Consider the following 62,255-nt stretch of genomic DNA (forward strand, 5'->3'; position numbering starts at 1 on the left):
GTATTCTCTCCAAAGGCACAACTTACCCTGCACCGGGGGCAAGTTGTGCCAAGAGACCACTTTTTTAAGAATAGCCATATTTTTTTAACAGTTTATTTAAGATCCAAAGGGAGTGTTCCCAGTGGTGCACAACATCCTGAAATATATGTACATATTGTAGTTGGAGGCATTACTGTCATGCCCTCACTTTAAAGACACCTCAAGTAAAAAGTGGCACAACTCACCCCACTCTCCCCTATGAGTTGTGCCAAACAAACAATATCTCTAAAACTATACATCACATCGCTTATATTTTTGATGTTTTGAGCGAGAGCAGAGGTAGCTCAAGAGTGATGTATAATATATGCACTTCGTGTTAAAGTTGTGTGAACTGTTGCAGTTTTTAAAATGTAAACGGCACAGCCGGGGCTAGAGTGAGACATTCAAGGCTGGCTTCATAGGGTCCCCATTGCCGTCTGTCGGACCTTACACCCCTTATAACAGTCTCTGCGTTGTGTATTTTTAAAGTATATTGACTCTGGGATGGATGGAGGGAGACGACAGTGGCACAGAAGGGAGACAGGAGTCGTGATGGTGGTTGAGGTAGAGCATTTATTGCCTTTTCTCTCTGGCAGCACCACGTAAATTGATTGCACCTTGATGAAGGACGTGACGTCCGAAACGTTGTGCTTTTAATAAATCCACTTCGGGAGCATTATACAGTGTGCGGACCTCTATTATTTTTCTTAAGCACCACGTAAATAGCATACAGGCAGCTTGTAACAGGAAAACAGAACTGCGTCAAGTTTCTCAGATTACAAAAATAAATGAAATAAAACAAATACTCAGTCAATATGAAGATAATATCAATAACCTTCACTGTAGCCTGCTGACATTTTATCATAGCCCATGCTGTGTTTAGCTAGCTCACCCATATAACAAAATGAGGTGTCAAATTCAGCTTATCAACATTCACTTTCAACCAGCATCTTTCTGCTGGTGAACAAGTATAACTCACTCGCCTACATATACAGTATATGGTAAATGGACTGTATTTATAGAGCGCATTTTATGCAGCTGTAAACATTGGATTAGTCATAGACTCTTTTTCAGCTATATCTGGATATACAATTAATTGGAGTAAATCAGGCTATGCCTCTATCTAGCAGCTACACTGGAGAACAGACGGAGGGTCATCAATGCCATTCCTCTGCAGTCCTCCCACCCTACTTCCTCAAGACAGGGGAATGAAGGAGACACCAGTTCTTCCTCAATCTTGACCCATCATTGATGCATAATGATACCAGATTAATTTAGGCAAAGATAGACCACCTTTTTGTCTAGCAGCTAGACACATAAGCACCTGATACAGGTGTATCGGCCTTGTGTCAGGCTTGTCTTGCATTTAAAATATATTAAAACTAAATAAATAAAACAATTTGTAGCTCAGGAGGTAGAGCGGGTCGTCCACTAATCGCTTTGGATAAAAGAGGTCGGTGGTTTGATTCCCGGCTCCTCCAGTCTGCATGTCGAAGTGTCCTTGGGCAAGACACTGAACCCCAAATTGCTCCCGTTGGCGTGCCTGCGTGGTAACCTGCCGCCATCGGTGTGTGAATGGGTGAATGTACCTACTCACTGTAAAGCGCTTTATAAATGCAGGCCATTTACCATTTACCATACAAATTATCTTTACAAAAAAGTCGGGCTAGTAAAATTGCATGATCTACCGTGTCTCATAGCTCTCCGGGCGGTCACGAACGTATGGGCGTGCAAATCGGTGCAAGTGAAGAGCAATTTGCTGTCTGAAACTGTAGTTGGGTTTCCATCCAAAGGTGTCGCAAATTTTAATCGAGTTTTCAGAAAGTCGTCAAAAGAAAATGCGAAATAACGCGTGTTTCCATCCGCTGCTATTATGCGAATTATAGAGCTGTCAATCACCTGGTCTTTGAGGCTGTCTGCCTCTGCTGCTAGACCCGATACAGGCGCAAGCAGCGACCAAGCTCTATTAAACACATCTACGTTCTTAATTTACAGTTTCTTGATTATCTACAAAGGTAACGTACATACTGTAGACCATAAATTGCGATTTCTGGATTACCAGGCGCTGCTCTTCAACTGCAAGCATAATCTGTTTCCACTGCATTTATCACGTTACCATTTATTGATACGTGATTGATAAGTGACCCCCATCTACATCTACATCCCCATCGGCCCTCAAAAACAAGACAACTTCTTACCTGAGAAAAAGAGAAAAAGCGCAAATCTCGAACAAACTACATGTCAATTTAGATGGAGCATGAATTTAAAAAGATCTGCTTAAAAATGAGGAAAATGATTGAAGGCTCTTAGGACATGCGTGTAGCTGCTGCTCTTTTACGGTGATGCTTCCTCTCAATACAATGATGATAAACCTCCCTTTCTGAGATCAGCTGATAAGGAATGATATCAGAGTGTCCAGCAAACTGACAGTAATATGGAGGCAGTGTGTGGTTTAATTGGCTGTAGTGTATGTAAGGCTTACATAGACTTCTCTGTAAAGAGAGGGACAATATCAAGAAACATGTTGAATTGAATGTGGCATGTCAGGTTTTTAAGAGAGATGCTCTCCCTGAGCTGCGCGAAGTGAAATGCAGTTTGGAATTGTGCGAAGTGGAAAATGTACGGTAGTCATATTTTTTACTTCTGTCTTTTTGTGTCATGAATCAAGCCTTGGCTGGAGAACATGGGTTATCTGGCCTCTTGTATAATAAAATTGAATCACTCATATTCTGTATCTGTATGGTTTTTGGTTCCAGTTATTTTCAGATTATGTCAAGGGATCGAAAAGAAAAGTGATGAGAATTTTTACAGCCACATTTACAGATTATTGTCTTGTTGGTTGCATATGAGGAATCAGCGTGACGTCACCACACCGCAAATTCCCCAGAACCGCGGCAGTTAACTAGTATGAGTTGTGCCAAACAAACAATATCTCTTTAACTATACATCACATCGCTTATATTTTTGATGTTTTGAGCGAGAGCAGAGGTAGCTCAAGAGTCTGATGTATAATATATGCACGTCATGTTAAAGTTGTGTGAACTGTCGCCGTTTTTAAAATGTAAACGGGACAGCTGGGGCTAGAGTGAGACGTTCAAGGCTGGCTCCATAGGGTCCCCATTGCTGTTTTCCCCCAGTGATGCAGTTTGTTTGCCAAAATGCTGCTCGGCTGATCCCTCGTATTGCTGCATCATAGCTGTTACAATTCATTTGATCTTCATCAATGGTCTCTATATTGATTGCATGCAATTATGAAATCTTATCCAGTTATCCGGCTCTGCTTTCTGCTTTAAAACAGCTGACTGGTGGTCTGTAGCGCCCTCTGCTGCCAAATGACATGATTGACAAAAATGATTGAGCTAGGTTGGCATGCTAAACACAATTTTGGGCTGGGCGATATGGACCAATAAACCCATCTGGGTATTTTGAGGCTGAATGTATTTTCTACCAAGTGAGCTAAATGTTCAGTTGTAAGTCAAAGCCACGTGTGAGAGACACAATCACTTTTATTAAAACAAGACTGATCAACAATAAAATGCAAATTTCCTTCCCTGACAGTAAACCAAAATCTAAGCCAATATCTCATCACAATATTGATATTATTGCCGAGCCCTCATAGCCTGATTCCGCCAGATGGGGGCGGCATTGTTCCACAAATTCACAATCCCACCCATGTTGGTTGTGAAACAAATGTGAACGAACTTACATCCATCTGGCAGCGTCAGGTTAGAGCCCTCATGCAATTACCTACATTTAGGTCTTGTGTCCATTTGAAGAGTTCCTTTACTGTTAAAAAATAACTGACTCTTCTTTTTTAACCTGGACCCTGTTCCATTGTACAAATCAGTTCAAATCTTGTTATAGAGCTATTGTTGTCTGCAGGGTTCCTACACATTTTCCATTTCAAAATTGCATACTTTTACAGACTTCTCTGTCAGACCATATTTGACATCTCAGTACACAAGGGCGTCACCTGTTGAAAAGTGGTGGGGACATGTCCCCATTGTAAATGACACCTGTGGCCAATTTGGAGGTTTTGAGCTTCAGTGGTTCAGAGTTGGATTACTGCCCAGCAGTATTGACCCTTCTCACGGGGGCCATTTTGTGTCGAACAGGCAGGATAAACACAGGTGCAAGCAAAACACTAATGAGGGTTTCCATCTTCCATGATTGGAAGTTGGAAACCCTCATTAGTGTATCTAATCAGTTCATCCTTGAGTCCAAGTGGACATTTGAGACAAATTTATGGAATTCTGTCAAGGCGTTCCTGAGATATCGCATTAATGAGCATGAAATGAGCGGTCGTGAGGTCACAGTGACCTTGAACTTTGACCACCAAAATCTTATCAGTTCATTCTTGAGTATTTGAGTCCTTGAGAGCGACTTAAAGTCGACGTTTGAGGCAAATTCGAAGAAATTCCTTAAAGGCGTTCCTGAGATGTCGCGTTAAAGAGCATGAAAATGGGGTTCAAGGCCACAGTGACCTTGAACTTTGACCACCAAAATCTTATCAGTTCATCTTTGAGTCCAAGTCAATGTTTGAGGCAAATTTGCAAAAACGTTCTTCAGATATCACGTTAACGAACATCGGACGGACAGACAACCCAAATCCATAATGCCTCCGGCCTGGCTATCGCCGGTGGAGGCGTAAAAATAAATAACGGGGGGTTGCTTCCATACTGCTCACCACCAAGTCGCCACAAGACCTGAGATAGTGAAGCAACTGACAAGATTTTGGATTTGATCAGTATGAAAGAAAATGATGGTGAAATAAGATCAAAAGTAGCCAGACTGTCAAGCCAGCAGGTAACATTTCTGTCATTCTACATTCGTCACCGACTGTTGAATGTTTTCTAAGTGGTAAAATACATCTCTGAGGTCACAGTTAAACTCCATGACTATATCCAAGAGGATTAGGTTCACAGGTGAAAAAATTATTTGGGCTCTGACAATATCAGAATTCTGAGAATAAATCAGAACTCTGAAATTAATCCCAGAACTCTTCCCCCCCTTTTTACATTGATCATATTTATCATATTATGGGGATTTGCTGCAACTTAGCTTATCAGTGCAAAACACGACAGGAAAAATATTTTCAAGGCAACATTTTTTTATTGGCAAATGCTTGAAATAAAGTTGTAGCAATGCGCCTATTTACAAACCCTCCAGACAGTGACGATGTCAGAAAGCCTAAAGAAAACATTTCGTAATAAGGACTGATTATATGATCGTTTATACGCACACATTTCTTTTTTTTCCCTCCTTTTCTTTTTTCAAACATACACATACACTTATTTTCAGTTTTTGGTTTTGGAAACATCCTAAAGACACTTTTTTCTTTCTTTTTTAAATAAAACAGTACAATTATATCTATTGTGTAAAATCAATATACATTTATAAAAAAAAAAGAAAATAACATGCAAGGTTTGTATTCACAACCCTTTCTGTATCTATAAAGTCTTATTAAACAAAAGGCAGACAAGAAACATACACAGAGAGCAGTGCCCTAAAAGAGTGGAGCAGATACAAAAAGAATAATAATGTTGTATAGATACAGTAATTAAACTCCTACAAAACTTCAATGCCAAGTTGTTTCTTATATTTGTATTAATTTAATATATGTGCAAAAGAAGCTCATTCGTTTCCTACATGAAATATCTTATTTAATATCCCTAATGCTCAACTCTATGCTACGATAACACGCACGCTGCAATCTTACAAGCTCGCCATCGTGTCGCAGGAGGGGGTTGGGGAGGGGGTTATCGCCCTAACAGGAGACGCACACCGGGAATACAAGTCAAGTGCAGTGCTCTTTTGCCCCAGATTAAAAACACACTGACTGATTCATTTGACATAAAATAATAATAATAATAATAATAATAATAATAATAATAATAATAATAAGTTTGCCAAGCTGCATAAACTTTGTTTTAAATTTGAAATATAAATCAAGATATCTTTTTGAGTGTGTGGATTTCCCTTTTTGGCGGGGTTCTTGAATTAAGCCAAATTTACGCATTAGTAGGATTTGATAACTGCCTTTGTCAAATATAAAACAGGATCATTTTCATTGGCTTTTCGCTGCACCGCCTAAGCGTGCCAAAAGAAGAAGAAAAAAACGTCCCGGTAAGCGTGCCTAAACAAAGCCACCTTCTAATACAGTTGCTTGTTAACCCCGTGTTGACCTCCTGGGGCATCGACCTCCCCTCCTCTCCTGCCGATCCTAAACAAGCCGCTCGCTCTCAAGGTCAAACGCTCCGCTCTTTCCCTGGATGTGGCGTTTCGGTTCAACTCCAGAGGACTGTGGCTGGATTAGCCCTGCAGGAAGGCTGAGAAGAAGCCAGTTCATTTTGCGTTGAACCGTCCGGACTGAGCGCATCCCTTGTGTCTCCATTCAAACACGACCTGCCTAACATCTACACGATGAGCCGTTTAAATCCGCTTCACCTGATTGGTTGTTTATGAGACGATAAAGATGGGCGAATGAGGTTTGAGTGTGGGTGTGGGAGGGGCTTGGGCAGTGGGACCGACGGGTGAACTGTGACACTACAGATGTGCTGTGCTTTTTACGGGGACAGAGACACACACAAACATGGGTCAATGCTCTGAAGAGAGAGAGACCCGCTGAGGCCCTGAACAAGAACTTTAACTTGCCGGCCCACGGCCAGACTTTAGCAGCGTGTGGCTAGTGATGTTAGCTAACTTCCCTTTCCTCGACAGAGTACTGTTATTAGTAGCTACAGTCGCTGTTATCAAGGGAGGGAGTGGTGCAGTGTACAAGAAAGTGTGACAGACAATATGAATAGTGCTACTGCTCTTATGTATAATTGTCTTTCGTGGTGCGCCGGCGATCTACTAACTAGGTGGTTAAGTGGATAGATAAGAGTATTGCACATGTGAGATTGCTGTAAATGTTTCCAAATCTACACGAATAGAACAGTAAATTAAACGCCCAAAAATGTCAGCTCAGTGGTAGCCAGTAGTGAGTTGGCAAGTTTGAGCTTCAGGTGAACTCAAACTGAATTCAAACAAACTCAGAACCAGATATATGACACAAGCTAAACTACATCAAATATCTCAAACAAGAAACAATTGAAAACAAAAAAAAAAGAGTAAAAAACCTCCCATTAAAATCAAACGAACACCGATCACCAAAACTCTAAAGCTTCTAGCTTGTTTTGCTGTTGTTGCCATGACAGAGCTAAAAACGCAGCAAATGACATGGATAGTTATGAACCTAACTGTGCTGTGCTGCTGTCTGCGTACATATGGGAGGTTAGAACACCAAGCAGTATCGATGGCCTTATCAGGCCAAGCTTCAAATTACATCATCAACTGCGACTCCGGCTTGCGAGCGACCGCCTGGTTTCAAGTTGAGCCTGGAGGAGAATTCTATTTTATTTTGTATTTCGGGGTTTAGGGGGGTGACACGTCGATCGATAGCGCTGTTGGTGGAACATCACAACCACCTTCTAAACTCACTGGTCAGAACAGAGACAGCAGTCACTCTGAACATGGGAGCAAAGGAACAAGAGGGAACATAGAACTATTAGAAAGGATCGTGTTGTGTCTCCGAGGCGGGGAAGAAGAGGCGCAGGTTGTTTTGTAGCTCGTGTACTTACTGACCGATATGAGGAGGGCGTTCGACTACAACAGAGTGATAGAGAGAGGGAGAGAGAAAGAGAGATAGAGACGGGGGGGGGGGATCTGTCACAGAGTCTTATCTGTGTGACAGGGTGCTACGTGGATCCTGGAGGTTTGGAGGTTTCAGGTGGCCGTCTCCTCTCCCGCTCCCTCCCAGCACCTCAACATGTCCTCCTGCCTCTCCTCTCCCGCTCCCTCCCAGCACCTCAACATGTCCTCCTGCCTCGCCTCCTCTGTCCTCTCTAGCAGCCGAAGGTCTCCTGCGAGGCGTAGAGCATGTAGAGGAAGCCGTCCTCGTCCCGCTCCTGCTCGTAGATCTGGGAGATGGAGGTGGACACGGACACCATGCTGTGCTGGTTGACCAGCAGGAAGAAGGCCTGCGTGGGGTTCAGCTGCAGACGACGCCTGGGGGGGTGGAGGACATTCAGCAGTTACTATTTGTTCCAGGAGCAAAACTTTGCGTTATTTATTCACATTTAGGCCGACTTGCAAAGCACTTTGGCTTCACTGGTGGCGGGTGATGACAACACATCGAGAGGCATACAAATAAACGAAGGCAGATGGACGGACACAGACACACACTTCTCCATAAACTTACACAGCAGCTAGGTTCCATCAAAGACCTATACATAGATGGTCATTTTGCATCTTTTGATCTACTGGAGAGGAAATTTGAGTCGCTTGGCACGAACTGGCTCAGATTCCTGCAAATCAGAAATTATGTCCGTTCCAAGATTTACACCTTTGAAGCGCTCCCAAATGAACGTGCTTTTTTCGATGTATTGCTGAGCCCTCCTCACTCCAAGCATCTTATCTCTAGATTTGTATGTTGGACAACTGCAACACGGCCTCTACTGAGAGGATTAGAGAAGCATGGCAGGGGGAACTTGGTATTAATTTATCTGACATCATATGGGAAATGAGTCTGTTTGTGGTACAACTCTGCTCAGTTAATAGCAGACACCAGCTGATCCAATTTAATGTCGCTCACCGTCTTCACTACTCCAAGCATAAACTACACAGGATGTTCCCGTCTGTCTCACCACTGTGTGACAGGTGTCAGAGGGCACCGGAGGTGAGGTGGAGACTGAGGGGTTGGGACTGGGAGTGACTTCAAACTCTAACAGGTGGAGAGTTTTGGTTTGAAAACAGACAGAGAGAGTGAGTTGCATCTGGTTTGAAGTATTTGTCGACCATATCAACCCCCACAGATATATATCATGGTTGGTTTGTGCTATAGGACAAGAACATGCTGATCTCACTGGAGGTGCTGTGCTCCTCTACTCTCTCCTTCCTTCAGGAGTGACGCAGTGGTCAGGCCTGTAAACAAACTGGTCAACAGCAGCCTGAGAAACGAGACTCTCACAAGGTGTCTGAGTAAGGCTGACACACACACACACACACACACACACACACACACACACACACACACACACACACACACACACACACACACACACACACACACACACGCTCTCTTGTTACATAGAAAAATAGCAGCACACACGCATGCGCACAGACAATTCCAAATATATACACATACCAAACAGACACCTCAAATGAACTTAACCAATACACTGTTACCTCATTTAGCAACCAATCACAACCCATGTACCAATATACTGAGCAGTAACACACGTGTGTGTGTGTGTGTGTGTGTGTGTGTGTGTGTGTGTGTGTGTGTGTGTGTGTGTGTGTGTGTGTTAGGGATGTCGATAGTATTGAAAAGTATCAATACTGAAAATTTGAATCGGATACAATACTCATTTGCAACAGTTTTGATACAATCAGTGCTTTCTTTTAATGAAAATTGGCGGGTATCTGTTGCTTCAACAAGCTAAACGTGTTCTGATGGCTAGAGCAGCAGGGCTAATCTGCTGTCTAAATTCAATGTTTGATCAGACCTAGATTATGGAGAAGTGCGCGTCTGTCCATCCATCTGTCTAACTTTATTTTTATGCCTCTTTATGTGTTGTCATCCCCTTCCCGTGGTATCGAAAATGGTATCGAGTAGCGATATTTTCCTGGGTATCGGTATCGAAGTAGAAATTATAGTATCGTGACATCCCTATCAGGGATGGGCATTTTAAGTAATTTCAATATCCGAGTACTCTCCTATTATGAACAAGTAATCGGGACGGACATAACAGTTGACAGACATAACGCAGGGCGGGCTCATTCCGAATGTAAACCAATGTGAGATCAGTTAGGCAGAGAAAAGCAGTTGTATTTGATTGGGGGGGGGGGGGGGGGGGGGGGGGGTTTACCTGATGATCTTGACCAGCTCACTCATGTTGACATGGTCAGGCACCAGGAACTTGGTCTTGTCCAGAACGGGCAGCTGCTTCTCTCCCTTATACCTCTCAATGATCACCTGCCGGCACAGCAGCAACAGTCAATCTGTAGCCCACGTTGCTCAACACCTTTGGTAGACATCTGTCATCATTGATTGTCAAATATTAAAATTGTTCAATGACTTTTATATCAAATTTCCCAAATGATACATTAACCTTTGCGGTGGATATACGAGGCAGCGTGCACACACACACACCTCTCTACATTATACTTCTACTGTATCTCACACACATCGTTACGCTACACTCATCACATGCACAAGACACTCAATAAACTAGGCAAGCATGTGCACAAGTACAAGTACTGTACATGCACAGTGCACCCACACACAGATTCTTAAGGGGGGAGATGGATCACCAGTTGAGTGTGAAAATAATGGCATAATATATCATTAATATAATATAATAATATATAATTATGTATTGTTGTTGTGGGAGGAAGGTGTGTTGTGTTCAAATCTATCTCAAATCTCTAAATATGTGAACGAGCTGCAGCGGCTTACCGGGATCTTGTTGGGATGCTGCTCACGGATTTGCTGGACCTCTTTGCAGCGGTCAGCTGCAGGTAACAAACACAGGCAGACAATAAATAATAATAATAATAATAATAATTTATAATAATCCATAAACATCAGGCCTCAAGTCACAGAGACTGCACCAGTTTAGGGAGGGGTGTGTGTCTGTGCAAACTGTCTGTGTGTTTTCTGGTGTTGGGTATATGGTTATTCTCTGGTGTTGGGTATGGTTATTTTCTGGTGTTGGTTGTGATTATTATTTTCTGGTGTTGGGTATGGTTACTAGGTTAGGTTAGGCTACTGGCAGTCACAAATGGAAACTTAATAACAAAATATAATCTTTCTCCTAAACCGCAACAAGCAAGCGCCCAAGTCCAGAAAAGGCTGGACTCACAGAAAAGAGTAATGTCCCGCACCGTCTCCGCCCCTACCTGCCACTCAGAAGAAAACATTTAGGTCTGAGGAGTGTGCAGTTTACTGACATCACGTTACAGGATTTCTGGGTAATGAAGTCCTTAAGATTTGCCTAATCTCTGCTGGCACTTGGGACGCGCCAAAGTGCAAAGTTCCCTGGTGTCGCTTTGAACACAGATTTCAAAAGCATCCTTTAATTACCTCAACACTTGAAAACCATTCAAGCATAACCCTCTCATTTATGAGACGTGCATTTAATCTGTTCAATTTTTACAGGATTATTTAATCTGCTCAATCTTTACAGGATTATTGATCTGCTCAATCTTTACAGGATTATTGATCTGCTCAATCTTTACAGGATTATTTAATCTGCTCAATCTTTACAAGATTATTTCATCTGCTCAATCTTTACAGGATTATTTCATCTGTTCAATCTTTACGGGATTATTTCATCTGTTCAATCTTTACAGGATTATTTCATCTGCTAAATCTTTACAGGATTATTTCGTCTGTTCAATCTTTACAGGATTATTTCATCACACTCTGTCCTTTCGTTTTCTTTGTAAAGCACTTTGTTACAAGCATCTTTTGTACGCTGTGCTTTATAAATAAACATTTATTTTGGTCCTTTGTGTGTGTATGTGGTAACTCCATTTACATGTTGAATAACTTTGCATATCATTTGTACGTGCACGTCTCCATTTTTCTGCAGTGTCTCTTTTCTGTTCAGTACCTGCTTCAAGCTTGTGATGTTTTGACCTCGTCGCTGTCTGGTTTAACAACCTCCCCTTCACCCTGTCTGGTTTAACAACATACCCTACACCTGGGCGGACAGGGTCCAAAGCTCAGATGGTGTCAAAGTAACACCCGTGAACTGTAAATGGTTCTTTTGTTTAGTTGTTGGGCTATTTCCATTTCCTTGGTTATGTAAGATGGACAATGCTCCAGCTCTGTCGCTTGAAAAATATAGGTCTATAAATAAAAACAAAAACAAAGGTAGGCCACTATACTGACCCACAGTCTGGAAGCTATTAATCACATATTACTGTCTTGCTCTTAACTCATTCACCGCCAATGACGTCTTTGACGTGTTATCAGCAATGGCCTTCCCCGCCAAGGACGTGTTTGACGTGTTTTTGTTTTTATTGGTGCAGCGCCTGCAGCAAACACTTGCCCAGCCTGTCACACAGACACAGGTCCCTGCCTTCAAAGGGTAGCCGACAGCACGCGATCAAACACATACCGCAGCTGTTGTTTTGAAATTGAGCAGGAGGAAAAGCAGAGAACGGGTAACGCTTCCTTGTGCAGACAGGAGAAACGCCGAGCTGGAGTCGCCTTCCTCTGTGCCAGCCAGGAGAAAACGGGAGAAAGTAATCAAGAGATGTGTTTGATCATCGGAGGAATGAGGAAATGATCGATCAGTTTGCGAGGGCGGTGAGGACGTGTTGAATAGCCGAGGGGAAAACGGGAACGATCATAGATATGACAGGGAGACATGGACGAGGACGGTGTACCAGAACAAATCAAAATAAACACAGGAACAGCTAGGCAGCAGCGGGCAGAAGGCACTCACAGCAGCCCGCTGTCCTTCCAGTTGGTTCATGAAATCGCTGGGCTGCTCGCCCTCCAGTGTTGCTCCTGGCCAATCCCAGCGCCACAGGGCGTGGTTATTGCTTATCCTATGTTGGGTTAGAAATCTAAAAGGGGGATCGTGTGTGTGTGTGTGTGTGTGTGTGTGTGTGTGTGTGTGTGTGTGTGTGTGTGTGTGTGTGTGTGTGTGTGTGTGTGTGTGTGTGTGTGTGTCTGTCTGTCTGTCGGTGTGTCTGTCGGTGTGTCTGTCTGTCTGTCTGTCTGTCTGTCTGCACACTCACACCGAGTAAACTGTATGTAAAAAAAAAGCACTTCATGTGTGTATATATATATATATATATATTTTTTTTTTTGTCATTTGTGTCCTAACGAATAATATTTACATGTCTGATGTCAATACAGTTCAAAATAAAAGAATTGAGAGTGAGTTATGCCTGAGATTGTGCCCTTTTACAAAAATGCTTTTTTCTCCCTTTTCTCTTTCCAGACAGGCTTTTTTGGTGAACATGGGGTGTATAAAAAGGGTTATAAGTAGAGTACAGAACATGCTAAAAGCTAACTTTCTTTTTGGGGGTGAAAGTAGAGACTTAGATCTTCATTTCGAGGTATTGGACATCACTGTAGTCCTAGTACAGAATTTACTGTGGGTCTTGAAAGATGACCAAACATTATGGAAATACTTGGCCTGTGCCAAAAATGCCAGTCAGATATTGGCAGTGAATGAGTTAACTCCCTTCCTTGGCATCAAAATAGCTCTCAGTCACAGCAACAGCTAGTCTCTAAAAAGAAGAAGATGTAGGCCTCTCTGTGCTGTCCAGGCTTTGAAAACAGGGAATTTTAAACCATTTCAGGCAAAATGAGAACATAAGTCTCTCAAGCTGTGTGGCACATTTGGTGAAAAACACGTTACTCTTGGAATGTATATAATCAGCATCAACAAGCTCTTGGTTTGTGGGACTCTCTTGTGCATCTGCTGAACCCTGTCATTGGCCTGCTTGACCCAGGTTCAGGCTTGTTGCAGTGCGGGCCAGGGAATGACGGACACACAGGGATCCACTGCTCTAAAGCTATCAGTGAGCTAACATCTGCTCACTCTCAGCTCAAGCAAGGGCTTGGAGCTGTATATAAGACCTGAGTAATGGGTGTCAGTGTATCAGAGTATATAAGACCTGAGTAATGTGTCATAGGCATTGTGACATCGGTGATGTCATGAGAGCAATTGTGATGTCATCAGTGATGCGATCATGCGAAGTTGTGACATCATAATGTGATGTCATAAGAGCAAGTGAGCCCGCTCAGCGGGCAAGCTGCAGGGCGGGCAAGGGAGCAAGTGCCCCAGCACAGCGGTCAAGCTGCAGGGCAGGCGAGGCCGAGCTGCAAGGCCAGCTGGGCGCGCTGCAGGGCGGGCGAGGCCGCGCAGCGGGTGAGCCTAGGAATCGAGCACGTGCGCAAGATGCCTAGTATATAATCATCATCATGGTGGCCCAATGGTTAGAGAAGCGAGCTTGTGAAGCCACGTAGCGGCCGAGCTGCGTTTGCAAGCCCGCACAGCGGGCAAGCTGCAGGGCGGGCGAGGCCACGCAGCGGGCGAGCCTAGGAATATATATGGGAGTAATGTGTGTCAGTGTATCAGAGTGCACCAACAAACCAAATCAAGCAGGGTTGGCAGACTACAGCCACAAGCCAAAGATAGGCCAGCCAATCACTGTGAAGCATTGTCCCTTATAAGCAAGCAAACGGTGCTATTCTGTGGTGATCGGGTCACTTTACCAACAGATTAAACTAAATAAATCAACTCTGAAAGGGGAACGTTTGTTTTTATGGCCCCACACTGGCACATTTCTGTGTTTTTGGTCAGATTATGCAATAGACTGATTCTTGGCTCCTCCCTTCTCAACACAGGACTGTCTGTCATTAAGCATCAAATTACAACATAATTCACTGAACACGTGTACTGGGATAATGTGTCAGCACAAGTTGTTTTCCTTTTAGCTAACGTGCTAGCTAACAAGAAACGTTAACCAATCCTGATGCAGTCAGCGAGCTAAATGCGTGTAATCACAGGCCCTGGTACTGTAGCTACAGGGCTTGCTAAGCTAAAGTGATAGTGACCTAAATGGCCTTTTAACATTAGCAGTAAACAGGGTAGAAGAGGCCTGGCGCGTCCATTAACGTTAACAGTGGGAATAACGACGTTACTGACAATATTTTTTCACCCCTAACGTTACTGCATAGAATTCCATCAAAAAGCTACACAAGTTAAGACACTCTTAACTGGAACATAATCTTAAGCATCTTTCAAGTCTGAAATATTGACGATTTTAGCCATAAAATTGCGTTTTCAACCGCTGCCAAAGGCTGTAACGTTAACGTAATAACGCTATTACAAGGTGAATATCGTGTCAACAACAGACCAGATGAGCTAGGTCGCTAACGCGTTAGCAGGCCAGCTAGCTAGCTAGCTTCGCTGTTACCGATTTCAGTTAGTTACTTACCAAATGTCCTCCTTTGTTTGAAAGGTCTGTCGGATGGCATCTCTGTGGCTGCTACTACACTATTATAATAATAATAATAAGCGGATAAATATACAGTACAGCTGCTGCCAAAGGAAGTTGCTCCAGAAGAAAGCCAGTGGGTTCAGCTGGGTGTTATTCGTCTCTCCAGTCTGTTCTGAAGCTTCGGACAAACAAAGCGAGTTAACCAAGGCGCTGACGTCATCCTCCGGGGTAAAGGAGACTTCCACCAGCTCGTTTCATAAGCAGCTGGATGCAGATGTCAAGTCACCACTGTCAGGAAGGACATCTTTTATTACCATATAATACTAATCTAATATAAATATGATGTGTTTTCATTTCTTTAAGGGACAATCCCATTGGCCATGGGATTGTCCAATGTAACATTGGTTAGCGTGTTCGACTCATGGACATAAGGGTTATAATATATATCTTATATGTCCATGAGTCGAACACGCTAACCAGTCGTCCAAGGAGACTGTCGCATTCAGTTTTCTTTCAGACAGATGTAGAATAGTTTTAGGGGGGGTGCATAGACATTTTTGTATGTGATTGGATGCCTTATGATGCCAACCAGACTTTGTACTGTAGTTTACCAAACTGTTTATTTAACTCGTACATTACTGTATCACTGGGGAGAAGAAGCGTTTGTAGTAGCTGCACAAGTCCACTTTCATCCCAGATGTATCAATCCTGTGTCATTTCCCTTCTCTGCATTTTTTTCTCCAAACAATAATTTCGTTTGCAATTATGTTCAGTTCCTGTATAGCGCCTGTAGTAGACTACTACTACTACACCAAGATCAGTGGAGACTTCCCAATGTAGCCTAAATACATTTCAGCCTTTTCTGAAACAAATATTAATGCAAATCATGGAGGGAAAACTTGTAAATACAAGACCACGTTTACAACAGAAGACATTTTCCACTTTTTTATTTGTGTCACACATAACCAACACAAACTATAATAATGATGGCTTGGCAGGAGCAGAGCAATGATGGTGGTGTGTAGTTTGCTGCTCACCAGAGAAAATACTGTACTTCAAACAACTATTGCTAACAAAACAATAAATAAAAACCCTAAATAAGTCTTCAAAAGTTCAGTTAAGATAAAACTGAAAAAAAAAGCACTGGACATCCTCCGACTTTACGATGTATATCTCTCTCTCTCTCTCTATGTGCAGACATGCATATTGCCTACACTGGTCCAGCGTTACAAGTCCTACTCCAGCCATAGGTAGTAGGTATTTCAGCAGGTATGCAAGTCTTCCATCCTGCTACATGTTAGACGCATGGTAGATAGAGGAGAAATGGAATGATAAAACATGAAATAAATCAACACCCTGTCAGTGAGGGACCAGATCTTCTCACTCCAATCAAATCACAAAATCTATTTCATCTACCTCTGAGTCTCACCTTGACTTTCTTGTACAGTAAGTGCGTAAGAGAGCGTCTGATCATTTGGAGCCTTTCATCGCGCAAAAAAGAAAAGGAAAACATTTTGGCTGTTTAAATATGAGAGACAGATAAAGACAGAAATGAGATGGGCAGCAGGCGCTTCCGTTTCAGTCTGAGGGGTTCTGAATGACGATCAAGAAATAGTCCTTATCTGTGAAGGAAAGGGCGGGAGAATTTAATCAGCTTTTCTAACTCCAGAGTTCACAGATCTTGTCAAGGAAAACTCAAGTCAGATGGATTATAATTGCTTCAAAATGATGACCAATATTCAATATATCACAATGCAAAAATATTAAAGTATGTATCGGGCGGCACAAAAAAATATCACAAGCTCTCCATCCAAATTGTATTATTTGAACTTTGTAATAACACCATAATAACACAAATATTTGTTTACATTCTAGCAGCCAATGCCATCGCTAGAAAGATTTGTGTCTCAGAAATAAACAACATACTTCTGCACAGTCAGACTTTGTCATCATTGAACTTGTATTTATTACATTGTATTGTGGTTGTATAGAATCGTGGACCCAAGATCGCGTATCAAAACATAATGGTGAGATGAGCACATTGTCCCATTCCTATTAGTTTATAATCAGATTATCAATAGACACAGTGTGACCGTAAAAAGCTGCTTGCAGAAGATAGTAATGCAGAGGCTACAAACTGGACTTGCAAATAAAATAATTCTGATTCTGATGAACAATCAACATCAATACTGTGCTAGCCAAATACAAGTAAATACAGTAGTGACAAAGAACTAAGTATATGAAGTATAGAGAAAAGTGACTGATATGTGTGATTGAGTAATATGTGATTACTATAACGAAATACATTTCAAGCGCACACAGAATCTGCTGCTCTTATAGTATCTCCATTCTAACGGACTGAACTGATCAAACGATTGCTTTGTGAGTGGGTGGAACAACAGAACAAAATATGACTGAGATCATCTAAATGAGGAGTGTATTTTGAATGGAAAATATAACCTACAGGTATAGGAGCTCGAAGTCAAACTACCACCGGCAACGTTCTGTTCTCCTTTACGCAGGAAACGCCATGCCAAACTGCATTTAAAAATCGCAATCCATACTTGAAAAGTAACACACGAACACGTCGTAGGACAATGTCTAAGATATTTTATAAATCAATCAAAACAATTATTTGATTCGGCATAAATCCAACAAACCAAACAAACGGAGTATTTTAATACAATTTCAACTTGTTTACATCCACGTCCTGTACCGCTCGCTGCAGCTACCCATAGGTAGGTATACCCTTCAACATGGCGCTTCGGTGAGGTCAGTGACAACATGAAAAGCAGAAGTACTCTTGTTGATTGATTTCTGCTTTTGGCTGATGAGCCTATCTGAGCTTCATCACTCTCCTCCCACGTCATACGACTCTGAGGTCTATCTGAGCTTCATCACTCTCCTCCCACATCATACGACTCTGAGGTCTATCTGAGCTTCATCACTCTCCTCCCACGTCATACGACTCTGAGACCTACAGTATCTGAGCTTCATCACTCTCCTCCCACGTCATACGACTCTGAGACCTATCTGAGCTTCATCACTCTCCTCCCACATCATACGACTCTGAGACCTACAGTATCTGAGCTTCATCACTCTCCTCTCACGTCATACAGCTCTGAGGTCTATCTGAGCAGATCACTCTCCTCTCACGTCATACGACTCTGAGGTCTATCTGAGCTTCATCACTCTCCTCTCACGTCATACGACTCTGAGACCTATCTCGGCTTCATCACTCTCCTCTCACGTCATACGACTCTGAGGTCTATCTGAGCTTCATCACTCTCCTCCCACATCATACGACTCTGAGGTCTATCTGAGCTTCATCACTCTCCTCCCACATCATACGACTCTGAGACCTATCTGAGCTTCATCACTCTCCTCTCACATCATACGACTCTGAGACCTATCTGAGCTTCATCACTCTCCTCTCACGTCATACGACTCTGAGACCTATCTGAGCTTCATCACTCTCCTCCCACGTCATACGACTCTGAGACCTATCTGAGCTTCATCACTCTCCTCTCACGTCATACGACTCTGAGACCTATCTGAGCTTCATCACTCTCCTCTCACATCATACGACTCTGAGAACTATCTGAGCTTCATCACTCTCCTCTCACGTCATACGACTCTGAGACCTATCTGAGCTTCATCACTCTCCTCTCACATCATACGACTCTGAGACCTATCTGAGCTTCATCACTCTCCTCTCACGTCATACGACTCTGAGACCTATCTGAGCTTCATCACTCTCCTCTCACATCATACGACTCTGAGACCTATCTGAGCTTCATCACTCTCCTCTCACGTCATACGACTCTGAGACCTATCTGAGCTTCATCACTCTCCTCTCACATCATACGACTCTGAGACCTATCTGAGCTTCATCACTCTCCTCTCACGTCATACGACTCTGAGACCTATCTGAGCTTCATCACTCTCCTCTCACGTCATACGACTCTGAGACCTATCTGAGCTTCATCACTCTCCTCTCACGTCATACGACTCTGAGACCTATCTGAGCAGATCACTCTCCTCCCACATCATACGACTCTGAGACCTATCTGAGCTTCATCACTCTCCTCCCACGTCATACAGCTCTGAGGGAGAAAACCTCAAATAACTGAAAATCTCATTACTCCTGATTGATTTCCCCAAACAAGATGAAAGAGGATTTTCCCATCTCACATCTGAAGAGATCACTTAGCCCTTCACTCTGGCTGGATTATTGAATCCATTTTTGGTTTAGTCTATAAAATGCCAGAAGCAATGATAAATGCCCATCACAAGTTTCAGAGCCCAAAGCGATACTTAATATGGTCTACTTAGACTGAACAGCAGCCACATTTTTATTTGATAAATGACTAAAATGACGATTATCAAAATTATAATAAATTTTCTGGCGATGGCCTAATGTTCTATTAAGACTAATCATTTCCGCACTAGAAGACACTTTACTCAAAAGTTATCTACAAAGAGACACAAAATATTATGCATGACATTGGTTGTGGCTCTGGATTTTCCCCAATGCCCCTTGGATGGGGAAAGAAAGTTTAGAAACCCATGAAAGTTTCATATAAAGGGAAAACTAAAAGAACAAAGAAATACTTAGTAATTGTAAGTATTAATGAATGAATGAATGAATGAATGAATGAATGAATGAATTAATTAATTAATAGTAATTGTCATGTCACCCTCTGGAAATGTAACACCCTCCTTTTCTCATTTATGTCCCATTCAGGAGTCTGGTGTCAGCGTTGGCTGATCCAGTGTCAGCATCCAAAATTAACTTGTTGCTCACCTGCCACTGGAAAACTACAAGATACGGGGATCTGTATAATATGTATGGGCATGGGTGGGTCTATTGATGTATAAAGTTATTAATCTACACTGTCACTAACAGACAAAAGTTTGGACACTCGCATTTTTATTTATTTGTACTATTTCCACATTTTAGAATAATAGTAAAGACATCAAAACTATGAAAGAATACAAATTGAATGATGCACTGTTAAACAAATCAAAACTTATCTTATATTTTAGATTATTTAAAGTAGCTGCCTTGATGGAAAAGCAAAGGCTTTGGAAGGAAATTCTATCATATCATCATTATTTTGTATTTTTCTAAGAAACCAATTTCATGCATTTTAGCATAAACCTTCAGATCAGATTGGCTTTAAGATGGTCTTGCTTGATACAAGCTGTGTTTGAGGGGATGCCCATAGTGTAAGACTTTGAAAACCCCTCAAGAGGACTACATACCCCTCAATCCACAGAAAGAAGACGGTAAATTTACCGGTTGCTTCACGTCGGGGTACTGCATCACCCTGTCAGGGTTTATTTGGCAATAATGACCGGCTCTCTGTAACAGCTGACCTTGTGGCAGTCGGCAAACCAGCTGATCATTAACGTTAGTCTGTTTACATGTTTCAGTCACTCTGTGCTGCTTCACATGTTGCTCTGATTGGTTGAGGCATCTTAGACAAAGAGTGTTGAACGCAAGACTCCACACTCTCGTGCTGTTGTTTTTGACACCATTTTGGCCTGAAAAAATGCCAATGGGACAACATCAGAACGTTCATCAGACCATGACAGCCAATCCATGGTAGTCTCCTCCAGACCAAAATGGTGGATTTGCTATGTGCTGTTGTTGCAATGGAACAATGTATTAGTGGTCACTCTTATCAGTGTAAGTTCTTTGTTTTGGACTGCGCCCGTTGGTAACACCCCCTGGAAAAAGAAAGTCAACAGAGATTCCACACCAATTTACATTTGCAAATGCAATGTGAATTGGTGTGGCGATGCCAGGCTAGTACTGAACACTTCCCCTGGTCTAAACAGCATCTCACCTGGAGCGATCATGATTTCGTTCTTCTTGGAGCGGATGCGGAGGAAGGTGAGGTCGTTCTGGGCGTCCATGTCTTGGATGGTGCTCCTCGCCTTTATCACCAGCTGGTGGATCAGTCCTGCGTACTGCACCGTGCTGGAGTTGTCCAGGGTCGTCTTGATGGGGATGCCTGGAGAGAGAGTTTAACTATGAAAACAGACACGTCACGGTTTCTGCAAGAGTGCCACGAAGAAATGTTGTGGTCACGTTTCCTTTTTTGTTCTTTGTGTGTTATGTGAACTACATCTTTCAACAGCCGAAGTTTAGCAGGTTTAAAGATGTTTTCCATATCTTCAATCTCTGGCAGAGCCATCGCCAAGGCTACGACAGAACACAGGCAGAACTTCTCAACAGAATCCATTTCAGAGAAAAACATGAGGACCTTCTTAATGAAGACTTGGCCCTCTTACATTCAAGAGTCAAAATAACTGACAACCAAAATATTTGGCATGACATTATCACTGATGACATCATCATCGTTATCCGTTCCTGATTGAATGAATGAATTATTAATGACTCAGCCCAAAAAGCTTTCTCTTGACCATGCGCTGCTGCGCATGTGGTAAAAAGAGTATGCACAGAGACAGACTGGGGGGGGGGGGGGGTAAATCAGATCTATGCTAGTTACTTGGACTGTTTACTGCTGCTGGTCGTCTCACGTCTTACGTCCAAAGAGCTAGGCCCTTTCTCAATAAGGGTTCTTGTGTGTTCTTGTGTCCCTGTGAAACGTCATCAGTCGCAGACTCGCAGCCCAAATACTGTTCCAATGCAAAGTTCACATTTTGCCAAGAACGCTTAAAATTCCCGGATGTGTTCTCGACATGCCCACTTTACCGAGGATGCTCTGGTTGGTGACTTGTGTCAACTTGGCAAGGCACCTATCCCAGCATTACTTTCGGCATAAGCGGAGGCAGATCGCAGCAGAGAAGACGCCATAAAGCTCCGGAAGTTTTTTTTTTTTTTTTTACAATATAAAGTTTTATTTCATCACTAAATTAATTTCTGATTACTTTTGATGCCTACAAGCAGGATAGTAGGTTTCAATACTTGCCACTTTACGAACATTTATGGCGAAAAATGGAGCAACAAAAAACGTCCAGAGTACAATTGGCTGCATATAGATCAGCTGAGCTTTTTATTTGTGTAGTACTGCAGGTGGCCTCTGCGCTGGTATTACGCAATACCCCCAAGACCGCATCGTCCCAAACTGCCAACAGCGTTATGTGTGCTTCTGACCTAGAGAGTTCATTCTTCCAAGAACGACTAGCAAGAACGTTCTCCCCAAGAACACAAGAACAATAATGCATTCTTAGTATTGAGAAAGGGCACTAGTTATTGCGAGACTGCTGGTAACGTTACTGGGTGGAGCCAGTTGGCTGGTAAACACAACAGCTAGTTATCATAAACAGTCAGAATACAGCTCAAATCACGTATGAAAATGCAACTGTTGAATTCCACATACAAAAAGGACGGTTATGGCCAATGTTAGTTACCTTCTGAATTGACAATTACGATTCCTTGCACTCCCTTCTGGCTCTGGATTCTCTTCAGAGATTCCTCCACTTCCGCCTGGTGAACGGTTAAGATGAGTTATCGTTTAGTTTCATGTGATGTGATTTAAAACATGACGAAGTTAAGTTACAAAACAACATGAAAACATCACTTTTACCGAATTACATCAAAGTATTAGCTAGCTAAGTTGATTAGCTACACTCAGAAAAGGCAACGCCCGACTAGCCACAAGAGTTAGCATTAGAAAGCTAGCTAACAGTTTATCGAAATATCTGTTATATGTAAATATTTCGCTGCAGTCATAATGCCAGTTGATTATTTAATAAGTGTGAGGCAGACGTCCATCCTACCATTTCAATTGTGAAATGTATGTCAAAAAAGGTCTCTGAGCTCAGCAAAAATAAAACTTAGCCGTCTTGTTTTGTTGCTAGCTACGGATAAATACTTCCGGGTTAAAAAGCTGCTTCCAATGTTGCGTTCGCGTCCCGTGGGAAAGATGGGAGTGTTGCGCAGATCGAGGCAAGCTCGCAAACCACCGGACAGAATGGATGTGTGATGGACAGTTGTTAGAAAAAAAGAAAAGAAAAATGCACTGTCTATATGCCATGTTTTCCAGGTGTTATTTAGTAAACTGTGATTGAGTTTGCACAGGTTTTGTTTTGCACTGAATCGGAGAAAAAGAAAAGAAAAAGAGACGCGGTTAAGTTAAGTCACCACTGTGATTGTTTTTGCTCATTTTGTATGCGGGAAGATGTTTGGAATTTAAAGGGGGAGAAGTGTTATAATGTGAGCATTATATTAATGTATTGCTAATGGTAAATACAGCCGTGCGCCCGCTAGGGGTAGCTGTTTGTAAACAGATCCTATTTTGGGGATACGGGGTTGACTTCCGCTGTTCTGGGATCTGCAGGTCCGCTCCCTGCATATACCATGCGTGCCACTGTCTGTGTATAAATATTATTTCTGCCGTTCTTATATAAAGTACAACTGAGCACATTAAGTTGTTAAGTGGTCTTTTCAAGCTGAAGTTACCACATATTATTGGTGACGAGGTGAAACTGATTTTCGGGCAGGAAGACCCGAGCATCGCGTTTGTTTTGTTGTTAGCATTAGATTAGATTAGATTAGATTAGATTAGATTTAGATTTAGATTTAGATTAGCTAAACTACAGTGTGCTAGCTAGCTAGCTAGGCGGCTACGGGGTCATGAGCGGTGGTGAAGAGTCGGCAGAGCCAGAGGTGGCGGAGGAGCGGGGCAGTGACGACACGGAGCCAGCAGACGAGCTTCAGCTTCCGGGTAACTGTCTGCCTTTCCGAAACCCTGCCACTCCGAACGTTAATCGTGCATTCCTTTATAACTGGGGACTGGTAATCTTACGACTTCAAAGGTCATGAGCTGGGCGGTGACGTCATCAGAGCTGGTCCCATTCCAAACTCGTAGGAGTCTCAGCAGCCCCAACCTCAAAAATCCAAGATGGCTGCGCCGCGCAACAACAGTAGTAGTATAATCGTAGTAATGTTGTTTAGCACTTCTGTTTTGTTTGTGTCTCATTAAATCAGCTGTACACACAGCACTGCCTAACTTCTATCTGTGTGGACATGAGGCTGCAGTGTTTGTATGCGCAAATTGCCGCGAAATGCCATGTTGTCAATTTTATTGCTAACAATGGCTAACAATGGCTAGCCTGGCTAGCGACTGGATCTGACCAATGAACAGTGAACTTCCCAGCTCAAGTTTTCTGCAAATGGAACGCTAACAAAACGGATGTGATGTCATTTAGCCTCCACATCCCAGTTATTTTGCGATAAAGGAACGCACCACGCTTACATTATTCGGACTGGCGGTCCTTCACCCTTTTTTCATAGGTCCCACCATTACGAAAATTCCTGCCTTCATTATTCGAAATGTCGGCCCTTCCTCTTTTTTCTAAAGGATCCGAAGTTTGGATATTGTGGAATATGGCACAAAAGTGCAGACATTTCTAGTCTGGGCACCTTCCACCCCGCTTTTTGTCATGGGGCGTAAACCACGGAACCAGAATGAACACCGGAAGGCAGTGCGCCAAAAAACATCTGTGTTGCTGTTAGCGTGATGTCTCTTCCCTCGATTAATTGTCTGATGCAAAGCTTCTGTATTGGCTTAAAAGATGTGAGATTGTGAATCCGCAATGTTTCTAAAAGAACTTCGGTACGTCCATCTTTTGTTTTGTTGTTTGCCGTTCTGATACTTGGGTCAAATTGTCAAGTTAACGTGAAAGTTGACGAGCTAGAAACGCTGCCATCCGGTCTAGGGCGGGCTCTAGGCCGGAACCAGTAGGGTGACAAAATCAATTGTGGGCGGGAGCCAGGCTCTTTCTCGCCGAGAAGAGCCTGGTGACGCGAGGTTAAGACATTTCAGTCGCACACTGTGCGTCTCAGCAGCGCAGCAGTAGCCTATTGGAACTGGGCTTTTACTGATGCTTTCTGAAGGCTATTTACTTGATTAGACTTCTATTTTCGTTAGGATATTATTTTTTTCGTTATTGTTTAATTGTTTTCAGTTAATCAGGCAAGCTTATCCTATTGGAATTCATAATTATTTCGTATGACATTTTACACAGCTGCAGGGCGCATGGAGGGACAACAGAATTAAATGTTCCCGGGCGTGTCAGCATGGGCTTTTACTGATGCTTTCTGAAGGCTATTTACTTGATTAGACTTCTATTTTCGTTAGGATATTATTTTTTTCGTTATTGTTTAATTGTTTTCAGTTAATCAGGCAAGCTTATCCTATTGGAATTCATAATTATTTCGTATGACATTTTACACAGCTGCAGGGCGCATGGAGGGACAACAGAATTAAATGTTCCCGGGCGTGTCAGCATGTGTGTGCGCTGCTCTCTCTAAGCAGGGTGTGTGCGATGGCTACGTTTGGGACTATCGGTGAATATGTGGAGGGAGACGAAGATTGGACTGAGTATGAGGAGAGGTTGGGACAGTGTTGTTGCATTTTTGCAAAAAAAAAAAACGTGACAGCTTGTAGTTGTTTATAGTTTTACAGCGATACATTCCTCTCTTTTCATCTAGGCCGTGGGCGTGGCCTTTAGCTGCGTCAGGCTAGACCGAAAAAGACAGGACATGAGCGGAAGTTCAGTGATATTGCCTTCACAATGAAAGCACATAAATATTCACACAATTATTTAAGTTCGGGGGTCAACAGAGCTTTTATTTTTGAAAGCTGTGACTTGAAGTTTAATATAATTGTGGCTAGCTTGCTTGATGTTTGTAGTACAGTAGGTGTGGCGGATTAGCCTCGACGCAAGACTCTGTTTTCATTCTACATTCTCCACGGATCTCACTCGCTTGGAACGAAGTAGGCGAGAATGGACGAGAAAGACGGAGATCTTGGTGAGTTTCCAAAGCTCTACTTTTAAAACATAAGAAAAGACAACATATGGCTACTTTATTATGTTCTTCTTTACTTCCAGACTGCTTTGCATGGTTCTTCTGTTCTGAACTGAACTACACTTGGGTTTAGGTTTTTGCTCAGTCGTGTAAAGGATTTTCATCTCAAGTTCATGACCTGAAATGTCACTGCAATATTCTTTAGTCACTTAATAGTAGGGGTGTCACAATATATCGTCCCACGAAATTTCGCGATAGTAAAACGTCACGATATGTATCGTTGAGATGAAATCTCATATCGTGAAAAAAAAAAAAAAAAAATCTTTTTTCAAAAATAGACAAAGAAACGTCTTTGTTTGTTGAAGTTCAATGTGTGGAAAGTAGTTCAGTTGAACAAGTCTCTGAAGAGACACATGAGAAGTTATACAGGAGAGAAACCATTCAATTGAGTTTCTGGCAAAACTGTTTACTTGACAGGAAAAACTGAAGATGCATAAAAAATAGACTAAGAAAAGTCTTGTTGTTTGAGTTTGAAGAAAAACTGAAGATGCATAATGAGAATTTATACTGCTGAGAAACCTTTTAGTTCAAAGTAAATCTAAGTGACGGTGTAACTCATTCTATTTCAAGATAAGCCTTATCTCCAATCTCATGTTTTTTCTAGTTGTTATTGTAATAACAATTTCCCACAACAGCATGTTTTGTATTTGTGCATTTCAAATAAAATACTACTTTTCCAGTCATATATTGTCATTATTCAAGTTTAAAAAAATATTGTTAAAATCGTATCGTATCGTATCGTTATCGTGAACCCAGTATCGTGATACGTATCGTATCGTGAACTGAGTGTATCGTGACACCCCTACTTAATAGTGTCTGTGATCTGTGCAATAGTCTACTAAACGCACAGCTGTAAATTAGACTAGGCTATTTTAGTAGACTATTGTATATATTACCCCCCTTTGTGATCAATTAGGGTTGCATGCAAGGGCTTAGGTTTGATTTGGAAAGTGGTGGGGACATTTGGAAGGGTATGGGGGGGGGGGGGGGGGTCCGGGGGCATGCCCCCCCCAGGAAAGAGAATTGTGTACATTTTAAAATAAAATGCATCAATCTGGTGCACTTTGACAGCAAAAGTAATTGGCTAGATCTATGAAGAACTACACACATCACATTAATATCCTCTTTATTATGATGTGGCTTCAATGATAACAAAATATATTGTCTCCTTATAGACGGGTTTCTGTGCAACATCATCTCATAAATGCGCGCGCATCACCGGGGTAGAAAGCCGCTCCACCCCATATAGACTGTATGCTCCACACACTCGTTTGAGTTGACTGCCGCCTCGCCTGGAAAGCAGACGAGAGCAGCCGAGCGCAGTCAGGCGAGGCATCAACAAGTCGAACACCCCAGACACTCACTGCTGCTTTTCTTCTTCTACAGATTTGTTTAACAGCGGTTTGTAAACAAATTAAAACATGCATTAGCGCCACCCTCACTCACTGCTCAAATGACCCAGCCCTTCAGATTACTTATTTTATTGTTAATGTGGGCATTACAGGTGGTATTTATGTAAAATGTAGAGTGACATCTTGGAATAGCTATAAAATTGAAGTTTCTACACTTCACTGTGGGTTTGTGATGCACCTGTGTTGAACCAATGGGCGATCAGCTCGATGCGTTTCTCGTCATCCTCTGTCCCTGCGCGCGCACGCACCCACTAATGTTTGTATACAAGAAACCCGTCTATATATTCTGCATACAGAATTCAGTCAATTCTCTCTCACTCTTAGTTAAGAACATTCACATATCCAAAAACAAAGACTGAACCGACATATCTTTGGAGGACTCGCTCTCTCTCGCTCTCTCAGCCTAAAGAAAGGCGTTGTTTTTGTTATAGATCAAATTTAAGTAATTACATATTCAATAAGATGTAATTGCATACACATCATTATTGGTATGACCTATTAGTTATGGTTGCATATATCACACACATGCAGACACCATCATCATAAGTAGCATTCTACAGACAGACAGCTTATCTGCGATCTCTATTGGCATTGAGCAGGTCACTGATCTGCCACACACACACGCACACACACACATCCCATACAAATAGTTATTGAATGAATGAATTAAGTATTTATTTGTCCGTTAGGAAAATTGTTTTGTACAAGACAACAGCACAAGACAACAACAACAATTATTGGCAACATCAACACATCACAAGATTGGGCTAGGGGAGGGGTTGGATGGGTGGTGCTGGGGGGGGGGGGTATCAGAGTCTGTTTATTAGTCCAATGGATGTGGGGATGAATGTTCTGTTTGTCCTTGTTGTTCTATGGAGTGGCGTTCTGATGAACCTGCGTCCTGAGGGGAGTGGTTTATATTGGCTGTTGAGTGGGTGAGTGATGTCTGTTATAATCTGGTTTGCTTTCTGTATTGCACGTGATTTGGAGAGTGATGTGATGTCCCGGCATTTGATTCTGCAGATCTTGCTTGATCTGTTGATGATTTTTGTTATCCTGTTTTCATTGATGAGTGTTAGGCAACTGAACCAGGCTAAAAATCCAAAAGTGAGTACAGTTTCCATGAAGGTTTGGTAGAAAAGGTGCAGTGTGGAGCTGTTGGGGTTGTATTTTCGTAGTTTGCGTAGAAGGTGTAGTCTCTGTTGTCCATTGCTGTATATTGCCTGTGTGTTTGATGTCCAGGTGAGTTTTGAGTCTATTATGGTGCCAAGGTAACTGTAGCTGTTGGTGTTAGTTGTAATCATAAACTGCACACACACACATAGGTAAAAGCAGACTTCACCCTCTGCCCACAGTAACATGTCATGTCACACGTGGCTGACCTTGCTTGGCTGTGTTGCTGTGTGCTCCACAGTACAGATTCCCCTCCCCTCTCCTCTCTCCTCTCTGTCTAAAGATTTCAGAATCAGAATCAGAATCACTTTTATTGCCACAGTATGCAAGTTACATACAAGGAATTTGTCTTAGTGTCTGTATGCAGCGTAGCGGTCACATCAATATACAGAGATAAGAAGTAGGAAGATAACTAAAGACAATCGCAAAGTTGCAAGTGCAATCAAATCGAGTAAATATATACAATATGTACATGAGTGGTGAAGTGTTCGAATTTACATGAGATTTACAGACTGAGTTAAATAGACGTTAAATAGGCAGTGGATTTACATGAATTTACAGTCAGAGTTAAATAGAGTTTACATTGAATGTACATTAAGAGTTACAGTTTTATGGGGGGGGAGTTCAGTTGAGTTTAGGAGGAGGTAGTGTGTGTGTGTGTGTGTGTGTGGGGGGGGGGGGGGGGGGGGGGGGGGGGGAGTGATTATTATTGGCACCAATTCCATTCCATAACAGATTTACAGTGAAGAGTAAGAAAGCCAGTAAGAAAGGCTTTCTTTTGCGCTATTTGTCAAACAGTGATCTGGATTGTGATCCTCTTCTGGGTGTGGTCTGGTTTTGGAACAGGAATGCTTTCTGCACTCAGCTGACTCCACTCTTTTCCATTTCCTCCTTTTCCATTTGTAAGACTAGTCTGCTTAATTCAAGAACCAAAACAAGGGAAATCAAATCACTCTCAAAAAGCTCTTGATTCATTTAGGCTATTGACGTTAACTTTCACGTAAAAAAAAAAAAGCAACTTGGCATGGATGGAGAAGCCTCCGAAACCGCATTTAGACCATCATCATATCATATCAATTCTGATCAAACTAAAATCATGTGTTTTTGTAGATCACACTCCCAGCTTGTTACCAACATCTCAACCATGGAAGTGTAGGGTTTGGTTTAGTTTCTAGTTTATTATATGATGAAATCAATTATATATATATTTTTAAATGATTACAAAAAATGTTGACAACATTTATAAAAATCATAAAAACATTCAGACCGACTTGATAAAAATATATAAAAGTGATAAAAACATTCAGACCGACTTGATAAAAATATATAAAAGTGATAAAAACATTTAGACCGACTTGATACAAAATTATAAAAATGATTTAAAAAAACAACAACATTCAGATGTTTTCATAGATGTCCAGTCTGTCTCTCTCTCTCTCTCTCTCTCTCTCTCTCTCTCTCTCTCTCTCTCTCTCGAGGATGCAGCTCCACACCTCCAGCTCAGTAAACAGTAGGGGTGGGAATCTCTAGACACCTCACGGTTAGATTCAATTCTGATCCAGAGGGCTGCGATGCAATGATAAAAAGATTAGCGATGCATCTCGATGCATCTTGAATTGATGCTTGATGCTTTTTTTTCAATACATGATTTCTTTTTTCTCACTGTGTGACTTACTTTTAAAATACAGTGCATTTGGAATTGCATTGTAATGATCCATAATGACATTAGCCACCAGGTGGCACTCAGGGTTCCAAGCACGAAGCAGAGCTACAGTAAAAGCAGAGAGTGCAGAAGAAGAAGCACCAGCTTTATTGACATTAACTTGCAATAAAGAACGAGTCTAAAACATATCTGACATACCTGACTGGACATTGTCCATTCTCTCCTCATTCACTCTCTCACTCTCTCTCTCTCTCTCTCTCTCTCTCTCTCTCTCTCTCCCTCTCTCTCACTCCCCCTCTCTCTCTGTCCCGCTCTCTCTCTCTCTCTCTTATACTCCCTTAATGAACCTCTCTCTCCCTCCCTCCCTCCCTCCCTCCCTCCTTTCCCTCATGTTATTCTCTCACTCCGTCCATCTTGGTTCAGATCTTTGCAGGGAAACACCTTCTGTCTGCTATTTTTTTATATCCTGGGCCGGACGTATGCTGTGTGCATGCATTGTGTGTGTATTGTGTGTGCATTGTGTGTATTGTGTGTGTATTCTAGGACATCACTGAGTGTTGTATTTTTATTTAGGGAGGGTGAGAGGGAGGGAGGGAGGGAGAGAGGGAGGGAGGGAGGGAGGGAGAGAGGGAGGGTGAGAGGGAGGGAGAGAGGGAGGGAGGGAGAGAGGGAGGGAGGGAGAGAGGGTGAGAGGGAGGGAGGGTGAGAGGGAGGGAGAGAGGGAGGGAGGGAGAGAGGGTGAGAGGGAGGGAGGGAGGGAGGGAGAGAGGGAGGGAGGGAGAGAGGGTGAGAGGGAGGGAGAGAGGGAGGGAGGGAGAGAGGGTGAGAGGGAGGGAGGGAGGGAGGGTGGGAGGGTGAGAGGGAGGGAGAGAGGGAGGGAGGGAGAGAGGGTGAGAGGGAGGGAGGGAGGGAGGGAGAGAGGGAGGGAGGGAGAGAGGGTGAGAGGGAGGGAGGGAGGGAGGGTGGGAGAGAGGGAGGGAGGGTGAGAGGGAGGGAGAGAGGGAGGGTGAGAGGGAGGGAGGGAGGGTGAGAGGGAGGGAGGCAGGGTGAGAGGGTGAGAGGGAGGGAGAGAGGGAGGGAGGGAGGGTGAGAGGGTGAGAGGGAGGGAGGGAGAGAGGGAGGGAGGGAGGGAGAGAGGGTGAGAGGGAGGGAGGGTGAGAGGGAGGGAGAGAGGGTGAGAGGGAGGGAGGGAGGGTGAGAGGGAGGGAGGGAGGGAGTTCATATAGGGCAAAAATCATGACGCACTAAAATAGCTGCCTCGGAAGTATCTCAATCGAGGTGCTATTGTGTATATTTCTGTAATACGACGTAGTTGTAAAAACAAACATGATATTGTATGCTGTTTTGTATGCTGTTTTGTGACATTGTTTGCGCTGCTGTTGCTACACAACCACAGCTAAGAAAGACAGAGTTTGGCTGGAGGTTACATGAAGACGTCAACAAGAGAAAAGCCCCAAATACATGCTTCAGCCAGCCAGTCTTCACGTTACGTTTGATCCCGCCTCCAAAACACTGACTGAACCTACGGTATTCTCTCCATCAGCGCGCGGCCATCTTGGTATAGGAAAATAACAGGTGACTTTAATTAAATGACAGCCCCAGCTAATGAGCTGTGTATCTAACTATAAAGTGAGGAGTGTGTGTGTGTGTGTGTGTGTGTGTGTGTGTGTGTGTGTGTGTGTGTGTGTGTGTGTGTCTTCATATCTCAACAACTGTTCCTCTGATCCACTTAGCAGGTGTTGCTGGGAAGGAAGAGCATGGGCTGTGTGTGTGTGTGTGTGTGTGTGTGTGTGGGGGGGGGGGGGGGTGACGGGGGGCAGCAGAATCAACCAGTGGAAGGCCATAAACTGCTTCTGCGGTTCAAACTCAGTTTAGTCTCACTGTGTCTGTATTTAAACCAAATACGAGCCAAACAATTGCACTGTCATCACCGTACAGTCAAATGAAAAAGAACTTAACCAGCTGCCTTCCTAAGCCTAATCATTCAAGGCGTGCTCTGTTTACAGAGGTATAGGGCACACACACACACACACACACACACACACACACACACACACACACACACACACACACACACACACACAGCAAAGTTTGTATGACTCCGAGCCATGCAGTCATCTAGTCCAGTACCCGTTTGGCAGGTTCTAGTCAAGGCAAATCAAACACACTCAATCCTTTAATCCTTCCTCTGCAGTGCAGCAGTGGAAGAGGTGGATGGGAGTATTTGGTGGAGAAACTGCATTACTGCAGGCTCCATGATATACTGAGTATTTGGTGGAGAAACTGCGTTACTGCAGGCTCCATGATATACTGAGTATTTGGTCGAACCCAGGACCTTTGAGCTGTGAGGCGACAGCGCTTACCACTGCACCACCGTACCCTCCCTGTTACGCTATTATGACATCAAAACTGTCCTGTCCACATCCTCCTCTGTTACGCTATTATGACATCAAAACTGTCCTGTCCACATCCTCCTCTGTTACGCTATTATGACATCAAAACTGTCCTGTCCACATCCTCCTCTGTTACGCTATTATGACATCAAAACTGTCCTGTCCACATCCTCCTCTGTTACGCTATTATGACATCAAAACTGTCCCGTCCAGATCCTCCTCTGTTACGCTATTATGACATCAAAACTGTCCTGTCCAGATCCTCCTCTGTTACGCTATTATGACATCAAAACTGTCCTGTCCACATCCTCCTCTGTTACGCTATTATGACATCAAAACTGTCCTGTCCACATCCTCCTCTGTTACGCTATTATGACATCAAAACTGTCCTGTCCACATCCTCCTCTGTTACGCTATTATGACATCAAAACTGTCCTGTCCACATCCTCCTCTGTTACGCTATTATGACATCAAAACTGTCCTGTCCACATCCTCCTCTGTTACGCTATTATGACATCAAAACTGTCCTGTCCAGATCCTCCTCTGTTACGCTATTATGACATCAAAACTGTCCTGTCCAGATCCTCCTCTGTTACGCTATTATGACATCAAAACTGTCCTGTCCACATCCTCCTCTGTTACGCTATTATGACATCAAAACGGTCCCGTCCACATCCTCCTCTGTTACGCTATTATGACATCAAAACTGTCCCGTCCAGATCCTCCTCTGTTACGCTATTATGACATCAAAACTGTCCCGTCCAGATCCTCCTCTGTTACGCTATTATGACATCAAAACTGTCCTGTCCACATCCTCCTCTGTTACGCTATTATGACATCAAAACTGTCCTGTCCACATCCTCCTCTGTTACACTATTATGACATCAAAACTGTCCTGTCCACATCCTCCTCTGTTACGCTATTATGACATCAAAACTGTCCTGTCCAGATCCTCCTCTGTTACGCTATTATGACATCAAAACTGTCCCGTCCAGATCCTCCTCTGTTACGCTATTATGACATCAAAACTGTCCCGTCCAGATCCTCCTCTGTTACGCTATTATGACATCAAAACTGTCCTGTCCACATCCTCCTCTGTTACGCTATTATGACATCAAAACTGTCCTGTCCACATCCTCCTCTGTTGCGCTATTATGACATCAAAACTGTCCTGTCCACATCCTCCTCTGTTACGCTATTATGACATCAAAACTGTCCTGTCCAGATCCTCCTCTGTTACGCTATTATGACATCAAAACTGTCCTGTCCACATCCTCCTCTGTTACGCTATTATGACATCAAAACTGTCCTGTCCAGATCCTCCTCTGTTACGCTATTATGACATCAAAACTGTCCTGTCCACATCCTCCTCTGTTACGCTATTATGACATCAAAACTGTCCTGTCCAGATCCTCCTCTGTTACGCTATTATGACATCAAAACTGTCCTGTCCACATCCTCCTCTGTTACGCTATTATGACATCAAAACGGTCCTGTCCACATCCTCCTCTGTTACGCTATTATGACATCAAAACTGTCCTGTCCAGATCCTCCTCTGTTACGCTATTATGACATCAAAACTGTCCTGTCCAGATCCTCCTCTGTTACGCTATTATGACATCAAAACTGTCCTGTCCAGATCCTCCTCTGTTACGCTATTATGACATCAAAACTGTCCTGTCCACATCCTCCTCTGTTACGCTATTATGACATCAAAACTGTCCTGTCCAGATCCTCCTCTGTTACGCTATTATGACATCAAAACTGTCCTGTCCACATCCTCCTCTGTTACGCTATTATGACATCAAAACGGTCCTGTCCACATCCTCCTCTGTTACGCTATTATGACATCAAAACTGTCCCGTCCAGATCCTCCTCTGTTACGCTATTATGACATCAAAACTGTCCTGTCCACATCCTCCTCTGTTACGCTATTATGACATCAAAACTGTCCTGTCCACATCCTCCTCTGTTACGCTATTATGACATCAAAACTGTCCTGTCCACATCCTCCTCTGTTACGCTATTATGACATCAAAACTGTCCTGTCCACATCCTCCTCTGTTACGCTATTATGACATCAAAACTGTCCTGTCCAGATCCTCCTCTGTTACGCTATTATGACATCAAAACTGTCCTGTCCAGATCCTCCTCTGTTACGCTATTATGACATCAAAACTGTCCTGTCCAGATCCTCCTCTGTTACGCTATTATGACATCAAAACTGTCCTGTCCACATCCTCCTCTGTTACGCTATTATGACATCAAAACTGTCCTGTCCACATCCTCGTCTGTTACGCTATTATGACATCAAAACTGTCCTGTCCAGATCCTCCTCTGTTACGCTATTATGACATCAAAACTGTCCTGTCCACATCCTCGTCTGTTACGCTATTATGACATCAAAACTGTCCTGTCCAGATCCTCCTCTGTTACGCTATTATGACATCAAAACTGTCCTGTCCACATCCTCGTCTGTTACGCTATTATGACATCAAAACTGTCCTGTCCAGATCCTCCTCTGTTACGCTATTATGACATCAAAACTGTCCTGTCCACATCCTCGTCTGTTACGCTATTATGACATCAAAACTGTCCCGTCCACATCCTCCTCTGTTACGCTATTATGACATCAAAACTGTCCTGTCCACATCCTCCTCTGTTACGCTATTATGACATCAAAACTGTCCTGTCCACATCCTCGTCTGTTACGCTATTATGACATCAAAACTGTCCTGTCCAGATCCTCCTCTGTTACGCTATTATGACATCAAAACTGTCCTGTCCACATCCTCGTCTGTTACGCTATTATGACATCAAAACTGTCCCGTCCAGATCCTCCTCTGTTACGCTATTATGACATCAAAACTGTCCTGTCCACATCCTCGTCTGTTACGCTATTATGACATCAAAACTGTCCTGTCCAGATCCTCCTCTGTTACGCTATTATGACATCAAAACTGTCCTGTCCACATCCTCGTCTGTTACGCTATTATGACATCAAAACTGTCCCGTCCACATCCTCCTCTGTTACGCTATTATGACATCAAAACTGTCCTGTCCACATCCTCCTCTGTTACGCTATTATGACATCAAAACTGTCCTGTCCACATCCTCGTCTGTTACGCTATTATGACATCAAAACTGTCCTGTCCAGATCCTCCTCTGTTACGCTATTATGACATCAAAACTGTCCTGTCCACATCCTCGTCTGTTACGCTATTATGACATCAAAACTGTCCTGTCCACATCCTCGTCTGTTACGCTATTATGACATCAAAACTGTCCCGTCCACATCCTCCTCTGTTACGCTATTATGACATCAAAACTGTCCTGTCCACATCCTCCTCTGTTACGCTATTATGACATCAAAACTGTCCTGTCCACATCCTCGTCTGTTACGCTATTATGACATCAAAACTGTCCTGTCCAGATCCTCCTCTGTTACGCTATTATGACATCAAAACTGTCCTGTCCACATCCTCGTCTGTTACGCTATTATGACATCAAAACTGTCCCGTCCAGATCCTCCTCTGTTACGCTATTATGACATCAAAACTGTCCTGTCCACATCCTCGTCTGTTACGCTATTATGACATCAAAACTGTCCTGTCCAGATCCTCCTCTGTTACGCTATTATGACATCAAAACTGTCCTGTCCACATCCTCGTCTGTTACGCTATTATGACATCAAAACTGTCCGTGTAACAGAGCGGCTACATCAGGGCTTCTCAACCTTTTTTGGCTTGTGACCCGATTTTGACGTCACAAAAATCTAGGGACCCTAGACACTCAAAATTCCGGTACACCGTCGATAATATATCATCAGTGACATCGTCAGTGATGTGAAAAGTCCAAATCCGCACAGCAGCAGTACAACACACACACACACACACACACACACACACACACACACACACACACACACACACATACACACACACACACACACACACACACACACACACACACACACACACACACACACACATACACACACACACACACACACACACATACACACACACACACACACACACATACACACACACACACACACACATACACACACACACACACACACACACACACACACAGCAGCAGTACAACACAGACACGTTTCAGCTTGTGGCTTTCCTCAGTGTTAATGAGAGAATGGGTGTGACCCTGCCCATATATAAGGAGGCAGAAAGCAGGGAATGCCTCCAGCTGGCACAGATAATAACCAGGCAGTGAGAATACAAACAAGGCTAAGTGGAAACCTAGCATATGGCCGGTGTGGGGAAGCTGCACATATCAGGTTTCTCATAGGATGATTGCGGAATGGGATGTTATCTGGAGGGGGAAATGTAGCAAGTTGGCTTGTGTTAATTGAACCTACCTTCGTCAATCTTTTATTTTATTTTATTTTATTTTATTTTATTTTATTTTATTTTATTTTATTTTATTTTATTTTATTGATTTCGTCTATTCTTCCCTCACATTCTTTCATTTTCTGCTGCCCAGCACTCGGTTTACTTCTTGCTGATTGTCCATAATAGCGTTTTTCCCCCTGAGCGCCAGCATCTGTTTTCAATTGTTCCCAATGAGGAGAGAACATATGAGGCCACATGAGGAGAGAGCATATGAGGCCACATGAGGAGAGAGCATATGAGGCCACATGAGGAGAGAGCATATGAGGCCACATGAGGAGACATGAGGAGAGAGCATATGAGGCCACATGAGGAGACATGAGGAGAGAGCATATGAGGCCACATGAGGAGAGAGCGTATGAGGCCACATGAGGAGAGAGCATATGAGGCCACATGCGGAGAGAGCATATGAGGCCACATGAGGAGAGAGCATATGAGGCCACATGAGGAGAGAGCATATGAGGCCACATGAGGAGAGAGCATATGAGGCCACATGAGGAGACATGAGGAGAGAGCATATGAGGCCACATGAGGAGATATGAGGAGAGAGCATATGAGGCCACACGAGGAGAGAGCATATGAGGCCACATGAGGAGACATGAGGAGAGAGCATATGAGGCCATATGAGGAGAGAGCGTATGAGGCCACATGAGGCCACATGAGGAGAGAGCGTATGAGGCCACATGAGGAGAGAGCATATGAGGCCACATGAGGAGAGAGCGTATGAGGCCACATGAGGAGAGAGCATATGAGGCCACATGAGGAGAGAGCATATGAGGCCACATGAGGAGAGAGCATATGAGGCCACATGAGGAGAGAGCATATGAGGCCACATGAGGAGAGAGCATATGAGGTCACATGAGGAGAGAGCATATGAGGTCACATGAGGAGAGAGCATATGAGGTCACATGAGGAGAGAGCATATGAGGTCACATGAGGAGAGAGCATATGAGGTCACATGAGGAGAGAGCATATGAGGCCACATGAGGAGAGAGCATATGAGGTCACATGAGGAGAGAGCATATGAGGCCACATGAGGAGAGAGACATGAGGAGAGAGCATATGAGGCCACATGAGGAGACATGAGGAGAGAGCATATGAGGCCACATGAGGAGAGAGCATTTGAGGCCACATGAGGAGTTCACAATGAGGAGAGAGCATATGAGGCCACATGAGGAGAGAGCATTTGAGGCCACATGAGGAGAGAGCATATGAGGCCACATGAGGAGAGAGCATTTGAGGCCACATGAGGAGAGAGCATATGAGGCCACATGAGGAGAGAGCATTTGAGGCCACATGAGGAGTTCACAATGAGGAGAGAGTATTATGAGCTGAATACAGAAGCGACGGGACAAACTCTGACTGTATTTTTCTTTAGATAGCACACTGTACTGTTACTGTACATAATACAACTGAGGCTCTGCCTCTGTTTAGGGGGACCGTGTCAAACTCATTTGACCTGACAGGTCACATGCAACCCAACATGGTCTCAAGTGGACCAGACAAAGAACATCAATGCATAATAACATGTAAATAAATAACACCTCAAAACCTTACCGTTTCTTTTAGTGTAAGAAAGAACATGTTTTCCTGCATGCGTCTGACAGGTTATACCTATGGGCGTGGGTCTGTTCAGGCAGCTGCACAGAGCCGTACTGCAGCTGGTGGACATAGGCCTTTAGCAGCAATATTATAAATATTAGAAAATATTAATATATTCAGTGCATCAATATTAGCTTTCAAATCCTGAACTTGAAAAATTGGATTGAAGGACTCTCAGTGTGCTGTCTGATCAAATGGACTGTGGGAGCCAGAGGGACCTTTGGGGCCAAAATCAGTTGTATATATATCAACTGAAAGCTCTGGATGAGTCCTCTCTACTGCCAAACAGGCACATATGAAATATAAATAACCAATCCAGAGTTATTAATCATTAAAACCAAAAGACCTAACACTGAACACTTGGGGCCAAAATGGCGTAAGTGCACTTACAAAGACGGACAAATATTTTTTCAACGAATGTCAAAATATTGTTCATTAAGTATTGCCATGCACATGTTTATGAATTTTTCGTATTCAATATTTAATTGAATAAACAAAGTCAGGACAAAGCATCAAGTATGGTAATTTTTTGTTTTGCCTCTCCTGTAAAGTTGGTCAAATGTCTGGTTCTCTCGCCTTCTCCTTGATTACTGACTAAGTAAGATTATGCATTGATTATGACCATAATAACATTTCCTCCAACACCTTCTTCTTGTCATTCTCAGATGCGTTTGACCCTAACATACCAGAGGAAGGACCTTCAGCTCCCCCTCCTGGCTGGCTGGATGATGTGCATGGATACAAAGGAGGAGGCAAGTCTGTTTGTCTGTCTGTCTGTCTGTCTGTCTGTCTGTCTGTCTATCTATCTCTCTTTCTGTCTCTCTGTCTGTCTCTCTGTCTGCCTGTCTGTCTGTCTGTCTGTCTGTCTGTCTGTCTATCTCTCTTTCTGTCTCTCTGTCTGTCTCTCTGTCTGCCTGTCTGTCTGTCTGTCTGTCTGTCTGTCTGCCTGTCTGCCTGTCTGCCTGTCTGTCTGTCTGTCTGCCTGTCTGCCTGTCTGTCTGTCTGTCTGCCTGTCTGTCTGCCTGTCTGTCTGTCTGTCTGTCTCTCTGTCTGTCTCTCTGTCTGTCTCTCTGTCTGTCTGTCTGTCTCTTCTCTTCTTTTCTCTTGTTCATTTTCTTTTCTCCAGTCTTTCTAGGCCTCCTCTGCTAAAATAAATAAACAAACAAACAAACAAAGAGTCGATACTACTCAATTGATACCCAGCCCTACTCGTACTCATGTCAGACTGCATAGCGTTTTTTACCCCATTCAAGACAACTCGGACCGCCGGAAAAAATGGCTTCCGACCTGTAAAAAGTGAATTGAACGGTCGTTCAGGCCGGAATTACAGCTCGGAAATTCGGGTATCATCCAGAGCTCCGGTTTCTCCGAGTTGACGTCACAGCCACATCAAAATGGCGACTTGCGTCGTTAATGATAATCACAGAATTATTATAAAGACGTTTGTTGACCTTTTAACACACAATTTGAGGTCTTATATGGAGGACCAGGAGAGTCTTACGCTAATGAATAGAGTGTCTCCTTAATAATTATCCAATCGTACAATTAAAAAGAGTAATTTCAAAAAGGATTCACAAATGACGTATTAATACATCATTAAAAAGTCGTATTTGGAAAAGGAACTTCAAAAACATCCATTAAACAGTGTATTTCAAAATGGAATTACGAATACATCATTTAAAACATCATTTAATACATTGTTTCCTTATTCCTATTCGAAATAACCATTTGGAATTGTATTTGAAGTCACTATATTAAATCCCTGATTCGAAATAACGATTGGATATGCCATTTACCCATTGCATGACACTTTTGGCCTTAGCCTAGAAAAACTGTGTAAAACAATGCAAATTAGACGTGTACTTTAATTTTAAATTTTACATACCTTGTAGGCCCTGGAGAGTCTTAAGCTAATGAATAGAGTGTTCCTTTAATAATTATCTAATCGTACAATTAAAAAGAGTAATTTCAAAAAGAATTCACAAATGACGTATTAATACATCATTAAAAAGTCGTATTTGGAAAAGGAACTTCAAAAACATCCATTAAACAGCGTATTTCAAAATGGAATTACGAATACATCATTTAAAACATCATTTAAACAGTGTATTTCAAAATGGAATTACGAATACATCATTTAAAACATCATTTAATACATCATTTCCTTATTCCTATTCGAAATAAACATTTGTAATTGTATTTGAAGTCACTATTTCAAAACTAATTCAAAAAACCGTTTGGAAAACCATTTCGTTTTAACATGACACTTTTTTGCTCTTTGTCCCCAGCCAAACAGTGTCAATCGTGAATCCATGGTCCTAATGCAAATGAGCCATGTAACAGGCTCTCTGATTGGCTAGAGAGCTTTGAGGCACGAAAGAGCCTGGCTCAGTGGACTGCCTCTCTAGCCAATCAGAGAGCCTGTTACATGGCTCATTTGCATTAGGACCATGGATTCACGATTGACACTGTTTGGCTGGGGACAAAGAGCAAAAAAGTGTCATGTTAAAACAAAATGGTTTTCCTATCGGTTTTTTGAATTGGTTTTGAAATAGTGACTTCAAATACAATTCCAAATGGTTATTTCGAATAGGAATAAGGAAATGATGTATTAAATTATGTTTTAAATGATGTATTCGTAATTCCATTTTGAAATACACTGTTTAATGGATGTTTTAAATGATGTATTCGTAATTCCATTTTGAAATACACTGTTTAATGGATGTTTTTGAAGTTCCTTTTCCAAATACGACTTTTTAATGATGTATTAATACGTGATTTGTGAATTCTTTTTGAAATTACTCTTTTTAATTGTACGATTAGATAATTATTAAAGGAACACTCTATTCATTAGCTTAAGACTCTCCAGGGCCTACAAGGTATGTCAAATTTAAAATTAAAGTACACGTCTAATTTGCATTGTTTTACACAGTTTTTCTAGGCTAAGGCCAAAAGTGTCATGCAATGGGTAAATGGCATTTCCAATCGTTATTTCGAATCGGGGATTTAATATAGTGACTTCAAATACAATTCCAAATGGTTATTTTGAATAGGAATAAGGAAACGATGTATTAAATGATGTTTTAAATGATGTATTCGTAATTCCATTTTGAAATACACTGTTTAATGGATGTTTTTGAAGTTCCTTTTCCAAATACGACTTTTTAATGATGTATTAATACATCATTTGTGAATTCTTTTTGAAATTACTCTTTTTAATTGTACGATTGGATAATTATTAAGGGGACACTCTATTCATTAGCGTAAGACCCTCCTGGTCCTCCATAGTCTTAATGATGTAATGTTAACGTTTCATATGTGTTTGTGTCATCTGTGTTTCGCTCCGTGTGAAATTCAGCATTCAGCATGTTCGGTTAGCATTGTTCACTAGTAGGTAGCTACCATGCTAACATGGGTTGCTATAGCAACAGTTTGGTTTCCCCCCCGAGCGGGAGGTGCAGCGTGAACGCAAATCTGTCCGGGCCGGAGGTTCCGTGTTGAAACTTACGGCGGTCCGAGTTGTCTTGAATGCGGTATTTGTCTCCTCTTTCCTGTTCTTCTCAGCTAAAGGTTGAAACTTGTGTGTGTGTGTGTGTGTGTGTGTGTGTGTGTGTGTGTGTGTGTGTGTGTGTGTGTGTGTGTGTGTGTGTGCGTGCGCGCGCGCGCGCGCGTGCGTGCGTGCGTGCGTGTGCGTGCAGTACCAGGTGGAGATAACCCATTGTACCCACCTCCCTACATCCCCCAGCCTGAGCTAGACAGGAACACTTCGGTGCCCGAAGTCAAGTAATATACACACACACACACACACACACACACACACACACACACACACACACACACACACACACACACACACTTCAACACTTTAAACTATTACCCAATTTGTTATATTTGTTTGCAGATGATTCTTTGGTTTTTATGCCTCCGCCGGCGATAGCCAGGCCGGAGGCATTATGGTTTCGGGTTGTCCGTCCGTCCGATGTTTGTTAATGCGATATCTGAGGAACGCCTTGACGGAATTTAATCAAATTTGCCTCAAACGTCCACTTGAACTCGAGGATGAACTGATTAGATTTTGGTGGTCAAAGGTCAAAGTTCAAGGTCACTGTAACCTCACAACCGCTTGTTTCTTGCTCGTTAACGCGATATCTCTGGAACACTTTGACGGAATTTCTTCCAATTTGGCTCAAACGTCCACTTGGACTCAGGGATGAACTGATTACATTTTGGTGGTCAAAGGTCAAAGTTCAAGGTCACTGTGACCTCACGAACACCATTTTCAAGCTCGGTAACGCCATATCTCAGGAACGCCTGGACGGAATTTCTTCACATTTTGCTCAAACGTCAAAGTCTGGACTGACATGGATATCGATTGCTCACTGATTGGCGGAGGCATATATCTGCAGTGCGGTCGTTCTAGTTGTAAATGTATCTCACATCTGAAGATTTGAAACAAAAGTAGCTTTCTATGCATACAATTTATACACTTTTTTACTTTAGTGTATTTGTACTTAAGTGCGTGTGTGTGTGTGTGTGCGTGCGTGCGTGTGTGTGTGTGTGTGTGCGTGTGTGTTTCCGGCGCTCCTCAGGGTTCCCACAGTGTCGGAGGAAGTGGCCAGATCGGCCCTGCTGAAGTTTGTGGAGTCCAAATGGACGTACAGCTCCAAACCGGCCAGGAACCTCACCTTCAAAGACCTGAAACCCATCCTTGTGTACAGGGTACGAGCTGGAGGGAGAGGGATGGATATTATATTGCAGTGTTGGCCAAGTGATTTGAAAATTGTAATAAATTACTGATTACACATTACTCAGGTAATGACATTACTGTAAATTCCGGACTATAAGACGCACCGGTCTATAAGCCGCGGGACCAAAATTGACTATTTTTTTCTTCTATAAGCCGCACCGGTCTATAAGCCGCGGGTGTTTTGATGTTTAATTACCATATGAAAGGGTTCGTGCACAGAGAGGAATGTCGGGAAAGCGATGGCTGTTTGGGGAAGCTCCCATTTATTAACATTTCAACAAAACAAAACAAAAGTCAGGTCACTAATCCCCAGACAAAATCACACAACAATAGGCTATATGTGCAGCAAACCTGTAACCAGAGAAGTCAAGTCACTAATCCTCGTCTTCCTCTTCTTCCTGCGTACTGAAACCACCAAAGTCCTCATCTTCAGTGTCGGAAACGAACAGGTTCAGGGTGGCTTCGTCAACCACTCTCCTCTCTCCTTCATTGTCACTCAAAACCAACGAACTCCTCTTCATCACTGTCGGCATCGAACAGCCTCTGAAGCCTCTGACGGCCCTCAGCGCCAGCTGTGGCGGTGTCATCCTCTTCATCCCGCAGCAGTCCAGCGTTTTGGAACCCGTTGGTGATTGTGGATGTTTTCACACTCCTATAATATTCCGTGCTGAGACAGTTCCTCCTGCTGCACCGTCCAACGCCTCACCATTGACTCATCGATGCCCAGGTTACGCGCGGCTGCTCTGTTTCCCTCTTTTAATGCGAGATTGACTGCTTTCAACTTGAATGCTGCGTCGTGTGAATTTCTGCGTACCTTCCCCATGGTAAGTGAGAGTGTTGCTTCTACTGCTCGTTCTCATGCTGTCGAGAACGAGCAAAGCTTTTTTTTGGTGAAAGAATCCTCCAGGGCGCTTCTTGTTAACAGTCCGAGTGAGTGGCAGGTCGAACGTCAAAGGCACTTCATCCATATTTATGATCTGCTCCGGTTCGATGGAATATTCCTTGATCTTCCTTTGTGTGAATTCGCCGAAGTTTGTGATTTTCTCCTGGTAGTCGGGGGAGGGAGTTGATGGCCGAGTGGCCGTTTGCTTACCGTAATTACCATATGTAAGTGGTCACGCACAGAGGGGATTGTCGGGAAAGAGATGGCTGTTTGAGGAAGCTCCCATTTACCGTATTACCGTAACATTTCAACAAAACAACATAACACAACACCACCGTTGTTTATTTTTACAGTGCACACAGTGTCCGCGGTGTGGTGAAAAGAGGGCAAGAGAGGAAATTAAAACAGAAGTGGATTTATAGTTAGAAAGAGTGCTAAAAAAGAGAGATTTTATTTGTATTTTTTTTTTTTTTTCTGAAAAAATCCATAGATAAGACGCACCGTTATATAAGCCGCAGGGGCCAAAAAACGGGAAAAAAGCCGCGGCTTATAGTCCGGAATTTACGGTACTTTACTTATTAATCGGAAACAAGAGTAACATGTCACATTACCCGTGACATTACTTTTGTTCCTCAGCCTTCAGCTCCATCAAAGTTGCTTAAACAGCTTAAACTCCTCCACAGCCACACGGTGCATCTTCTCTCTCTTCATCACATCTAGGAGCAGAAGATGGGAGGTTGTAGTTTAACACGCAGGCAGGAGACAGTTTGGAAGCATCTGCTGAGCATCCATAGTGAAGTCGTTAGTCACCATGCTCATGCTAGCTAGCCCGAGCTAATGTCACGGTTGAGCGCTTCATTTAAAAGGTGCAAAAATGTTTGTGAGCAGTGGTTGTGACGGACCTCTCAGTGCACATCTCATCTCTCTGACCCCCAAATCATCACACTAACTCAAACTTCAGACGGGACTGGGAATGGCACTGGTCTGATTGTGTGGAAGAAGTTGTGTGTGGTGGATGGTGCAGTCAATCAGTCACTCAATCAATCAATCAATCAATTTTATATTTTTATAGTGCCAAACAGTGCTGGGGGTAACTCATTACAAAAGTAACATATTACATGTAATATATTACTTTTAGCAGTAACTCAGGAATATAACTTATTACTTATAGGATTTCAGTAATAATATACCAGTTACTTTGTCAAGTAACTCAACTTACAAATTGAGTAACTAAAAAAAAAAAAAATCAAAGCACATATTTAAAAAAGATACAATCATTTCCTAATCAAACTGTTTGTTTTTATGCGAATAACCATTATAGATGACAATAACAAAGGAAAAGAATAACATTTAGAATTTTGTATTGTTTACACTGACTTCAAGGCGGTTGGAATTATTTTTCGGGATGGTTCCGGGGCGGCGATGTCATTCTGCTGCTGCTGTTGTTTTGGTGAAAGTAATGCAAAAGTAGTGTAATAAGTAACGAGTTACCCTACACAGACCGTAATATTGTAAAGTAACGTATTACTTTCAAATAAAAGTAACTAGTAATATGTAGTTTATTACATTTTGAAAGTAACTTGCCCAACACTGGTGCCGAATAATAACAAGAGTCCCTCCAGTGACTTAGTTTCTGTGCCTCCTGCAGTATCGACTGGAGACCTACACCGAGACCAGAGCCAGCGCCTGGGAGTGTGAATCATTCACTGGTAAATCCTAATAACAACCGTTATTTGTGTAGCACCTTTCATACCCAACATACAAGGCAAAGTTAAAGGAGAATTCTGTTTTACAACCTGGACCTTATTTCCAGCTTTAAATATGATTTTTAATTCACCCTGATAACTTCGCTTTGATAAACAAGCGCGGAAACGTTAATCCGTTTTGACCTGCGAGCTGAAAACGAGGAATTGGAGGCATGGGAAATGCTTCTATTTATGTCCTGTATATAGCTTATTTTCCGACACTCAGCGGCTCATATCCTTATTATATCATACAGACAGTGAGAAAAATAGCGATCTATTTACCTCGGTGCTACGTCTGCAGCCTGTGGTTTGCTGTCTGTCACATTGGTAGAGATACAGAAGGTCCCATTCCACCGCTGCTCAGGTGTAAATCATGACGTTATTCCGGACCGGCTCAAATAAATACGTGTGGCCATCGAATTCAAATGAATCGTCCATAATCTCGAAATCAGATAAATGTCCGCAGTGTTTAGCTAGGCTAGGCTAAGCTACACAAGACCCTGGCTGGCAAGTCAACTATGCAAAGCACACCCATCGCAGAGCAGAGATAAGCCTTCCGTAGCTATAAACTTAGCATGCTAAAAACATGGCTGATATTTATTTGATTTGTGTTGGAAAAATAAGCTGTATATAGGACATAAATAGAAGCATTTCACATGCCCCGAATTCCACATTTTCAGCTCACAGGTCAAAACAGATTAATGTTCCCACGCTTGTCAGGGTGAATTTCAAATCATAGTTAAAGCTGGAAATAAGGTCCAGGTTGTAAAAACCCAGAATTCTCCTTTAACACTGAGCCAACAATATACTGACATACTGGTAAATAGACATTTCTGTGATTAACATATTTGAGACCAGACTCTCTTTTTTTTTTTTTAACCTTTCACATTCTTCTCAACAGGACAGCCGGTTGATGGGCCTCAGTACGGTGCCAGCCCGCCACCATGGGACGTCCCGGTGTGGAATCCCCAGATGTTCACTGACAAAGTGGAGAAGGTCCGCGTGCCACACTCCTCCTTTGTAAAGGTACAGGACGTCAAATGTAGGCTTTTATTTAGCTGTAGAAAGGTCCGGGTGTAGACATGACGAGCTGTTGAGAAGAAAATACACATTGGATGATCAAGGATGTGGGATTTAGGCTTTATTGTATAGTCCTTATCAAACTAACCATTGTGTGTGTGTGTGTGTGTGTGTGTGTGTGTGTGTGTGTGTGTGTGTGTGTGTGTGTGTGTGTGTGTGTGTGTGTGTGTGTGTGTGTGTGTGTGTGTGTGTGTGTGTGTGTGTGTGTGTGTGTTTTTCAGATGTGTCACAGGTGCAATGGATGTGGCAGAACTCGCTGCACCCACTGTCATGGCAGAGGCAATGTGAGATGGAAACTTATTTTATTTTTAAAGGGATAACTCACCCTAAAATCCAAAGTACATATTTCCTCTCACCTGTAGTGCTATTTATCCATCTATATCGTTTTGGGATAGTTGCCTGAGTTTTGGAGAGCTTTGTTGTGAGCAGTTTCATGTAGGAACTATTTTCTTCTGCAGTCTCATGTAGGAACTAGCTAGCAGCTAGCGGCTGTAGTTTGGTCAAAAGAAAATAGTTCCTCCATGAAACTGCTCACAACAAGGTCTGTGGAGTATCTTGAGTAACGGGGTCATGATTTCTGGAAAGAGACACTGCTGTTGAGTTTTTCAAATGTATTTCTTTGGCACTTTGAGCACCACAAGCCAAGTGCCATCCAGTTCCATTGTATTGGAGAGAAGGCAGAAACTCTGCGGCCGATATCTCCAAAACTCAGGCAACTAACACAAAACGATATAGATGGATAAACAGCAGGTGAGAGGGAATAATACATGTATTTTGGATTTTAGGGTGAGCTGTTTAAGGCATTTCTGATTTTCTTTAGGTAGTTGAGAAAGACAGGCAGGCTGGGAGAGAGTCTGTGATTTGGATTTGATCCCCTGATATTGCAAGAACACAATGACCGTATTTTCCACAAGGCCTTTATTAGAAGCAGGCTTATATTAGAGAGGCCTTTATTTCTAATTCCCTCCGCTTGATATCAATATTTTCTCATATTTTTGTGGGAAGTCTCCTTGTTTTCTGATCTGCTCCCATTGTGGTTCATTAGGTAGACGTTTTTTTTTGTTCCTGCAATGCATTACGATAATTACGGTAATCAACTTCCCCAACACTGACTGTAGCTATGAGCGCTAAAACAATGCTGGAGAAGCTGCTGCTGTAACTAGTTTCCTGGTGATGAGAGGAGTCCTTCTGCCTTTTCTTTCCATCTGAATGTTCCTCTCTTCGTCCTTCAGAAGCGCTGTATCAGCTGTCATGGCAGCGGGCGCCGGCGGGACCACAAACGCTGCATTTCCTGTCACGGGAGAGGCCGCAAGAGGTGAGCGCGCAGAGCCGAGACGTCCGTACGACAGGCTCATCATCTCATCTTAGGAAAATGATGCATCTTTGATTGCTGCCTTACCTTACCTTACCTTACCTTACCTTACCTTACCTTACCTATCACTGTGCCAAAATCAGATAAAACTCCTTTGGTTAAGGTTAAAGCAGGGGTGTCCAAACTTTTTTGAATGGGGGACAGATTAGATCATGTGAAAATGCCGGGGGGCCAGGTGCTTCTCGCATCATATGGGTTATAAATAAAATAAAATAAAAAATCACATACAAATGTACTCTTTAAAGATTGTGTTTACCATCTGAAAACATTAGTTCTGCATGTGCTGTTCCTACTTGGTGCTTGTTGTACAAACTGTATGATAGTGCTGTCATTGTTAGGTGAATGGAAAAAATGCAAATTGAACTTGCTTGATTAACCAATACTGTGTGGAGGAGGAGCCACATAGAGTATATTTTGAGAGACAAGCCACTTAAAATCTGTCCACGGGCAGATTTTAGATGAAGGAGGCATGTCTTTAAACAGGGAGTAGAGTCACATTGAGGCAGCGCAGTGGACAGTCAGGGTGCTGTGGTCAACTCCCAGCTTATATTGAAGGACATTTCGACTGAGGTGAAATTTTAATTTTTAGCTACTATTTTTGCGGTGTGGCAGGTGTCCACCCGAATTTAGCCTTCTGTGTCATAGAATCCCATTTGTAGAAGAGTGTAATTCTCACATACAGTAATTAATATCCACAGCAGCACGTCAATCTGCATTTCAGAGTCCGTGCTCATTTTACAACTTTTGATGAGATCATGTTGTATAAGAGCAGCTACAGTAGTCGTTGAATTGCTGCGCTCCGCATACTACATAAGTGAGTCTGTGCCAGTTCACAGCCACTGCTGGTTTTGAAGGCGGGTTGAAATTGAATGAGTGACAGGTCGTAGCACCGATGAGAGAGCAAATGGGCTGCGCCTCCAGTGTTGTCTGATCGCAAAGTCGTTACTGATTGGAGAGGACTGAAGCCATCACTGGCATATGACTGGCCAAGTGAACGGTTCCCTCCCATGACGTAGTCTATCAGACCCAGAGAGAGATCTGCAGCATGCAGTAACGTAGTGTATCAGACCCAGAGAGAGCTCTGCAGCATGCAGTAACATAGTGTATCAGACCCAGAGAGAGATCTGCAGCATGCAGTAACATAGTGTATCAGACCCAGAGAGAGATCTGCAGCATGCAGTAACGTAGTGTATCAGCGTAAGAACTCTCATGGGTCTGGCGTTGAGACTAAAGAGCAGCCATCATTCTGCCTCTGTTCTCTGTCTCTCTTAACACTTTCACCCTAAGGTCCAACCAGGGTTATTCCCAGGGTGGTTTTGGGTATGAAAGGGTTAACCCGGGTTGCCCGACTGGGCTTGGCGAGTCAGTGTGAATAATATATATATATATACTATATCAAAAGAAAAAAGAACCTCTGGTCCAGCCCTGCTCGTTGGTATGAAAGTATATCTCTCTCTCTCTTCCAGGTGTATTTCCTGTCAGGGTCATGGCTTCAAGACCTGCTCAGTCTGCCATGGCAGCCAAAACCTGCTGCATTTCATCCAGCTCACGGTTACATGGTATGTCAAAACACACACGCACGCACACACGCACGCACGCACGCACACACACACACACACACACACACACACACACACACACACACCACACCACACCACACCAGAGACACACACTACACACACACATACACCCCCCCCCCCCCCACACACTCACACGCACACGCACACACACACACACACACACACACACACACACACACACACACACACACACTGTGTTTCGTTTCCTGCCCCCCCTCTATTTCTGTTTGTGCTTCTTTGTCTGTCTTTGTGTGTGTGTGTGTGTGTGTGCGTGTGTGTGTGTGTGTGCGTGCGTGTGTGTGTGTGTGTGTGTGTGTGTGTGTGTGTGTGTGTGTGTGTGTGTGCGCTCGTGTGCGTAGGAAGAACAATGTATCTGACTTCATCCCAGACCGCCAGCCTGATTTCCCTGACAAGAAGTTTGAGAAGGTGACAGGAGACCCCTTCTTCATCGATGCGAATGTGCTGGTAAATAAATAACATTTATAAATCAATCAATCAATCAATCAATCAACAGTTTTTTCACCTGACCACCTCAACTGAATCTTCCATTTTAAGAGAAAATTACCATGCTGCCATTTCTTGCAAGTTCAAAGTTTTGGTAAAAAGATAAGATCCGAGTCAGAATGTAACCATTAAAAGTCAAGTCAGGTTTATTTGTATAGCCCTAATTCACAAGCATGTCTCAGAATATTTTGCAGACAATGTCTAGCTAAATCCAGCTAAGCACAATCAATAAATACAATTGAACAACTTATATAAAGCATAATAAAAACAAGCATAGCAAGAGATGAGAGAGAGAAGGGAAGAGAGTAGATAGAGGGAGAAGAGAGGAGAGGAAGAAGAGAGAGGGAGAGAGAGAGTAGAGAGAGGGAGAAGAGGAGAGAGAGACAATAGGGAGAAGCTACTTCGGGTGTGTTTGATTTCCCCTCCGCCTCCTCCCAGGTGTACCCCATCCACGGTTTCCCAGACCAGGAGATCTGCGATGTGTCCAAGAGACTGATTGACGAACACTTCAGTCGCTTCAGCTCCACCGGACGCATCCTGCAACAGGTATGACACACACACATTCACACACGCGCACGCACGCACGCACACACACACACACACACACACACACACACACACACACACACACAGAAATTATAAATAAATTGACTTCTTAGCTTTGCAGAATGTGCTGATTGATAAACATGTGGATACGTTTCTGTTCATGTGTTGATTTCCATGCTGGGTACAAGCCTTAACACTACCAGAGGTCTTAACACTACCAGAGGTCTTAACACTACCAGAGGTCTTAACACTACCAGAGGTCTTAACACTACCAGAGACTGGTATTCAACTCATTTACACACTGGATCTTCTTTACTGGTGTTGATTTGATTAAGTTAATTTTTTCTCCCCTAACTATATACAACCCAGTCGCCAGAATAAAATGTTGGCATTTAATGTGTGTGAATAATATCAACATATTTTAAACAAAACGTTGGCAAAATATGTTTCTAAAATGTGTCATTTTACGTCTACAATCTCGACGTAAATTTGAAACAAAACGGCAGTTAATTTGAAAATCTAGCTGCATTCCCAAAGTGAAATGCTAGTAAAACAAGTTTGGTTCTGTTTAGGCAGGTAGAACCACTTGGTTAGGGTTATGGTTTGGGTTCGCCAGCCACGGCGCAGCCCTTGGCGCATTCGGCGAGGGCTTTGACGCCGTAGCATGTTTTCCACATTACTTCCTGTTGCGGTGTTTGCTAATACAATAGAGAGTTGCAGGGATGATGTATTTTTGTAGTCAGAAGTAACGTGGAACTCCCGGACTTCCTGGTTCTTCACTGTTTCTGTCTATGGGATTTTTGAATGGGTTTTTGCCGCGATGCTTCAAATAAGGCCTCTGGGCAACGCAAGATTAATCAAACGCGAACCAGTGTTCAGTGGGATAATCTTCACACATGAGGACCACTTTCATGAGATTTGAAGCGTAAATGCGAGCCCTAGAAGTAAAAAGCTCGAGCTAAGCTAATCCTGAACTACACACTGTCGCATAGGCTTCCACGTCACGTCAGCACTCAACCTGGACTGTTGTTGATGTGTGCACTGATTACCCCGGGCTGAACGGGGCTGAACCAGGTGAGGGAAAGAGAATTTCCGTGTTCGTCCTTTGAAGTGATGACGTTATTGACGTATATATCCCCATCGACTCAACAGTGTAGTCCCATTTAGCCGTTTGCTAGCTAGCCGCCCTTGTAAAAGCTTCAAATCTCATAAAAGTGGTCCTCATGTGTGAAGATGATATTACTAAACACTGGTTCGCGTTTGATTAATCTTGCGTTGCCCAGAGACCTTATTAGAAGCATCGCGCCAAAAACCCATTCAAAAATCCCATAGGCGAAAACAGTGAAGAACCAGTCCAGGAGTGTTAGCATCGATGATTTCCAGACTCGTTCCTGGGGCTCTCTATAGCTGACAGAAAATAAGCTAGGTTTCAAACTGTTCCCTACCAGCAGAATTCCAGTGAAAATTTTAATTGTAAAATTGTAATATTCATGTATTGTGATATTGCAACATTTGGGTTCAGAGATATAAATGATATCACATTTGTAAACGAGTTCTTCCGTGAGTGATGCTGACATCACTTCCTCCCTGTTGTCTCCCTCCACAGCGGCAGACCATCGAGCTGGTGCCGTTCACACACGCACACTACTCCTACAGCGGGAAAGACTACGGCTACTATGTCTACGGAGTGGAGCACAAGGTCTACACTACCAAATACCCCTCTGCCTGTACGCTCTTATAAACAACAGACACCTCCAGAAGACCACAAGTGACCTTTATGCATGTGGTGGGTAGAGGACTGAAAATGTATAGTAGTCAAGTAAAAATACAATTGCTCCCATAAAAGAAAATTCAAGTAAAAATGAATATTACCATCTGAGAAACCTACTCAACTAAAAAAAAAAGGAAAATGACCTAATTCTAATATTTGTTTAGGATGTGCGGTCCAGTGCAAAATAATGAAAAAAACAGCACTTGTTGATAAAAACTTTTATTTATTTTTATTTTTGTATGAAGTAGAGCAGGTGTAACCTTGGAGGCAGCTGGATTCACACAAGATCATGATCACATGACAGATCCCACATGCCACGGCCCAATCCACTGGTTTGAATCCCACCCACCAGCTGTTCGCACCAATCAGCATCCAGAGGCAGCTAGGGGCGGGCTTGTGATAGAAGTGATCGACGGTTATCGACGGTAATCAAACAAAAATCAGGATAGCCTATTCACCATATCATTTGCCCATATCAGGACGCTTCTGCATGAAATCATTTTGTAATCTTTATTCCGTTTTAGAACCGGAAGTAGATTACTCCTACCTTTATCATTTTTAGACTTGCCAAAAAACAACAAAAAAAATGTTTTAAAGTTTTAATATTTTTTCAGATGAGAACGTAACATATATTCCTAATATGTGGTCAGTTTATTAATGCCTATTTGGAAATTTTTAACGAGCGCTGGCTGTAACCGGTCGGACTAGCTAGTATCTGGCAGTGAGAAAACACTGTCGACGTGCTTTTGTAACTGACGTTATGCCGACGGGGTACTGCTCCTCGCATAGCGGTAACGCTATGAGCATGGAACTGAAGTTGGCCACACTCGCCCCAGTGTAGCTGCTGAATGTTGCCAAACTTCATTCATAGTTTACAGTTTATCGATGTTTACAATGCAACCGGGCGGGTTAACGCTGAACCGGAAGAACAAATCAAATTGCGTCTGACAAGGAAGAGAAAAAGTGGGCGGGGCAACATTTGAGGTAGCGATGCAGACCAGGCTTGGGGGAATTCAGAAATGGAATTGAAAATGCATGGACCTGGAGTGTGAGTGTGAATGTCACCCAGCTGTCTAGCCTGGGAACCTGAATCTGCGAGCTCATGTTCTATTTGCTCTGACAGACGCCCAATTCGCCAGACAAGTTCGCATTCTGGCCATGTCAGGTGACCAGCTGTCAGGTGACCAGCTGTCAGGAAACACAACGTGAATTCAATTGGAATGACAGAAAACAGAAGCAAGTATGGCTTATTGTTGCATGGTCTGGTCCCTTTAACATTTCATGATATTCAGTATTGATATAACATAAATTGTGTAATCTCACATAATGTGGTGAGAAAGAACAAACAAAAACATGTGATTTTCTGGATCAGATGATATTCTAGCTAATCGGGTCCTTGATATTCAAAAGGTTGAGAGTCACTGTAGTAGACCATCTGTGCGCAAGCGCCCAGTTCATTTTCATGCATATATAGTAAGGTGAAGTTTCAGTCAAATGTTCACTGTTTACTAGTGTTACACATCAGATAATCCTGCCATTGTAGAGTGCCAAAGTCCCGCCCTCTTCCGGGTTCAGCGTGGGGCCTAAGAAATGTCATTCCCCATTCAAAGAACATTTCACTTGAACCAAAACAAACAAACAAACATGGAGGAGCCCCCCTCCCCCCGAGTGAAATGTTCTATGGTCTCCTGTGATTCTGAATATAGGTGAATCTCTTGGTTTGTCCATGTAAAACTCTTCTTATAAGGTTTTTTTTTATGGGTTTTAAGTAATTTTTTTATGTCTATGGAAAAATGAACGGGGAATTCATGTACTTAGTTTACCCTACGGGAAATCTGGCTATGGCGAGACTTTGGCACTGTGTCAGTCTGTCCTGTGATTTATTCTCTATGTACTGTATGTTTGTACTGTCATGTTCATGCTGCCAAAGTGGACGTTTCATTGTTTCTTCATAGGATACAAAGTCATATGGGCAGGCCCGTAGCCAGGGTTTGAGGAATACCGAGGTCATTTTAGCGCTGCGTGGCTGTGCCCCCCCGGATAGAAAATTTTGTCCATTTTAAAGTAAAATGCTTCAATCTGGTGCACTTTTAGAGCAAAATGAAGAGGCTAGATCTATAAAGAACTACATACATCATGTTAGATTAATATCCTCTTTACTGTGCTGTTGCCTTAAAATGATACAAAAAATAAATGTCTCCCCATATGATATAATTTATATTCTGCATACAGGTCACATGGCAGAATACTGCTAAATTAAATACAATGGCCCATCTACACAAACATCACTTACAGGGGAGTTACTTACCCATTCACTTCAATAGAACTGTCGCCAAAGTCTAGCCCCAATCTAGCCTCAATGCAAAATCTGAATGTTGTGAGTTATCTCTCTTCCTTCTATAGCACACAGAGAGGAAGCAAATTGTTGCATTTCCGATCAACTGTCGCATTAAAACATCAATGACAGATTAATAGATCTGGGGACCGGGGCTATTTTTAAATTTATTTATTTATTTATTTATTTTGGTGTGGAAAATACCGAGGTCATGACCTCGGTGTCCTCAATGGTAGCTACGGGCCTGCATATGGTCCGTTCAAGTGAGGTCGTGTTCCGTTCAATTGGACAAACGGCCCCCTCATGTGGTATTCATGACATGTTAAGTAGACATTTTCTGAAAGCTCACGACTTGTGACGTTTTCAGAAAATGGTGAACGCCATGGACGTGGATGGAAAGTAGATATTGTACTTTTAGCCGTATAGAGCTTTTCATAGTATGTCTGAGTAACATGTTGATATTCCCCAACAGTCTCGTCTTTTTTCCCTCTGTAATTATGCCTCTGCATTTCCTCCATTAAGGTAATTAGCCTCTCGCTAGCTAGCATTAGCTAAATTCTTAGCCTCGGTGGCTTCTAGTCAACTGCACGTCCAAGCATGTCGTGTACACAACTTCCTTTCTCATAAACACGAGTTCACGACTTCCATTTGAAGGCAGCCGTACTCCAGGGTGTGTTGCCTTCATATCAGGGCACAGAGCTTTTATAATGCACGCAAACCTTCACTTTACTGCCAGCTCCAATCGCTGTAACCATGGAAACCATTTTTACATTTCTTTCTTCTTTTTTGGGGTCAGTTTACATCTATTCATTTCTATTGTAAGAAGCTTTGTTTTCCTGCTTTTTGTGCACCTGATGACATCCATTCTCTCAGGACCAGCGGCTGTGATCTCTCTCTCTCTCTATACTTTGACCTGTCCATTAAAGGCGAAACTATTCTGGAAAATAAAATGTAACCTTATTTTACACTTTAACATAATAAAAGTCATATTTCATATCATCATCCACGTGTGTTTTTTTGGGTGGCAGTCTAGGAAACAGGAATGTTGCATTCTTGGCTCATTCATGATGAATGTGGAAATCAATACATTGTAATGGTACTGTAACTATGGGGATTATAGCCTACATAGTTCCAGACTAAAATGATCATGCAAGACTCCAAGGCAGCAGTTTTAATCTTGGATTAATATTGTGTCAATGGCAGTTTTATGGTGTGAAGAGTGGATTAATGTTGTGAAACTATTCAAAATTATCAACTTATGTGGTTTTGGTGTTTTCAGTTTTAGCAATTTTTCTGAATTTAATTACCGTTTACTTATTTGTTTGTTTGTTTATTTATTAGCTACCCAGATATTCATGAGAACAGCCCAAAAAGCACTTTAGTTCCAGGAGAAACCATAGACTGTAAAAATACATCTATGATCTATACATAGGACGCTTTGGGACTGCATTTCTTAACCTTGTCCACAAGAGGGAGCTGTGGTGTTTGAAATCATAGTGGCACTCCAGTGGAGTGAGTGCACAGCAACACATCTCGCTACATCCTGAGGCATGTTTGCTGAGTTCAAGTGCTGTCAAAAACATCGAAATTAACACTTAAAAGCCCATGAACCAAATAGAAAATGAAACGTGATTAGCACTGCACTGTGTGACGATTGACGAAGTGTTATTTTTCTGTTGAAACTGCTGGGATTTGACTTAGCAGTGAGATTCCCAGTTTCAACTTCAATAAATTAAATCATTCCATACAATTTAGAAAACAGAAATGAAAACATAACTTGAAATCGAAGTCATTTACACAAATACAAGATCTCAAGACTTTAAAAACCTTTTCAAGTCAAAGTCAAGTTCCAAGTCAGCAGAAACGATTAAATAATGTATAAATTAATTAATACTTGTAACATAAACTTCATTAGGCCTACAATGCTATGCCTACTAGTAATAATTTACTAATGTCTCTATTACTAATTTTCGAGATACATTAGTTAACTGTTAATTAAGCGTTAGTGCAAACCCTTAGTTAATGTATCCTTGTGGTTGGATTTTCCTTGAAGTCGAAAGTCGGAGCTTACTGGGAGCACATGAAGGCAGCAGCAGCAGCCAGGGTGAAGGAGGGGCTGTCCTGGGTGGCGGGGCCACATGGTCAGTTTGTTTATGACAGGGGTGCCCAACCTTTTTTGACCAAAGATCTACTTTTCAAGTAGCCAGCCTCCGTACTCCCGAGATCTACCAGTCCAGTTTCAACATCGCTAATGCACACACATGGTCGTAACCTCACAACACTTTCTCGTTGTCCCACAACCACTGGCGCCGGAACAAGGGGGACATGGGGACATTTTGTCCCCCTTAAAATTTTGTCCCCCTAAAAAAAATTTTTTTTTTTTAATCTGAGGGGGCAACTGCCCCTGACGCTTAGAGCCCACTTTACACTGTTTACACAGGCTGTGATGCTTGTTAAAGCCGTGATCGTTGTGGGATTATTACACCTGAGACAGACAGACCCAGGGATCAAGTTACAGAGAGCCCACTTTACACTGTTTACACAGCCTGTGACACTTGTTAAAGCCGTGATCATTGTGGGATTATTACACCTGAGAGACAGACAGACCTGGACTCTGTACTGTACTGCACTCACTGTCATTGGCTGCTGCTATAATCGTATACGGTTATTGTTATTTTATTTTTGTGTTGAGATGGCAAGTTTTGCACTGTGTTTCGAAGTGATAATAATAATAATAATAATAAGTTCAGTGTTTCTGCCTGTGTTGCTGTCTGTTGTAGTGTAATTATAAAATGACCTAAAGGGAGAGCAGGTCACCAAGTGAGTGAGAAAAGGAAAAATACTGAATAATTACATTACTACAGTATAATCCTAATGTTAATTTAAAATGAGATATTCATCTAAATATGGCTAAAAATCATCCAAACGTCCATAAAAACGTCAATTTTTCGTCGCCGCCCTTATGGGCGACGAAAAAACATCGAGCGTCAAAAACAAAAAAAAAATTAGAAAAAAAACAATTGTGTCCCCCTTATTGCAAACTCGTTCCGGCGCCACTGCCCATGACAAAAAGCGGGGTGGAAGGTGCCCAGACTACCCACGCTCTGTGCCACTGGTGCCACTTCATACGCAGGGGGGTGAATTGAATGAGTGACAGGTCGTAGCGACCAATGAGAGAGTGGTTAGAAAAATGGGCTGCGCCTCCAGTAAATAGCCTCCTTGTTGTCTGATGGGCAGGACCAGTAGCCTGTACTACGAAGCTAGTTGAATGCCTTATCCGAGTAAGTTTGAGTTTAAACCTGGTTTAGCCGTACTACAAAGCAAGTTAACTTTCAATCACCATGGCAACTGACGCTGCAAAGCTAACCTGGTCGCGACCAGGTTAGCTTCAGAGGATAAGATCAAAATCCATGAGAGACCCATATAATCGGCTCTCTGGAGTCACTCACCATTCATAAGATCGCCATATGAAAAATAGATTGCAGTCAACTGAGAATAGAACAAGCAAAACATTCGTGGCTCTGTAGGCTACATAATTAAATTAAGCCTACTTACCACTTTATGTCTTAACAGCTCAACGATGCGTGGAGAAATCACTATTAATCACCGCGGCGCATATCATGAACGGACCCTCAAATGGAGTGAGGGTGATATTCTCCTACATGCCAGAAAAGCCTATACATATAATATACTGTAGATATGGGATAAATATGGGATAGCCCCAATACTAAATATGCAGGCTATTCTTGCATCTTTCAGCTGGAACTGTGTCCTGTAGGCTGTATGCCAATATATGAGCAAAAATAGGCTAGTTTTTATCAATGATAACTATGCCCGCATCGTCTCAATTCAGTTCAGCAGTTTTCTCTTTTATAGTAGGCTATTAGGCTTTATACTAGGCTATTTTATATATGAATTATTCGATCAGTGCAACCACACACATGAGTGATAGAGATCATTATTCATTGAGCATGCGTTTCTAAATCTATGGTCTAAATAGGCTTACAGATTGTGGAAATGTATAGACTGAGATTACACATTTACATTTGTTGCTGCTGTATCAATGCAGCTGTATCAGACAGAAATCGCTGATCAAAGTAAATCAAATGACTGATGTGAATACAAGCTGCTGCTTTAGACAGCCCTTCAGCAGACTATCCAACGCGGGGGGGGGGCGGCGTACAGACAGCCATGATTCATGAATTTGTCGTTCTGATGCAATTTTAGCATATGGGTTTTTAGAAAGACATGGTGCAAAGTAAAAGGAAAATAATAATATCGAAAAACATTTTTTACCATAGTTTTATGGGGCCCTTGGTAGGTCGGGGCCTTCGACAAGCACAGATGGACAGTTTTGGTGAGGATCTACTTTGTCTCCAATCTCAGAAACCACTTCCACCACATAGTCGCTTGCTTTGCTTATCCCCAGAGCTGTGCAGTACTTCTGGACTCATTCATGTTGGAGGTCGATTGCGGCAAAGTCAGCAGCTGGAATCTGAGTCAATCCATCCAATTGTGCTCGACCCAACGCACCCTGTGGTAAAACTGATCATCCAGGACTATGATGACAAGTTGCACCACCCTGGCTCAGAAAGACTCTTTGCTGAGATTCGACGGAAATTCTGGATCTTGAGAGGACGACAAGCAGTACGCCAACATCAACATAACTGTGTTACATGTCAAAAATGGAGAGCAAAGCCCATCATTCCAAAGATGGCGGATTTGCCTGCTGCTCGCCTCAGGTTACTCAAGCCCCCCTTCTACTCCACAGGAATTGACTGTTTTGGACCATACCATGTCAAAATTGGACGCAGATCAGAAAAGAGGTGGGGAATAATATTCAAATGTCTCACAACACAATGTGTACATCTTGAGCTCCTCAATAACATGGATACAGACTCTTTCCTTATGGCTCTTCGACGCTTCACTTCTCGGAGAGGAACGCCATCTGAGATCTTATGTGATCAAGGAACAAACTTCAAAGGAGGAAACAACGAATTGCAGGATGCTTTCAACAATCTTTGCCCCACTCTCCAACAAATGCTGGCAACACGAAAAATCAACTTCCGTTTCAATCCCCCCCAAGCACAACACTTTGGCGGCATCTGGGAACGAGAGATACGCACGTTAAAGAACTATCTGAAAACGACCATTGGTGCACAAATGGTCACTGAAGAGGTTTTGAGAACAGTGCTAACGGAAACTGAAGGTATTCTCAATTCAAAGCCCCTTGGCTATGTATCTTCCGATGTTGCAGATGTCGATCCAGTCACCCCAAACCTTCTCATTATGGGACGACATGATGCATCGCTCCCTCTCGTGTCCTACCCCGACTCTGATCTCCTCGGTCGAAGACGCTGGCGCCATGCACAGATCTTGTCTGATCATTTTTGGAAACATTTTACCAAATCTTACTTGCCATCCCTTCAACCAAGGAACAAATGGCAAAAGGACAAACCAGACCTGCAGTTGAACACAATCGTAATGATTGTTGATTCCCAGCTCCCAAGGGCCCTTTGGCCTGTTGGAAAGGTTACCCGCCTCCTGCCGAGTAAAGATGGCCGCATCAGGACCGCCGAAGTTACAGTCCAGGACAAATCCTATACCAGGCCTGTGGCTCACCTGATTCCGCTTCCGGCCCTTCCTGAGGACACTATCTAATTATGGGTTGTCTTCTTCTTTCTTTATATTTCTAATCAGAAATACAGGGGCGGCTGTTATGAATTATCAGCTTTTACTTTACATATTTTACTTTTCCACTTCCCCTCCTCACTTGGTTCACTTCCTTTCTCTCACTTATTTCTTTAGCTTTACACCTCACTGATTACTTATGATGTTCACCTGTTGGTCCCTTCCCTGATTGCCCCACCTGGGTTCCCTCACTCATTATTTAGAGTCTGCACTCCCCTCAATCACATCCTTGCATGGGGCGGCCAGAGCACAAGCAACACGGGTAAGCCTTATGTTTTATTCTGTTAGTCTTATTCTCTCTTTAGTTATCCTTAATTGTTTACTCTGTTAACTTATTTAGTTTGTTTTATTTATCCAAATTCCTAATTCCCATTACCATTCCTATTAGTTTCTGTTTTATTGTTAGTTATACTTTTACTCTTTAATTTACTCTTCTAATTCATGTGGGTTAGTTATGTTTTTCTAATCATGTTTGTTTATTTGTGTTACAGACAAGGCAGCCCATGTGTGTTTCCCCCCCATGTGTTTCCCCCCTGTCAATCCATCAGCAAAATAAATACTGTCAACTTGTTCACAAAGAAGTTTCCTGGACAATCATTTCAAAACCTGCATTCTAACAAATGTACCCATGACGACAGTCTGCCACCACCACTAAAACTTCACACTTTATAAGGCAACCGCCTTGCCTAATGGTACTGTAACGTTGTCGCAGGTGAATTCCCCCCCCTCCACAGATGCGGACGCCCGGAAACAGATTCCTCAACAGGCAGTTTAGAATTTAATACATAGAATTGGGAACGTTACATTCAATTTCATTCAGACTGCCTGGAGGAGCGAGCTGAGCACTGAGTATGTTCTGTTTTGGCCTGCGCAGAGTGCGTGCGCCCGCCTCTGTGCACTAGTACTACGTCAGATGGTCGATGCTAAACCACAATTCTATGACGTCGCAGATAGAGACTCGCCAATCAAAACGGAAGAAACAAAACTGAATACGGTGAGTTTCCTTTAGGACTACTTCACAAACTTTTTCATGGCAGACCTCCAGTTCGACCCGCATTCGACCTCGCAGACCCCCATAAGATTGTCCCAAGGAGCCCCCTACTGTAGCCTAATGTTGTCGCAGGTAAAACTCATTTGTGCTTGTTTGTGGTAGACCACCCCCCCACAAACACGCCCGGAGGCCGGAACAGATTTCTCAACAGGCAGATTGCAGCCTTTTATCTGGTGAGTCAATTTACAAACACACAATAGGAAATGAGCGGTGGCAAGAAAACAGTGACACTATTCTGTAGATGTTAAGTGTGGATGTCGTGTGTGTGTGTGTGTGTGTGTGTGTGTGGGGGGGGGGGGGTGTCCTGTTTTGTGCTGTATCCCAGCAAACATTTTCACGTATAACGACCGTCTGCTGCACGTCAAACCACTACATCTAGTCAGGACTGACAAGACCCTCAGAGCCACTATTGT

At 42.8% G+C, this 62,255-nt stretch overlaps 3 protein-coding genes across 4 annotated transcripts; 1 reads left to right on the plus strand and 2 right to left on the minus strand.

Annotated features, from left to right (window-relative positions):
* Window positions 1-5,137: 5,137 nt before the first annotated feature.
* LOC310770763 (microtubule-associated protein 1 light chain 3 alpha) lies at window positions 5,138-15,183 on the minus strand. Of its 2 annotated transcripts, XM_083663476.1 has the most exons (5): window positions 15,031-15,183; window positions 10,520-10,575; window positions 9,930-10,036; window positions 7,868-8,067; window positions 5,138-7,822 (listed from the first exon to the last, which is right to left on the minus strand). In XM_083663476.1, the coding sequence occupies exons 1-4, from the start codon at window positions 15,068-15,070 to the stop codon at window positions 7,905-7,907; spliced, it is 366 nt and encodes a 121-aa protein (XP_083519602.1). In that variant the 5' UTR covers window positions 15,071-15,183; the 3' UTR covers window positions 5,138-7,822; window positions 7,868-7,904. The 2 variants fall into 2 exon arrangements, with proteins under 2 accessions (XP_083519602.1, XP_083519601.1); XM_083663475.1 differs by having other exon boundaries at window positions 5,138-8,067.
* A 780-nt stretch (window positions 15,184-15,963) lies between these two features.
* Window positions 15,964-22,901, minus strand: LOC310770758 (dynein light chain roadblock-type 1-like). Its single transcript, XM_083663470.1, has 4 exons — window positions 22,789-22,901; window positions 22,420-22,495; window positions 20,889-21,056; window positions 15,964-16,655 (listed from the first exon to the last, which is right to left on the minus strand). Exons 1-4 carry the CDS (start codon window positions 22,789-22,791, stop codon window positions 16,612-16,614), a joined length of 291 nt encoding a protein of 96 aa, XP_083519596.1. The 5' UTR covers window positions 22,792-22,901; the 3' UTR covers window positions 15,964-16,611.
* Window positions 22,902-25,719: 2,818 nt separating this feature from the next.
* Window positions 25,720-56,094, plus strand: LOC310770761 (protein SSUH2 homolog). The gene is made up of 12 exons (XM_083663473.1): window positions 25,720-25,825; window positions 39,203-39,289; window positions 42,242-42,320; window positions 43,127-43,256; window positions 45,816-45,876; window positions 46,814-46,938; window positions 47,214-47,276; window positions 48,225-48,307; window positions 49,831-49,923; window positions 50,304-50,409; window positions 50,887-50,994; window positions 52,601-56,094. The coding sequence occupies exons 1-12, from the start codon at window positions 25,801-25,803 to the stop codon at window positions 52,733-52,735; spliced, it is 1,095 nt and encodes a 364-aa protein (XP_083519599.1). The 5' UTR covers window positions 25,720-25,800; the 3' UTR covers window positions 52,736-56,094.
* The last annotated feature ends 6,161 nt before the right edge of the window (window positions 56,095-62,255 follow it).

The sequence above is a fragment of the Poromitra crassiceps genome (genome assembly GCF_964638095.1).
Source record: "Poromitra crassiceps genome assembly, contig: HAP1_SCAFFOLD_223, whole genome shotgun sequence".
In the NCBI taxonomy this organism is placed as follows: Eukaryota; Metazoa; Chordata; class Actinopteri; order Beryciformes; family Melamphaidae; genus Poromitra; species Poromitra crassiceps.

Bases quoted from the DNA above. Each gene is read 5' to 3' on its own strand.
- LOC310770763 (XM_083663476.1), bottom strand. From the start codon at position 15,070: ATGCCATCCGACAGACCTTTCAAACAAAGGAGGACATTTG. The intron at 10,576-15,030 runs GTAAGTAACTAA...TGTTACCTGCAG, and splicing joins CAAACAAAGGAGGACATTTG to CTGACCGCTGCAAAGAGGTC. The intron at 8,068-9,929 runs GTAAACCCCCCC...CCACCCCCCCAG, and splicing joins GAGCTGGTCAAGATCATCAG to GCGTCGTCTGCAGCTGAACC.
- LOC310770758 (XM_083663470.1), bottom strand. The intron at 21,057-22,419 runs GTAACTAACATT...CTCTCTCTCCAG, and splicing joins CGTAATTGTCAATTCAGAAG to GCATCCCCATCAAGACGACC. The intron at 16,656-20,888 runs GTGAGATGCTGT...TTTCCTTCACAG, and splicing joins CGAAATCATGATCGCTCCAG to ATAAGGACTATTTCTTGATC.
- LOC310770761 (XM_083663473.1), top strand. From the start codon at position 25,801: ATGGACGAGAAAGACGGAGATCTTG. The intron at 43,257-45,815 runs GTACGAGCTGGA...TGCCTCCTGCAG, and splicing joins AACCCATCCTTGTGTACAGG to TATCGACTGGAGACCTACAC. The intron at 49,924-50,303 runs GTATGTCAAAAC...TCGTGTGCGTAG, and splicing joins ATCCAGCTCACGGTTACATG to GAAGAACAATGTATCTGACT.